The sequence below is a fragment of the Mercenaria mercenaria genome, chromosome 5, assembly GCF_021730395.1.
Source record: "Mercenaria mercenaria strain notata chromosome 5, MADL_Memer_1, whole genome shotgun sequence".
Lineage (NCBI taxonomy): Eukaryota > Metazoa > Mollusca > Bivalvia > Venerida > Veneridae > Mercenaria > Mercenaria mercenaria.
In genome coordinates this window covers 79,450,889-79,522,977 of record NC_069365.1, presented here as the reverse complement: position 1 = coordinate 79,522,977, position 72,089 = coordinate 79,450,889, and the positions used below count along the sequence as shown (strand labels likewise).

The 72,089-nt window shown below is 35.9% G+C and overlaps 3 protein-coding genes across 4 annotated transcripts in view; 2 read left to right on the top strand and 1 right to left on the bottom strand.

Annotated features, from left to right (window-relative positions):
- The window catches only part of LOC123557731 (allene oxide synthase-lipoxygenase protein-like), a 71,075-nt gene extending 57,876 nt beyond the window's left edge, over nucleotides 1–13,199 (bottom strand). Inside the window, exons 1-2 of the mRNA XM_053544710.1 lie at nucleotides 12,340–13,199; nucleotides 5,989–6,495 (exon numbers count right to left, since the gene is read on the bottom strand). Of these exons, the coding sequence (XP_053400685.1) occupies nucleotides 5,989–6,495; nucleotides 12,340–13,065 (1,233 nt within the window). The 5' untranslated portion in view covers nucleotides 13,066–13,199. The remainder of the gene's footprint in view (nucleotides 1–5,988; nucleotides 6,496–12,339) is intronic.
- Nucleotides 13,200–32,200: 19,001 nt separating this feature from the next.
- On the top strand, nucleotides 32,201–52,229 carry LOC123557729 (UPF0547 protein C16orf87 homolog). 2 transcript variants are annotated; one of them, XR_008371084.1, is made up of 6 exons: nucleotides 32,201–32,368; nucleotides 39,877–39,952; nucleotides 40,464–40,585; nucleotides 40,847–41,015; nucleotides 41,408–41,549; nucleotides 49,647–49,781. XR_008371084.1 is itself a non-coding variant. In XM_045349372.2 (5 exons), the coding sequence occupies exons 1-5, from the start codon at nucleotides 32,288–32,290 to the stop codon at nucleotides 49,778–49,780; spliced, it is 582 nt and encodes a 193-aa protein (XP_045205307.1). In that variant the 5' UTR covers nucleotides 32,203–32,287; the 3' UTR covers nucleotides 49,781–52,229. The 2 variants fall into 2 exon arrangements, 1 of the variants encoding a protein (XP_045205307.1); XM_045349372.2 differs by lacking the exon at nucleotides 41,408–41,549 and having other exon boundaries at nucleotides 32,203–32,368; nucleotides 49,647–52,229.
- A 7,119-nt stretch (nucleotides 52,230–59,348) lies between these two features.
- On the top strand, nucleotides 59,349–70,433 carry LOC123557728 (uncharacterized). The gene is made up of 4 exons (XM_045349371.2): nucleotides 59,349–59,500; nucleotides 66,803–66,903; nucleotides 68,502–68,591; nucleotides 69,368–70,433. Exons 2-4 carry the CDS (start codon nucleotides 66,882–66,884, stop codon nucleotides 70,117–70,119), a joined length of 864 nt encoding a protein of 287 aa, XP_045205306.2. The 5' UTR covers nucleotides 59,349–59,500; nucleotides 66,803–66,881; the 3' UTR covers nucleotides 70,120–70,433.
- The last annotated feature ends 1,656 nt before the right edge of the window (nucleotides 70,434–72,089 follow it).

The following is a 72,089-nucleotide window of genomic DNA, read 5'->3' as shown; positions in this document are numbered from 1 at the left end:
ACTGTTCCGATATATATCGGAACACTTTTTCTCTATTGAGGTCCTATCAAGGGAGTATAATTTTTTCCTTTCAAAGAAAAGATGATTTTAGCTCCAATTTACAGTTCACAGAGAAAGAATTGTCACAAACACCTATATTTATAAAGTAAAAGAATAAATAAACTAGAATATTTCAAAAACTTGATAGTTATTGCCAAATTCAAAAATACATGAAATATATGAAATTCTGAGATTTCTCAAATGTTTCTTTTTCTTTGATTTGTTTTACAAACAAAACAACAAGTTTTACAATATGTCTGGCCAATGAAATGCAAAGATTAAAAACCAATGCAGAAATTTGTTGGGTACTTTTATCTGGGGAACACATTTTCTAAAACAGAAGTTTTAGTGTTTCAGTCAGCGAGGCGCAGAAAGGGAATCAAAATAGTAAAAATAATAATAAACAAATTTAAATGAAAATAATATATAAATTTTAATGATAAAAGGGAAAAAAAGTGTTCCGATATATATACAGAAAGGGAATCAAAATAGTAAAAATAATAATAAACAAATTTAAATGAAAATAATATATAAATTTTAATGATAAACTATGCGATAAAACAGTTATAATATGTAGTGCTCGTGTGTTACCAGGATATATCAGAGCTAGGGGTACATCTCGTTATTTTTCTCTTCACATATCTGTCTCGGCCTACCGGCCTCGACGATATGTGCAGAGAAAAATACCCTCGATGTACCCCTAGCTCTGATATATCCTGGTAACACACTCTCACACATACTATAACTATTACATAACGGAGAATAGTTTCAGTCAACTGGAAAGCTTATTGTACCTTTTAAGGTACATGTACATTAACGAATTTATTCCAACCTCTTGACACCAGATTTATCTATTTTTAACAGCCTGTCTCAAGATATATGACGCGACCTGACAAAGTTATTTAAATGTGTTACATTTTCAGGTTAATGTTGTATAATTAATCATGTTAGAAATAACAACTATCAATACAATTGTTGTGACTCTCTATATATATTACTCATATTTGATCAATTAATGGGTCCCTATTAAATTTGTATGTAAAATTTTCACCCACTAATCAGTTATAATCAAAGAGTCCCACTTATCGGTTCCTAACACATTAGGCTAGTTTTATAGGGGTAACCCCTCCCCCACCCTAGACCATTGGAGAAGTGGTAAAAAATAGTTGGGTGCAAAAGACCCACTTTTCCACCTCGTGGCCCGACAATCGACTTCGGACTCCGAATTAATATATATACGAGGAAGTGACTGATTTTCAAGGACAGTTTTCGATTTGAATCACTTAGTTTAAATTTAGGTGATTACTCATATTTTTGTCTAGTTATGAAATTTTACATCTTATCATTTACATTTAGTTTATACTAATTTGTTTTAGCTCGATTGTGATGAAAGCTTGAAGCTTATTGTAACCACTCTCGAGTCCGCTTCCTGGAAAAACCAGTACTGGTGTCATATGAGAAGTCATGGTCGTATCATTTACATTTATTTTGGGGTTATGAGTGTTTAAAACACGTAAATGATTTTCACTGGTGGTATTATTATAACTTAAATTTCCTATCCTGATAGAGTTATTTTAGCACACAAGTGTTCATTTAATAAACACACTTCGCTTAGGAAATTATATGAATATAAGATTTATCGTATTATATTTGTTGAAACTTTACACTAACAATTACATATTCACCAAAATTCATTACACATGCAAGTTTACGAAAGTATTTTTATCCTCCCTTTGCCTATCATCTGCATAAGAACTGAAGTTGTACCCTATAGCGGAAACAAACTAGTTTAGCAGAAAGAATATGGTGTTAATTGCTTGAATCAGGTCTCATGATTCAAATATTAGCGCCTACAGAACTTACAGAACCATAGTTAAATACAAACCCACAATGTCTAAGTTCAATATATTACCGCTGGTGGTTCAATCTACGAAAAGGACCGATTAGTTACGACCAGCGCATGAACTCTGGGAAAAATACAATGGATGGTCGGTGAAGGGCGATTGAAAACAATCGATACATAGTCGATGTATGATGATAGCATGTGATGAAATGTGAAAAAGTGAAAATACGAGTACAAATAAGGAGTCTTGCTCCCCCACAACCCGAACAACTTTCTTTGCTACTGCCCCCCCCCCCCCCCCCCCACCAAAAAAAAAAAAACTAATATAAGCAAGTTACCATTTCATATGTTTACATTCTCCAGTTTAGACGAATAAAGCTAATTTCTGTGCTATTATTGCATTTTAAAATTATGTAAACAAAACAGAATCAATAATTCAGAACTGGCCAAATTGCCAATATTGTTTTTTTAATAAATCTTCAAGGTCTTGAAATACAAATGTATTGATTGCACATACATGGCAAGCCACAAGTGTCCTGTGACCTCCATTTCAAAATATTTACTCTGTACATTACAATATGATGAGTATGCAATAAACCAAAAGACACCGAATAGGTCAGTATGTTTACTCACACACTCGAAAATAAACAAATATCCGCCACGGAAGCGATGATCTCATGACACCGGGTGCTTCAAATCCGGGTAATAGTTTTACCCTGTTTGTGAATCAGCGCTGAAAAGAGCCAGGGCCCAACTTCATTCAAACTGAATGACACTCAATACAACGAAAATGATGTACAGGGGAACTGGTACCAGACTAGAAAGTAAATACCCATTATACATGTTTTACCCTTCCACGTGATCCTAGGGGTATGAATGTAGAGGGGCATTTTCTTTCTGACAGAAACAATGCAAGGTCACGTACTGAGACTGGCATAAACTCCCTGACCAATAAAAGAACATTGTCACCACCCCTTATTTTTTCCATTTTTAATAAATGAGGCCAAAATCCTGTTCGCTCTAGCTGCCGCTGAATAATCGCAAGCATTGTTTGTATTGTGATAACATGAAATGCACTGTAAATGCAACTACAGATCCTAATAAAGACAAAAAAAAATCATTTTAAGACTGGCCATTAAATCCGTTATCAAACAGGATACATTTGAATGTAGAATGCGACATGGCAAGAATGAATGATAGAAAATTGGCAAATAGAGGGAAAAAAAACTGCATTCTGATAAGATCAAATATTTTTATCCATTTCTGTATGTATAACAAGAGAGCTACAAGCAAAAAAGGCTATGCCGGGAACTAAGTTCTTCCCAGCAAGCCGATATCGGACCGGCTTGGTTATATTTATTGGCCCGACGTTGACGTTTTATTGTATACTGCTATTTATCGTCTGGTATCGGTTGAATGTCACTATTATGTCAGACCAATATCATAAACAAAAATAGGTTTACCGATATTGGTACGTTATAACAATGTTTTCCAAGTCACAAAAAGTATACAGATTTGCCACTTGGATGTCTTCATTGTCACTACTACAGCGGAATCATTTTTTTTTTTCAGATTAATTATTTTACATACTAGTGCGTTTAATTCTGTTCCACAGACTAAAAATGTCAAGGCAGTTTGCAGCTATAAGAAGCTGTTAATATTGCTCTAAACCCGAAGGTAAAGGTAAGGTAAAAAAGGTAAAGGTAAATTTTATTTACCTTCGCTTTGTGAAACAATGAACATAAGCCCTGTAGAGCTTTTGAGCGACACTATTTTAAGACCAGTTAAAACCAATTTTACCTTACCCCCAGCAATTTGCTGGTTCCCATTTACAGCTGGGTCGACTGAGGCAATCGTGATAAAGTGCATTGCCCAAGGACACACTGCAATGGGATAGCCAGGAGCCGAACCCGTGGCCTTCACCTTTATAGGAAAGCGTTTTAGTATTCTCGACCAATGCGTCCGAACATACCGACGGTCCTATATAAAAATGTCAAAGCCAGTGTTGACAGTAACACCAATTCTCTTTTCATGTATCAATTTTCATTCTCGTAATGACAAGCACATATTCTTCCTTCGGTAACAAATCTGGCTCATAAGGTCATAAATACACTACGTAAAATACATTTGGCATAGATACTCATAAACTTGACCTATATGTTTCTGATAATGTTCTCTATAACTGGAATAATGGTGGTATATCTATACATTCAACTACTGCTTGCCTTTATTTTTATCTACAGGAATATGCATATCGCAGATATGGTCTCATATGGAACACCGCAGTTGTCATAATCCCGGGAGATTTCTTTATGTGTTGTACATATAGTGCCTTATTCTGTCACAAAGCTATGTTATTATATTCGAAATATATGTCATTTTGTCTACGGATAAGGTAAACTGCTCTATGGAACATATATTTTCGACATAATTACAAAACGGAGTATAAGTCAAATATGTTGTCAAGTTCACACCGCACTTTCACAAAACAGCATAAACATTTCAAATAACAATAATAATAATAATAATAATAATAACATTGAATTATCTGAACTTAGACAGAATATAATACTATATGGCCAACATAGAAGAAAATGTCCAAACATAAGACAGCTACGGTGTTCCATAGAGCTACGGAACTGATAATGTATCAGTATTACCTTTGGTTCAAACTATTAGCCTTCCACCCATTGCAGTTTGTAACTACAGTTTTAAGTGATTTTATCAGTGAGAATTTATCCGCCGTTCATGTTAATTATGTACTTTAGTTTTTCCCAGAAACGCCTAGTATAACAATAGCCGGAAAAACGTATGTTAAATACGGAAGTTACTCTCTTTATCAATAAACAATTGATGATAAAAACTAATGACTCCTTCAAATTGTTAAGATGCTACAAATATGTATGGTTAAACCAACCAGAAAGAAGCCTTTAAACACCAGGGTGCACAACACATACAATTGTTTGGTCAAGTCGGCTGTAAACATCTCCGTCAAAATCTAATGTACGCACACCGTCAATATAGAAGATCTTTCTTTTTCATTTTGCATATAATGTTGACACAATTTCATAGATATTCTACAAACTATTTTATCTGTAACCCCATGCAATTTTATGGGCTATTATTTTCCTGCCGCATATAATAGTTGTACTTTACATTTTAAGAATTTTGCGCATGCTTATTGTTACACTAGGCGTTTCTAATTTAAGAACAACAGGTGTTTATACACAGGTGCGCATGTTCGTATGTATGTTTACATTTTGTAAACATATTCTTATGGGAAGAACACGAAGAATGAAAATAAACTTTATGTAAATTTTATCTATATTACTAGTTGATATAAGGAAAAGCGTAGCCCTGCTATTACAGAGACAAAACCAAACAGCCGTTAATGGAATGCCGAGTCGCCTGGCTATTAAAGCTACAATTTTGTAAAAGACTAACATATTTCAAACATATTCCCTATATAAGATTGGTGCATATAGCAGCTCGCCATGAACTGGGATCAAAATTTTCAGCATGATCATTTCAACAAAGTTTGCCATAGAATGTATATGTGGCACTGAAAAATGACGGAGTGAGTGAATTTGAGAGTTAGATATTGCACTTATTGGTATAATATGTAAAACACCGTGTATATCCAGTAACACCAACATGCGCAAATAACAGATTTCGGGCAAAATATAATAAGAATATGCAAATAAATGGCACAAAGTACCACTGAAGGAACACACGGTGAGTAAACTGGCCACAATCTGTAATACTAAAAATGTACCAAAAGCGTTCCAACTGTTTACTCCATTCTGCACAATATATTTGGTTATTCCCTTGCAAAAATATTATGCCAACAAGTTTGTACCACTTATCAATTTCACAGTACCAACATTTAATGGATTTTTTAGAGAAAAATGTTTTTGCCTAAAATGTGTGAACGAGTCTTTAAAAACACAGATCTACACATAAGTCTGTGCAACATACTCAAAGGAAGTGAACGGTCGCAGGTTACGGGGATACCGATAACAAACCAGTTGCCATTAAAAAAGCTACATCGTATACGAATTTTAAACTGAATTTTAATGTACTTAAGACTAATTTCAGAACTTTACCTGGGCCGGACCATTAGGAACTTTCTGCGCGACTTCATATTTCTTTTTTTTCTTCTGCAATTCTTTCCATCTCTGCTCGGCCATTGGGTCCTGCTGTGGGAGCATCGTGTCGTGCAGACGAAAAACGTGGTGCACATCCGCTTTGACCCATCTGTATATAGGGAAACTGTACTCTATGTCTGATCCCTTTTTCTTGATTATTATATAATCACAGTACCATCGGCTCCCTAATCCAAAATTATCCCGCCATAATTCAATTTTCTCAATAGTTGCTAGGTCTGTCTGCTTCTGGATCACAAACTCATCAATTTGTCCACATTCAAAATCATTTTTTAAAACATGATGCAGACGAATTTTGTCCGTCTTGTTTCCTAAATTGTCATGGAATATAATCCGTATGTTGGCGTCCGTTCCGGCTCTCTTCCGGTCCCCGGTGCGAACCAGTACGACATAGTCTGATTTTGCTTGTGCTGTTGCTGCCATTCTTTGCACAGGCAGTTGACTAAACTAAACTAAACTAAAATACACGCAGGAAGAAAAAAGTCAACGAGCTTGTTCAGATAGCAAAGTCCTCAGATTAGATATGCTCCTGCACGCCAGTGTTGACATAAAAAAACGCAAAATTGTCCAGATGTAAAAAAAAAAAAGAGGAACGAATCCGTTTACAACTTTTTTTGCACGCAGGCAAATTTAGTCCTTATGCGTAGCACGATTTCGCGTTCAGCTAAATTTCATATATTCAGTTTCAGTTGATTTCTTTTAAAGCCGGTTCTGTTTCAATCTTTGCGTGAAATAAATCTAATTTGCAACTTTTTGACCCAGTTCGCTTCAACTGTAAATTATGTCTCCAGGTATTGTTTTTATCTCGCATCCATGCAAGCAAGACAACTTTCACATCAACAAGTACGTCCGTGCCGTTAACTTAATTTCCACAATTAACGCTACATATTTTCACATATGTATACTATTTAATATAGTAATGTAAGTAATTAAGTAATTTATCAATTACACGCTTCAGAACGTCCATGAATTATTAATAATTCTCCAATATTATTCAATTACTGCAGGTTTGATCTTCAGACACAAATACCATTAGTTACCACATCTTTGCGTTTTAATAATTTCTTTGAAATTTCATAAACCATTAACACGTATATAACCGTAAAATATTTGTATTCTGTAATATAGCTCATATATTTGTAAAGCACATATCCCAGTTCATACAATCACATTGCAAACCATCTCCTAACAACTATAGATATGACAATAATTTTATTAAGTGTCTGTGTATCCGATTTCTTAAGTGTTTTTTAAGCACGGCTATAAACTATTTACATTCCGCCGTCCATTGATAAAACCAATCAAGATTAAGAGGTTAAACTCTTCCAGAAAAAAACACGCACATATTCTACAACTTTTCTACTCATACGCACCTACTGACATAAAAATTCCACCACAAGATGGTTTGTTAATTAATCATATACCAAAAAATTCCAGGTGATAAAAAAAAGTTGTTTGTATTAAGGAAGTTATAACGAGAAGATGCTAAAAAATCATACCTGGAACAAATCGAAGATTATATACGATCCCGGAAGTATTTAATGAGTGAATCTCCTCGTAAAAACATAAAATACCTGTGTATAACAATTGTTTAACTTATTGGAGCACATTTACTCTTGTTTCAATTCCGCAGTAGTTAAAGCGAGTTTTTCATTCATGTAAGACTTAAGGGGACGCATATTGCTACATTCACAGTTCATACAGAAATACGGAAGGGGTGCATATTCAAGAAATCGATGGTGGGAAAATAAAATACATATTCCTAAACTGATATAATACTGATGGACACCTGTAATAATCAGTATTTTGTGGATAAGGATGTGGTACTATGAATGTAATAGGAAAATAGAGGTCTTTGTGAAAGTACATTCAACACAAAATATTAAGCTTTTGTATAAGGAAAAAACAGGTTTTTTACAATAACAGTGTTCCAAATAATGTTGAAGGGATGAGATTTTCTTTCTAACACACCAGGTTTGCTTAAACGTGTAAAAATTTAACGCCACGTCATTTCAGCTCGGGATGGACGCCATATTTCTCATTGATAAAAATGTAAACAAAAAAAAAAAATCAGAGTGGGATTAGCATTGCAAGGGCATAGCATGACATTCTACACAATGAATACCTTAGAACAGATATCTAAGATGCTAAACAGGTCAGGCGGGTTAAATGCATAATGGCGATCACTTGAAATTCATCTTGAAAAGGTGGTTAATTTTAGTTTATTTACATGGTTTTTAATTTTCCCACGACTTCTCGGCGATTCACTGCAAATATATTAGTGCGCCGGACGAAAGGTAACTCTAATAAACAACGGGAGACAACTTAGGTGTCAGCACGTGTACGATTTTTAAAAAAACATGTCGATGATTATAATTTCATATCAAATAATGAATCCTATTCAGATATTCGTTATTAATATTAGAAAATTATTAATTTCTGTGGGCATTTGTCAAAAAATATTACTTACATTGGACTACTTTGCGCATCAAACTGGTTTCCGCTTCAGTTGTGAGGCACTTCCGTTATACTTTTTGACAACAATAACAAAACACAAAATGAATCAATAAAGTAACTTATAAACCGACTGCTACTTAAATCAGTGTAAGTAAAGTTGTTGTTACAACATTATACATGTTCGTTACGTTATGAGATAAAGTTTATCTTGAACTGCATAATCCATTAATTACGTTTCGATGATATTGCATTTACAACTTATTTGACCCCATTTTTTTACGTGAATGACAGCATTCTCGTGCAACTCGTGCAAACAGAGTTATGAAAAGTATGGTGGAGAATTCAAGGACAAATTATAAATGACATTTAAGTGAGGATAACTGTATATTCGTCCAGTTTTGATCATTGACATGCCTGCTGTGTATTAGTAACTTTTGTGAACAAGATTAGAATGCTACTTTTGCACATATACACATTGATTGGACCTCTCAACCAAATTTCATACCTTATTTTAGGGATTTTTAAGACAATACATTTTCAAAAGTTTGTTGAATGTGTTTTGATATTTAAGTGCATTGTAGTTCATGAATACCAAGTTAAAAATTAATAATGGCAACATTTCTAGGTCCTTATTGTAAGCCACTAGACTTCTGTAATGATAAATGTTTAATGTATTAAGGGGAATATATTCTTTTAGTTTTGGAATGTGGTATTCCTTGACCACCGTATCTTTTCTTATGCACTACTTTGTAAACAAACTAAATAATGTGTTTTAGCTTACATATGCGAAATGAAAAGCAAGACAGTGACCATATTTCACATTCTTTCTTTAAATTAGAATCTGTAGGACACTGATAAATGTTTGGACAAGGTGAAGCACTATTATTTTCGCACCAAAAAGTCTTAATTGTTGACTTTGAATGTACACAAAAAGTCTTATGTAATTCAACAATAACTTTCCTGTTTCAGTTTTCTCATTTTTATTTTTGTGAGCAATCCTTTGTGTACTTATAACAGTTGAAACAGTATCCATTTCATGTACTCAAACCTTGTACTTTTTTGCAGGTAAATTTTATCATACCCCACCCACTTTTTTCTAATTTCAAAGTATGCGTCCCCTTAATATTCAATTAAAAACAGTCCAGCTTGTCCAAATAGGTCACCTCAGCATAAAGACCATACTGTATTGGGTAACGATTTTCTCTTTTAGAGTTATTGGAAACCACCTGATAACAAGATCATTTGAATTCATCTTTGTAGACAGGCCGGTACAAAAACACAAAGAATATTTGTCATAATTTATATCCCCGTGGCAAGATGAAAACGATACACTTCAAGACAGTTACTGCTTATCCTTTGAGCAGCAAAATACAGCACCCGATAATATTAGGGAACAGGCTGAAACGTGATTTCTTTTACAACGCCTACACATGTATACTTCTGAAAATAAACATAATCATGTATCCTGCTGAAAACATAACCATGTGGGCTACCCGCAAGCAGTTTTGCGAAAACCTGAAGTAATTAATAACAAGAGCTGTTTGTAAAATCCGTATGCCCCCATGACGGGTTGTCCTATTTTCAGTCCTGTGAACATTATGACCTTGACCTTTGATCGATTTACCAAACCCTTAGAAAACAGGGATCATCAATTTCGTAGGCTATCAAGTTGAAGATACTAGATTAAGCGGTTCTAAAGTTATTGAGCGGAAACGGTTTTCAAGTTTCAGGCTCCTGTGACCTTGACCTTTGACTGACCCTAAAACAATTTGGATAATCTACTTCTTTAAACCCACGTCTGAAGGCTATCAAGTCTGAAGGTTCTTTGTCAAGTGATTCTCAAGTTAACGTGCAGAAATAGTTTTCAAGGTTCAAGTCCCTGTGACCTTGACCTTTGGCCTACTGACCTAAAAACAATAGGGATCATCTGCTTTATAAACCCAATAATGCTATGAAGTTTAAAGGTTCTGTGGCAAGTGGTGCTTAAGTTGTTGGACGGAAACCGTTTTCAAGGTTCAGGCCCCTTTGACCATAATCTTTGAATAACTGACCTCCACAACTATAGGGATCATATATTTTATAAGCCCAATCATGTTACCAAGTTTCAGGTACTGGGTCAAGCGTTCACTCTATCAACAGCCGGACCGATCGACTGACCTACATACCGATCGACAGGTGCAAAGCGACATGACCCGGGGTTGGGGGGGGGGGTGAAAATACATAGTAGTCTACATTCGGACTTCAGTAGTTGACAAATATGGGTTTTAAGAGTATGCTAGTCTGCAGTTCGTTAATTCATTTGCACAATGAGATTATTCTTTTTCTTTAAAAAGGCTTGCTTCCATGTTATTTTTTTTTCTATGGTTTTGAAGTAGTTTTAATGTGCTTTATATTTTGTAAAACCGATCTGAGTTATAAATGCGTCTTCTTCTGCGGCACAGAGGTAACAAATATGATATTTATATTAAAGCGTCGCTAGAGGTGTGGGTGGGATTGGGAGCGGAGCGGACTGCATGTTTCGACATCTCGAAGATTCTTAATGGTTGCTCAAAACTTTATCAAATCGATAAGGTCATACTGGCTAAAATTTAAACCATGCCCATCGGAAAAAACGTCTCTGTATCACAAGAAAATGGAAGTCCAACTGTAACAACAAACGGTTTCAACATATTAAGTATCATTTCAACGAGATTCAGTGGTGTATTTTTTGTAGAACAATGTTCAAATGATGATTTGGAAAACAGAAGAAATCCTCTCCTGAAAACTGCTAATACCTACCCTGCCCTCAATGATGATCGTGCACATTTACATTATGTGCTGAACTTTCAGAGATGTTTTCGGTGACTAAAGAGAATCGTTAATTTGTAGCTGAATGACTGTATAACTTTTTAAAAAAAAATCGTTCAATTAACAACACTTTTCTTTAACATGTGATTGATCTTCAGAGAAACAGTAACGTTTCGAGTTAAACTGCTGAACATCTAGCTGCATGATTTCAGTTTAGTTACGGAATTCATACTGGATTTTACCGGGTTACTGTTTACGGTGTTTAAAATGATTTTCCAGTTTTACCAACGTGCAAAATTACCTTAATTTGAAGATAAACCTTAAAAAAAGCATTCATTCATGCTGTTATCCGGACGAAAACCACAGCAAAAATGATAGACAGATAACCTTGAGCAACCAAAACAATTACGTTCTTAAAGATCCTTCGTCTGATCAAATCAGTTGTAAGATAACAGGACATATAAATGAGAAAGATGAAAGGGGAAATTTTTATATATAGTTTCGCCTTGTGGTTAGAAATTCAAAGATTTAGCTAGTACGAACTTCAGTCAATCCCATACAAAATGAATAAAATAACCGTTTGGTCTTCATTTTCATTCTTTCCATCTGTGAAAACATATTTTGCCATTATCAAATGACAATGCCTCCTTACATACTTAAGTCCATTGAGCTATCAAGGATGTAGGGAGACAATAAACGGAATTACGAGCGTCGTGAGGACTTTTGAATCTCGTCACCTCAAAGTTGAATCTCAGCTCAAACAGTAATTAAAAACCCACTGCTAGCAGTAACTCAATAATAAGGTGTAAGACAGAGGGCTTCAGTATTAAAATAAAATTTTGGTGCAGCATACTCTTGTTTTGCATTATTTAGTCTCTCAAGTTTTTTAGAGTGAAGATCACAATGTCTCCACATGTAAGATTTTATTAACAATATTAACCTAAATACCCAAAAATTCGTTCTGACAAAAAAAGTAACCTTGCTATGCTTTAAACACATATCTATTTCTGTACAATAACTCTGGGTTTGGCTAGCCACTTTCCTTACCTGAGCGGGACCACCAGGGACCTTGGATTGACATTCGTAATTCTCTCTTTTCTGCTCCAGTTCATTGCGTCTGTCTTCTGGGTCAGGGTGAAATTGTGGAAGGTAGTTGTCCATGTGGTGAATAATATAATGTTTGTGCGGTTTAATCCACCGGAAGACGGGAAACATAAACTGCTTCCGGTTACCTACAGCCTCGAGTTCAATGTAATCAAGAAACCAGTCAGAAAACCCTATTCCTTTATCGTCTCTCCAAATTTCTATTTTATATATATCTTCCAAGTGTGAAACGTTCCTAAGCTTGAATTTATCAAGCTGTCCCCTTTCGAAATCATCACGAAAAAAGTAGTCCAAGTTGACTGGTGCTGTTTTCTGTCCTGATTCACTGTGTAACACTATGTAAACATTAGCATCAGTTCCAGCGTGTAGTTGATCGCCAGTTTTTACATTAACTAAGTAATCCACTTTTCCAAGACCTAACACGCTGCTACCGACACGTGCAGAAGTGGAATACCGGAAATTCCTGTGGAATGGCAATTGTGTGGCATTGTTCTTCAGTATGATACTAGAGGTAAACGTTGTCCTAATAAACTGTTTGTCTAAATTTTCTTTTAAGCAATGTTTAACATTGTCATCGTTAATTTTAAAGTCCACTAACCTGTTCCTTCTCAAAGATGTAAACCCAAGTCCTAGTTTATGACACCGGCCAGTGTAAGTCTTCAAAGCCATCTCTGGAATAAATGCTCACATTCTGAAATTAAGCACTTTCAACATTTTACTATATATAGTTCGTTTTTGTCAATACACCAAAGAATATCAACACGTATGGTAGTATTGTGTCATACTGAATGAAAAATTTAAACCCGTATTTACTTTTGAAAATTTATGTATACGTTTTGACACGCAATAGAGAAATCTATTCTTAAACGATTTAATTACCTTTTCGTACAATGTCCTTCATTCCTATTAAGAGCTACGCAATGTGTTTGATTTCGAGGAAATTATATGCAAATTAAAAGCTTAAGGATGCAACTTCACATCCAGTGAAATATTGCACACAAAACTGTATACCTATGAATCCGGGTTTATTAGATAAGATATACATATATATGGTTGCATGTCTGATGTGTCAAGAGAGCCAGTACCTCCTAAAGCGACCGAGAAAACTTACAGGATAACAGAAAACACAGGCGTAGATATAAATACTAGATAATTATGGTCAATTAAAGGCTATTGCCATGTTCGCGAAGAGTCCTTAAGGTGGCAGACAGGTATTGACAATTGGCAATTAATTTAGTCCCGTTTAACTTTACGTATTTTATTTATTTTCCGTATACGATTTCGGCACTTTCCGACAGGTACGGAAAATTAACGTGCTTGTGACCGCAGACGAATGCCAAAGTAGGATCCGTATTACACGTGATCGCGCTGAAATTGCCGTCCAATACCTTAACGAGAAATTCTATTAAAAGTCAGTAAAATGAGTCATACATTTGCATGCATGGGCTCTAAATATATTTATTGGCAATGAATGAGAAATATGTATTTTTTTCCATAAAAGTAACGGAAACTAAGGTTATAACCCTGAGTTTTGGAATCCAGTCTCAAACTCCATTATCTGATTGGCTGTTTTGAGTATATATTTGAAATTGACCAATGGTAAACCTGCAATCTGATACTGGTCTTATAACTTTGGATCGATATACACTTCGTTTTCCAGTTACTTGCCTAAATTCCCGTAATTGTACTCTAAAAGTTGCATATATTTTCTCGAAAAACACATCTACCATTATCATACAAAAGCAAGGTCTTTATTCAGATCACTTCGCGCATAGCATATCAAGTAACTTCTGGTTTTGAATGCGTAATCTTTTAATGAGATAAACATGTAAAACCAAAACCTTTGAATTTTCTTATAAATTTCAACAAATTTATCATATCAAAATTTCATTTTATTGTTCTGATTTGGGCAACTACGGTAGTTGTATTTTTTGACACCTACAGGGCGTGAATTAATCCGGGGTAGGTACACTGACATTTTATTCACACAGTTATTGATCTTTGATCTATTGATTATCCGTAAATATGCTTTCATTAATGAATGCACGCAGTGGCTTTTATTGTATTCGGTCCTATTTTCTAAACTATTCCTTTTAACTATTTCAAAAAGGTAGAACGGTTTTATTGCAGATAAAAATAATACTCTTAAACTGAATAGGATCTATGTTTTATTAGTCAGATCGGCAATCGTCTTCTACTTCACAAATATTAGTACGAAACTTGTTAACACCTTAATTTTCGCTTCAGTAACTTAACTAGTAAGTCGCCTTATACATATTTACACAGTAATACTGCTTGAAACTCAGATTTTGCGCTCTTCTATCTCCGAACCCTTGGCGGTCCACTTTACGACAGCTCCGTGGGGACTGGTACTTGATAGCGTTCTCAACAGAAAATCAAAGCCGTGGTTTATGTAGTATGATATAGAGTTCAAGCGAACATGCCTGAAGCAAAATTTAGCATTTAACAGTTTAATAGTCAAGTATACTTATGTATATAAAAAAAATGATGCTCACCTTTGTATATTTCTCTATCATAGATTTGTAACAACTGAACCGTACCCACGTACGGGTATTATACATGTAGCTGCTCAATTATTTACAGACGTTCGCGTGCCAGTGATTTTTCAAACTGTAGTCTGTGATAAATTCCGCACCAAAGTACATGGGTACAAAGTAGATTTTAATCAAGCATAAACGACGCTTTACTTTTAACAAGTTTTAATATATTATTTTGAAAAGAATAAATAAATATCTAAATTTATCGTGAAACTTTAATTCTTTCTTTTATGAAAATTCTGTCCATAGGCCATTTATGCCTTGAATAGACTCAATCAAACCGAGTCTGCTATTATGTTGCTTGGTTGCGGTCTATGCCTCCAAAGGATCTTTTCACAGATTGGAGCTGCGATTATCGACGACCATCTATGTCAGCTATACGACCAAGGGCAGCCTTAATCCGGTTGTGTATTTTTCTACGAGGTCTACCTAGCAGTCCCAGCTGCTTCCGACTAGGCTGCGGACTGAAAACATCTTACGATTAACTTAGACTATCAACATGTCAAGAACCAATCACACAACTATGTATTACTGATCGATGGACTTATCGTGAGATAGGTCTTTACTGGTTACAACTGATCTGGACTATAGTTACGACTGGTCATGACTGGTCGTAGGACTGATCGAAGGCTGGTCTGTACTAGTTACGAATGCGAATTCGCAACTAGTACAGATCAGCACTACGTTCATATATATATAGTCGTGTTCACTGTTAGGCAAGTAGAAATGGTCAAGTGGTAACACTGCCTGGCTACAAAACCAAACCAAGGTCCGACGGTGAGTTCAACCCCCCGCTCCTCAGGCTAAAAAGTAACAAAACTAACAGTGGGATAAGAGTCCCATGTGTTGCATTACCTTCCCACTAACATTACTAAGAGTGTTTTAGAGGAGTCGTCTATATGGGTAAAGTCACCCATATGGGTTACCGGTTGTGACCAGGCCCGGATCCAGAAATAATTGTGTGTGCACCGGTCTTGGACGAAGACGTCACCGCTAAGGCACATAGCGGCAAGTGTGGGTAAATACGGGAGGGGAGCCTCTGCACATGTAAGAGGGTCAGGGTCTCATCCCTGGAAATATTTGAAATACAGGTATGAAATGGTGGCCTCTGGTGCATTTACTGGTGGGGTAGTCCCCTTATTTTAGGGGTGTCAGGGGGCACTCCCCCTGGAAATTTTTGAAATAGAAACATGACATGGTGGCCTTTGGTGCATGTTTAGGTCTAAATTTTGAGGTAATGGAGGAGTTACTCCCCTCTTGATGTTGGGGAAGGGGGTCAGGGGGCTCTTCCCCTGGAAATTTTTTAAATATACATGTAGATGTGAAATGGTGGCCTCAGGTGCGTTTCTGGGTCTAAAATTTGAGAAAATATTATTTCTTTGCCAAAATAGTAGGGTGCATCTTTGATGAGTATAGGTCACTTCTCAGCCAACTGGGGGAGGGGGCACGGGCCCCCTCGAACCGGCCCTGGAACCGGGCCTGGTGACTATAAATAAGCTTATAAACAAAGAAGTCAACGAATGGGCAACAAAATTTGTTTGAGGGATGTCATACTGACTGAACATGAACTAATATGTTAACTACTCTATAGGACGGATTACACCAAACCGGAAGTGACTACTCAGTGTTACATGTAGTCCAAAATGTAGTTCCATGCTATGGATGAAATCTGGTATAATGAGTGACATGAGAAGGTGACAGTTAAATTTTTGGCTTATGTTTATTGCTTATAGTATTGAGAATAGATCTAGACCATTTTCATTGTAAATTTCTTGGAATAAGTTTTATTCTTTGCGAAAAATGTCTACCTACGCGTAACTGCTAAACGGCTGTTTTCATGGGGGCATTTTTAGAGGGTGATGTTTCTCAGAACAGATTATTTTTCTTATATTCAACATAACATGTCAATATTTTTCTATTTTTGATAAGAAGACATGTTATACTAAATGACCATATATGGTTTTCATATCATTGAAATGCTCTAAAGTGCTGAAAATGAGGTCTGAATGTTTTGTTATTAATATGAAATAAATAAGGAATTGAATTGGTAGAATGTAACCTATAGATGGCCAAGGCTCAGACTAATCGAATGACTTCTGTGTCTTAATTCCCAACTGTACAAAAACGACCTTCCAGAGCAGATGTCTCCCTCGACAGATTCGCTGGTGGTAGCCTCTTATATAGAAGGATACGATACCTACGGTCTTACTGTCTTTTGAGAGCGGACGGAGTGGTCGCTGTCTAACTACGAATCCAGGGGGTCGTCACTCAATATTTAACTTAAGGGGTTGTAACAGATGATAAAATAAGACCAAGACCATCCTTTCTGGTCACACAAGAACTTTGAAAATCATGTTGTTGTTGATGATAATTATACTACTACCAATAATTATTACAGATTATTAGTCCCCTACTGGTTGAAAACCAATTTCGGATAACAATGTAAACTATATCACAACTATGAATGTTCAAAAGACAACATGTAGTTTACTAGTATATCGTCGTTTTTCTCTCGTTGATCAACGAAGTGAACGTCTCCATCTGTGTAATAACATGGTTTACATGATAAGCCCTATGCAATTACATTTTTTTGTTCTTCTGTAATGAAATGAGAGACAGACGTCTGATTTAACTCCCCCCACCCCTCATCCTCCAACTAAAAATCACTAACACTGGGATAAGACTATCTTGTATTGGTACTTTACACCTGGCACGCTAAAGAACCAGGGAAGCTTCTGGAATTGGAGCGTCTTCTGTATCTTGCACTATCCTCCCACTAACATTACTAACAGTCATCTGGAGGAGTTATGGGTTACCGGTGGCGACTATAAATAAGCTTACAAACAAACAATACTGTCTGCTTAATTTGGTTTAAGTATCCCTCACAGCTACATATATCTCGACTATAAATGAGCTTCATGACGGGTTCCAGAGAAAAAACATCCATGAAAATAATAGAAATAAACCGTCTATACAGAAACTGTGAAAATATAATACGTTGTCTCAATTTGAAATGGTGGAAGAATACTTTTCATAAATGTTCTTGGCAAGCATGAGAAAAAGTAATTAAAGTTGTTTTTTAAGTAAAGTGCTTGTGATAATTTAAGTCTCTAAAATTTACAACTTCTTCCAGTGAATGGCGTCGTAAGGAGTAAAGTCAAAATTCAACATTCCTGTCGAACTAACTTAGGGCTTAAGGTAACAGGCTAGAGGTATTAGCAAGTGGTTTAGATAGAAAGTGCTGGACCTGCTAAAATACAACTTTTTTGCTTATGAATTTATTAGAATATACCTCTTGATCAATAAATCCAATCCAAAATTCGTTTGAATGAGTATGTGCAAAGGAAGAAATGAAGTTCCACCTGTCCACACATTTCCATACTGACACAGCACTAAAAGACTGCTGTCATGAAAGTTTGATAGTTCTCTGATTAGATCGTGCGGTGGCATAGTTCCAACGCAGTCAACAGTAGGGGAAATTTCTTGTTATGGTCAAACGGGAAAATTATTACTAAATAAATGACTTCTACCCGCTCTGGAAGCAAACTAGCTTCATTCAAAACACCCGCTGCATAAAAATAAATACGGTATCAATAAATGATGATTATGCCATGCTAAAGTTGGACAATGTATCTAGATTTCTGCCGTTTAAAACATAATATTGTTATTCTAATAAAAGAAATGTTTACCTTAAATATTTATGAATTTCAAGTTTTCCCAATCGGGAAACTCTAATGTCATCACATCAGGACAAAAAAATGGATAACTATACTTTATGTCAGTGCAGTGCAGTTGTCCAGGTGACGATATATCGTATATCTGGAATGGTGGGAGAGTCGTTCAAGTTCAGAATCCGTTTATTTCTATGGTGAATGGTATTACATTATATTGCCAAAAATCACAAGTAAAACACTTTAACATTGCTAATTTATCCCCCCGCCAAAGGCGAGGGGGATATAAGAAATGCTCTCCGTCCGTGCGTGTGTCCGTCCGTCCGTCCGTGTGTCCGTGTGTCCGCAACGATCTTTGTCCGGAGCATAACTCCAAAAGTACTGGAGGGATTTTCTTCAAGCTTCATACACTGATAGAACGCATTGGGAGGAAGTGCAGTGTGCAAGAACAATAACTCTACCTTGCCTATTTTTTAAGTTATTCCCCTTTATCATATTTTCTTTAAAAAAATGTCCGGAGCATAACTCCAAAAGTACTGGAGGGATTTTCTTCAAACTTCATACACTGATAGAACACATTAGGAGGAAGTGCAGTGTGCAAGAATAATAACTCTACCTTGCCTATTTTTTGAGTTATTCCCCTTTATCATATTTTCTTAAAAAAATTTGTCCGGAGCATATCTTCTTCATGCATGGAGGGATTTTGATATATCTTGGCACAAATGTTCACCACCACGAGGCGAAGTGTCATGCGCAAGAACCAGGTCCCTAGGTCTAAGGTCAAGGTCACACTTAGAGGTCAAACGATACAAGAATGAAAACCTTGTCCGGAGCATTTCTTCTTCATGCATAGAGGGATTTTGATATAACTTGGCACAAATGTTCATCACCACGAGACGGAGTGTCATGCGCAAGATCCAGGTCCCTAGGTCTAAGGTCAAGGTCACACTTAGAGGCCAAAGGTCAGATACAAGAATGACTTTGTCCGAAGCATTTCTTCTTCATGCATGGAGGGATTTTGATGTTACTTGGCACAATTATACACCATCATGAGACGAAGTGTCATGCGCAGTTCCCTTCTTTAGAATTACTTCCCTTTGTTGTTACTTTAAATAGTTTTTATTGTAACTTTTTCATTACTAGTCGTAAGGAAAAATCGAGACGACTTTTCTGTAGTACAACATGCATGCTACATCCAATTTTGAGGTGTATTTTGACCAGTCTCTACCTGGAAAAGATTTTTGTGCGGACTTACAATTTTTTTTTTTTAAGATTAACTTCCCTTAGTTGTTACTATAAATAACTTAAATTGTAACATTTTTATAATTAACCGTAGGGAAAAAACAAGACCACTTTTCTGTGGTAAAACATAGATGTTACTTTCCAATTTTAGGTGTATTTTAAGGTATCTCTACCTGGTAAGGAGTTTTTTTGTGGACTTAGAAAAAAAAGACTTACAATGATTACTGAACAACCACAAAATTAAAATTCCATTTGCAAATACAGCTGCTAGAGTAAAGAAATTTGCTGTGATGGGCGTATATTGTGACATTCTGGCACTCTTGTTCCCTGTTAGCTTTCCGTTCCTTCTTTTTACAGTAGCCATATAGAAAAACATCATAGCTATACTGTTCATGAAAATTAATAAAATTTAGCAGTAAACCACCTCACCACTGACTTATTCTTTCTTCCACATCTTTAAAACCCCTGATGTGGACCACAACTAAACGGTTCTTCAAAGCTTTCCCCAAAATTAATACGTTCAGACTCTAACTTGCCAGGAACTTTAGCCTTCTATTATAATATGCCCGGCGGGGGGATTAGCCATGTCTAACATGGCTCTTGTTACAAAGGCAATACAATTGATATTTCCCAGAAATGTCAAAAGTTAATTCTGACAATAATATCTCATAACCTCTGAATCCTTCATATAAGTATTACTAACAGAACGGTAGATTTCAAGACAGCGTCAGATACTGTACCTCTACCATTCTCAATAGAATTGACAATCAAACACATCTGTATAAAAACTAAATAGTCATTATAGTGAATCAACATAAAAAAATGATGCTCACCTTTATTGTATATTTCTCTGTCATAGATTTGTAACCACTGAACCGTGCCCACGGGTATTATACAGATAGATAGATAGATAATTCTTTTATTACAGTGACATTTGTACAACATAATAAATACAACAGCAAAATATAACTATTTTACAGTACAACCGGCCCAATGGACCTATAAGTCACTATTTTATAACTTAAATTAATTTCGGATCATTTTTAGACTAAATGTTAGTAAACAATATTCATATTCATCTAAATGTTAACGATTTTCTACGGTCGAATGCACATGACAGGAACTTAGCCGTTTTCCCTGGAAAGTCAACTAATAATGTTTTTATTAAATCAACATCTGAAAAAGAGTTTCGCTCAGAGTCTGAGATAATCCTTTGAAATATTCGTTGCCTTAAATCATTATATAAGTCACACTTTAAGAGGAAATGCCTTTAATCTTCAATATCATTTTTGTACAGTATTTGCATAATCTATTATTAAGGTCTTCGCCAATAAAACGGCCAGTTTCCACTCTAAGGGCTAGGACTCCACAACGAAACTGTGCCATGACTGAGTGTTCTCTTCTGGATAAATTAAGTTTAACATAAGTTTCTGTTTCGTAATTACGTTTGAACAATTTATAGGTTCTCAGTTTCGGCGAATAATTCAGTTTTTCAGGCCACTCTTCAGCATAAAATCTAAATAGAGTTCGTTTTGCCTCAGAAATATCAACTTGGGATTTATTCTCAAAACTTTCAGTCAAATTGATATGTTCGAAAACTTGCCGAATTTCTGAACACCAGTTACTATTCATATTAACATTTTCATAGTCATAGTTAAAAACTCTTTTTGTAATTCTTGTATCATCAGATGCAAGCAGTCTATTCCATAGTTTCAGCATATTTAGCCAACGTCTCTGTGTAGCTGGTAACCAGCCTATATCTCCGTTTATTGCTAGAGTTGGTGTGAACCGATGCACACCGAGGAAAAACCGAATAGCTCTGTTTTGGACCGAATCAATGGATGATTGGGGTTTGAATCCCCACACTGAGGAGCCAAAGTCTAGTATTGGAATTACACATGCATTGTATAATTTTTCGTTAGTCTCAAAACCTAATTCCTTAACGTTGTTGACTTTTGAGCAAATGCCTCCAAGTGCGCGGCCTGCGCCTGTTGAAAGCATTTTTGCTGTACACGAGTAGTCCAGTTTTTCATGAAAAATTACCCCTAAATATTTATAGGTATCCACTGTTTCAATGATATTGTCACCAATGGTAAATATGAATTCAGTGCGAGGCCGCCTTTGTTGTCTAAAGTGGACGACTTTCGATTTTGTTGTATTAATTAATAGCCTCCAGCGCTTACACCATTCATGCATTGTGTTCAACATCAATTGTAAGTCTTGATCGTTCTCAGCTAGGAACACAATGTCGTCAGCATATAACAGTAATGAATATTTAAAAGCTCCAAGTTCGACCCCCACGTTCAACCTATTTATTTCAGTGGCCAGATCGTTGACGAACACAGAAAAAATTGTGGGCGACAAATTATCACCTGACGAACCCCTGAAAAACACTGGAACCAGTTAGTCAAAGACCCATTTATCTTAATGCATGACACTGTGTCAGTATACATGTTTTTGATTGAATGATAAAACTTTCCATCAACTTTATTGAGAAGTAATTTATATAATAAGAGGTCTCTGTCTACAAAGTCGAACGCCTTTTTTACATCCAAGAAGGCTGCCTTAATATTCCCCTTGTTTCTAATTATACTATTTAGAGTGAAAATATGGTCTTCGCAGGAGCGCGATTTTCGGAATCCGTTTTGTTCATTTGCAATTATCTCACTGCTCTCTAAAGAAGTACTGAGTCTTTTAATCAGGAGACTGCTATACAGTTTCGAGATGCACGAAAGTAAACTCACTCCTCTGTAGTTCATCGGCACTCGCTTATCGGATGAGGGGTCTTTCAGGATCGGGAATATAACCGCTTTTCTCCATATAGAAGGAACTATGCCGGAGTCATATATTAACTGAAATAGCTCCTTCAGCACTATGATGACGTTATTAAACTTGAGTACAATGTACGGAATCGAGTCAATACCAACAGAAGATTTGTTTTTGGCAGACATAATCACATATGATAATTCTTCAATTGCAATGTCGTGGTTTAAACGCATATTACTTACATACAGGGGATCAAGCATTTCATTCTCTATCACAGATTTATGTTGCTTACACTGATTATAAAAGATTTCGTCAAAATCTTCACTTTGATCGCCATTGTACAATTTTGTAAAGTCACATTTCCACTTTTCAAAAACCAAATTTTCGTCATAGCATATTTCACCTGAATCGTCTACTATTTCGATTGGAATGCTCGAACACTTTCTGGGACCTAGAGATTTTACTTTCTGCCAGAAGTCATTTGGATTTTCCTAGAAAGAGTTTCTATTTCGTCCGCCAAAGACTTTCGGTATTCACGTTCACATTGTCTCAAACGTTTATCAAATCGATCTCGCGTTAACTTAAACTGGCGCCTTTTTTCGGAATCTGTGCTACGGGATTTTGCTTTTAGAAATTCCTTTTCTCTCGACCGCATAGTTTGCCACAGCTGGGAAAGCTCTTCATTCCAGTAGGGTTTCGCGTGCTTATATCGTCTGCGCGTTGCTCGGTTCAGATCCCGTATTGTCACCTGTTTCTCCATGGACATTATACGTAATCTTAATGTCAGAGAGCAAAAAGGCATGATCTGGTATTCTGGAGCGGTTACCCAACAAAGAATGCAAACTGTAATTGTCTACAATATCCTGACACGGAATAACTCTGAAATTGGTGCAAGAAGGAAAAACGTCATGTGGTACGCACATGTAATCTACAACGGAACGGCCTCTACTCGAAATAAACGTAAAGTCATCTTTGTTAGGGTCAAATCTACCATTCAAAACACAGAATTTGACATCAGACAGAAATTCAGAAAACTCATGGCCATGTTGATTTGTTGCAAAGTCTATTATAGCTCTCTGTGGAATGACATCAGAATCACTAGAAACATCCGAAATAGAGCCTATCCGACTATTAAAATCCTCACACAACATTATTGCATCCGCATCGCAATGAATATAAATTTGTGAAAGTATGTGGGCAAAGAAAGTCTGAGCATCGCGTCCCCAGTTTGATCGTTCTGGCGGTAAGTAGCAACTGAACAATATAAAATGATAGTCTGTTGATTTCGACTTAAACGACAAGGCAAGTATCCCATCAATTTGCTTATCTGTTACCGTCATTTCAAAATAATTGCAAATGCCGTCTTTTACTAAGAACCCTACTCCCACTGACGATTTTGGCGCCCGGATATGAGTTAATGCTCGATTAAACCCTACCCATTTCCATCCAGGAATATGTAAACTATCATTACCCGATTGATGTGTTTCATTAATGCTCAAAATATCAGCACCACAATTATTAATCAAATTAATTCGTAATTCACTGTTTTGTTCCGTCCATCCGCAAATATTAATGTGACCAACTGTAATAGGCACATCAGATCGGTCGTATTCCTATCGACCACCATCCGTATCCACGTTTGCTCTATTGGGTACGCGTGGTTGAATCCTTCCGTTCGAATTCACCCTATACGAGTTGCCTTGGGGCAATTCGCGTAGTACTGCACATGTAGCTGCTCAATTATTTACAGACGTTCGCGTGCCAGTGATGTTTCAAACTGTAGTCTGTGATAAATTCCGCAACAAAGTACATGGGTACAAAGTAGTCCTAGATTTTAATCAAGCATAAACGACGTTTTACTTTTAACAAGTTTTAATATTTTATTCTGAAAAGAATAAATAAAAATCTAAATTTATCGTGAAACTTTAATTCTTTCTTTTATGAAAATTCTGTCCATAGGCCATTTATGCCTTGAATAGAGTCAATCAAACCGAGTCTGCTATTATGTTGCTTGGTTGCGGTCTATGCCTCCAAAGGATCTTTTCACAGATTGGAGCTGCGATTATCGACGACCATCTATGTCAGCTATGCGACCAAGGTGTATTTTTCTACGAGGTCTGCCAAGCAGTCCCAGACGCTTCTGACTAGTCTGCGGACTGAAAACATCTTACGATCAACCTAGACTATCAACATGTCAAGAACCAATCACACAACTATGTATTACTGATCGATGGACTGGTCATGACTGGTCGTAGGGCTGGTCTGTACTAGTTACGAATGCGAATTCGTAACTAGTACAGATCAGCACTACGTTCATATATATAGTCGTGTTGACTGTTAGGTAAGTAGAAATGGTCAAGTGGTAACACTGCCCGGCTACAAAACCAAGGTCCGACGGTGAATTCAACCCCCCGCTCCTCAGGCTAAAAAGTAACAAAACTAACAGTGGGATAAGAGTCCCATGTGTTGCATTACCTTCCCACTAACATTACTAAGAGTGTTTTAGAGGAGTCGTCTATATGGGTAAAGTCACCAATATGGGTTACCGGTTGTGACCAGGCCCGGATCCAGAAATATTTGTGTGTGCACCAGTCTTGGATGAAGACGTCACCGCTAAGGCACATAGCGGCAAGTGTGGGTAGATGCGGGAGGGGAGCCTCTGCACATGTAAGGGTGTCAGGGTCTCATCCCTGGAAATATTTGAAATACAGGTATGAAATGGTGGCCTCTGGTGCATTTACTGGTGGGGTAGTCCCCTTATTTTAGGGGTGTCAGGGGGCACTCACCCTGGAAATTTTTTAAATACAAACATGACATGGTGGCCTTTGGTGCATGTTTAGGTCTAAATTTTGAGGTAATGGAGGAGTTACTCCCCTCTTGATGTTGGGGGAGGGGGTCAGGGGGCTCTCCCCCTGGAAATTTTTTAAATATACATGTAGATGTGAAATGGTGGCCTCAGGTGCGTTTCTGGGTCTAACATTTGAGAAAATATTATTCCTTTGCCAAAATAGTAGGGTGCAGCTTTGATGAGTATAGGTCACTTCTCAGCCAACTGGGGGAGGGGGCACGGGCCCCCTCGAACCGGCCCTGGAACCGGGCCTGGTGTCAATAAATAAGCTTATAAACAAAGAAGTCAACGAATGGGCAACAAAATTTGTTTGAGGGATGTCATACTGACTGAACATGAACTAATATGTTAACTACGCTATAGATGGCCAAGGTTGCGACTAATCGAATGACTTCTGTGTCTTAATTCCCATCTGTACAAAAACGACCTTCCAGAGCAGATGTCTCCCTCGACAGATTCGCTGGTGGTAGCCTCTTATATAGAAGGATACGGTATCTACGGTCTTACTGTCTTTTGAGAGCGGACGGAGTGGTCGCTGTCTAACTACGAATCCAGGGGTCGTCACTCAATATTTAACTTAAGGGGTTGTAACAGATGATAAAATAAGACCAAGACCATCCTTTCTGGTCACACAAGAACTTTGAAACTCATGTTGTTGTTGATGATAATTATACTACTACCAATAATTATTACAGATTATTAGTCCCCTACTGGTTGAAAACCAATTTCGGATAACAATGTAAACTATATCACAACTATGAATGTTCAAAAGACAACATGTAGTTTACTAGTATATCGTCGTTTTTCTCTCGTTGATCAACGAAGTGAATGTCTCCATCTGTGTAATAACATGGTTTACATGATAAGCCCTATGCAATTACATTTTTTGTTCTTCTGTAATGAAATGAGAGACAGACGTCTGATTTAACTCCCCCCACCCCTCATCCTCCAACTAAAAATCACTAACACTGGGATAAGACTATCTTGTATGGGTACTTTACACCTGGCACGCTAAAGAACCAGGGAAGCTTCTGGAATTGGAGCGTCTTCTGTATCTTGCACTATCCTCCCACTAACATTACTAACAGTCATCTGGAGGAGTTATGGGTTACCGGCGGCGACTATAAGTAAGCTTACAAACAAACAATACTGTCTGCTTAATTTGTTTTAAGTATCCCTCACAGCTACATATATCTTGACTATAAATGAGCTTCATGACGGGTTCCAGAGAAAAACATGCATGAAAATAATAGAAATAAACCGTCTATACAGAAACTGTGAAAATATAATACGTTGTGTCAATTTGAAATGGTGGAAGAATACTTTTCATAAATGTTCTTGGCAAGCATGAGAATTGAAAAAGTAATTAAAGTTGTTTTTTAAGTAAAGTGCTTGTGATAATTTAAGTCTCTAAAATTTACAACTTCTTCCAGTGAATGCCGTCTTAAGGAGTAAAGTCAAAATTCAACATTCCTGTCGAACTAACCTTGGGCTTAAGGTAACAGGCTAGTGGTATTAGCAAGTGGTTTAGTGCTGGACCTGCTAAAATACAACTTTTTTGTTTATGAATTTATTAGAATATACCTCTTGATCAATAAATCCAATCCAAAATTCGTTTGATTGAGTTTGTGCAAAGGAAGAAATGAAGTTTCACCTGTCCACACATTCCCATATTAACACATCACTAAAAGACTGCTGTCGTGAAAGTTTGATAGTTCTCTGAGTAGATCGTGTGGTAGCATAGTTCCAACGCAGTCAACAGTAGGGGAAATTTCTTGTTATGGTCGAACGGAAAAGTTGTTACTAAATAAATGACTTCTACCCGCTCGGGAAGCAAAATCACCATTTTCTTGACTAGCTTCATTCAAAACACCCGCTGCATAAATTAAATACGGTATCAATAAATGATGATTATGCCATGCTAAAGTAGGACAATGTATCTAGATTTCTGCCGTTTAAAACATAATATTGTTATTCTAATAAAAGAAATATTTACCTTAAATATTTCTATGGAAGCTCTGGAGGGACAATTGATTTCCCTACTTCCCACTTCTGACTTCTAACTTTTGCACTTCTCATTTCCAAACTTCTTGACTTCCTACTTCTAACTTCCACACTTCTGACTTCAAACTTCCGCACTTCTGACTTCCAACTTCCTGACTTTCGACTTCTGATTTCCAACTTCCACACTCCTTACTTCCGACTTCTTGACTTCTTACTTCCTTTTTCTAACTTTCGCACTTTTGACTTCTAACTTCCGCATTTCTGACTTCCAATTTCCTGACTTCTTACTTCCGACTTCCAACTTCCGCACTTCTTACTTCCGACTTCCAAGGAGGGAAAGTTGGAAGTCAGAAGTGCGGAAGTTGGAAGTCAGGAAGTTAGAAGTCAGAAGTGTGAAAGTTAGAAGTCAGAAGTGCGGAAGTTAGAAGAGGGAAGTAAGAAGTCAAGAAGTCGGACGTAAGAAGTGTGGAAGTTGGAAATCAGAAGTCGAAAGTCAGGAAAGTAGAAGTCAGAAGTCCGGAAGGTAAAAGTCAGAAGTGCGGAAGTTAGAAGAGGGAAGTAAGAAGTCAAAAAGTCGGAAGTAAGAAGTGTGGAAGTTAGAAATCAGAAGTCGAAAGTCAGGAAGTTGGAAGTCAGAAGTGTGGAAGTTAGAAGTCAGAAGTGCGGAAGTTAGAAGTAGGCAGTAAGAAGTCAAGAAGTCGGAAGTAAGAAGTGTGGAAGTTGGAAATCAGAAGTCGAAAGTCAGGAAGTTGGAAGTCAGGAGTGTGGAAGTTAGAAGTCAGAAGTGCGGAAGTTATTGTAACTTTTTCATTACTAGTCGTAGGGAAAATCGAGACCACTTTTCTGTAGTATAACATGCATGCTACATCCAATTTTGAGGTGTATTTTGACCAATCTCTACCTGGTAAAGATTTTTGTGTGGACTTACATTTTTTTTTTTTTTTAAGATTAACTTCCCTTAGTTGTTACTATAAATAACTTATATTTTATAATTGACGTAGGGAAAAAACAAGACCACTTTTCTGTGGTACAACATAGATGTTACTTTCCAATTTTAGGTGTATTTTAAGGTATCTCTACCTGGTAAGGAGTTTTTTGTGGACTTAGAAAAACAAAAGACTTACAATGATTACTAAACAACCACAAAATTAAAATTCCATTTGCAAATACAGCTGCTAGAGTAAAGAAATTTGCTGTGACGGGCGTATATTGTGACATTCTGGCACTCTTGTTCCCTGTTAGCTTTCCATTCCTTCTTTTTAGAGTAGCCATATAGAAAAACATCATAGCTATACTGTTCATGAAAATTAATAAAATTTAGCAGTAAACCACCTCACCACTGACTTATTCTTTCTTCCACATCTTTTAAACCCCTGATGCGGACCACAACTAAACGGTTCTTCAAAGCTTTCCCCAAAATTAATACGTTCAGACACTAACTTGCCAGGAACTTTAGCCTTCAATTATAATATGCCCGGCGGGGGGATTAGCCATGTCTAACATGGCTCTTGTTACAAAGGCAATACAATTGATATTTCCCAGAAATGTCAAAAGTTAATTCTGACAATAATATCTCGTAACCTTTTTTTTTTCAGATTAATATTCTTACATATGCAGTTTTTGTTATAAATGTTTTGCATAAAATTCATATGCCCAAAATCATTTTATGATACATTTTACAACATTAAAAGCTAAATAAAACCTGCATAACAGATAATTGGGCATACCATTTATTGTTCGAAGGGAGTTCACTGAAAATTTACTGACTGAACAGCGAACAGTGCAGACCATGATCAGACTGCACGAATGTGCAGGCTGATCTTGGTCTGCACTGGTCGCAAAGACACAATCGCTTGCCGCCAGCTAGCTAAAGGTTGAAATGCAAAAATTGTCAAGCAGTAATAGAGTGACAAAAATGAAATAAAAGAGTAGATAGATCTTGCATATCTCTATATTGCATTCCTTCGGAATAACGTCCTTTTTTCCACAAAGAAAAAATACTTTTCTGTTATGCAGGTTTTATTTAGCCTTTAATGTTGTAAAATGTATCATAAAATGATTTTGGGCATATGAATTTTATGCAAAACATTTATAACAAAACTGCATATGTAAGAATATAAATCTGAAAAAGGTTATGAGATATTATTGTCAGAATTAACTTTTGACATTTCTGGGAAATACCAATTGTATTGCCTTTGTAATTAGCAATGCTAAAGTGTTTTACTTGTGATTTGGGTAATATAATGTAATACCATTCTCTATAAAAAATATTTATACGAACTTCCCGATTGGGAAGTTAAGTTTCCAGTTCTGGAGATATTAAATCAAATTTTAATTAAGACATCTATTTTTTTTTAATGGAAGGGTTTTAGATTTGTCTTTTAGGTGTGCAATGATGTATTTCATTTAGTGATTCCATGTTTAATAGGAAGCAGTCCTTTTGAATGAAACCAGGAAAAAAATTGCGATTTTGCTTTCCGAACGGTTACAACAAGTTATTATAATTTATAACTTATATTTAGTAACAACTTTCTCACTTGGGAAAAAGGGTAAACCTACATTTTGATTTTTTGAACGGGAGATTACACCTCATACACTGACATGTTCAAATGAGTATGTTTGAGCAAGATAAGTTTGCAAAAAAATGCACCTTTGCAACGACTTAAGTGGAAATCTATAGTTATTAAAAACATTAAAATGGGATCCTTAGTCCCAAAGGATCATCCAGTTCAGTGCATGTATAATGCACTTCATTTTTTTGCAGAACATGCTTGGTTATGTACACACAGTCATCACCATTTTTATATCGAGTCCATATTTTTCTTTTTTCTTTCAGTGTGATTTTTCTGCGGATTTCTCCAAAACAGTCAACAGGTTATTACTAATAGCAACTGAGAACTTTATCTAAAAGGAGAAAAAAACGAAAGTGTATGTTTTGGTGCTTCACATGGTTGTTTGGTACACTAATTTTAACAGCTAGCAATGATTTTGTTGAAAATAGGTGATTTACATGACGGCTTGTGAAAGATTTTTTTATCTTGAAATTTAGAAAATTATTTGAAAAAGGCGTGCATGTTTTGTTGTGTGTAACTTTGGTCACGACGTGTATGAAATAATTTTTTTGAAAAATGTCTCTTGTGGATCGGGGACAAACTGTGTATGAAAAGAGTTGGAACCACTGTCTTACCCTACCACCATTCGTTTCTGTAATATCTTATTCATTTTATCTCCATAGCGGTTATTGAAACATTTAATAATGACAATATATTACTTTTAAACTATTTGTTCACGTTTGGTTAGTTATTGTATACATCTTAAATAACTTCATATTGTTTTGTATATTCTTGTAGAATTGTAATGAATTCGCTCATTGTATATTTATAGTACACATTTTGTAAATATGTTCTTCTCTCCCTCGTGATTCCATAAAGTATAAAAGTTTTGATCCGAAACCTAATTTTTTAATTCGATGTAAATAAGAAGTGAAGCCAAAACCAAAGTCCTGATTGGCGCCATATATACTCTATACTGTAAAGTTATATTGCAGTAATTTGGTCCAAAATGTGCTTCCGTGGTGTATCGAAAGAAGTCCCTAATAAATAGATTCTAATTTTTCCATTTTTCGCATATTTGCACGTAAATCGGGGGCCATATGGGCATTATTTCACTCGTGGAATGAATTTTACATAAAACAGGACACTTTTCATGCTAATATTCGCATGTTTTCGAGTTGTTTACTTGAAAACGAAAGAAGGGTGTTTATTCTGCGGACCACTTTCTGAAATGCGGCAATATGAGGGTACCTGACTTCAGTTGACTTGCATTTCACTGCATACTATTCAACACCTCTTTTTCTTTTCGTTTTCTTGAAAGCAAATGTATGGATATCTTGTTGAAAATAGGTCTACAAAGGAGTGAAAATCTAGAAACTGTAGGTCAGAGACCACCAATTCCAAAAAGTACAGGGAACTTACTGGGAATGAGGTAAGTGTATACCTGGGAATAAGGTAACGTCTGTGCGTTCTGATTGGTCAGTCATGTAAACAAACCCAGGAAGTGATTATTTTTTCAAAATTGATAGTTTTTCACTGCATTTAGAGTATTTTATTATACATTTTGACAAAATTTGCTACATTTTATGTGTATTTAAAAAAAGTTTTATCAAACGAATATCTCCCGCCATGTCAATGATGTAAACAGGGGGTCATCTCATTCACACGAAAGTTACTTAAATAAAGTATCACTATTCATATGTTTTTCGTCCGATATTTTGGTAGAACTAAGATAGTTCTTGAAAAACTTGTAATTAGATATACATGTTTCGATGTATGGAAGGCCGTACACGCCATAATGTTACAATGTAAGTCTATGGGAAAACAACTGGTGGTCTCTAACCTGTAACAAAATTGTTCTGAAGTAGCTGAATTTTATCTGAAACAAAGAACTGTTTCTTTTATTGGTATATAGCCTGTAAAACATAAATCTTGAGAAACATACAGAAATGAAAGTTAGTTTCAAAAGAACATTTCTTATGAACCACACAAAATATTACAGAAAATGAAATGAAAAGTAAAATGTTCTTCTTTTAACAAACTTTCTACATAAAAAAGATATGGTATTTCGGTTACAGCTCTGGCTGAATTTCATGTTTTCGCCAAATAAAAATCTTTGGGTACTATGCAGATTACTCCCCTTTTTTTCAAGGAAGCGCTTGCTTTACTGAAACAAGCGTCTGAATTATTGAGAAGACATTTTTGGTCTTTGTTTTTCATTAATTTTCTTGATTTTTAAGAAAAAATAAAATGAGACGAAATTCAACAAAAAGTGAACGATCCCGCTCAGATTTCAAAGTGGTAAAGAAATGCACAGAGTGTGGCAAGGAGGTAAGCTCAATCTTCTGACTCCACATTTCCCATCATCAAGGCCACAGGTACATGGCACATACAAAAGTTCCACCTGTAGTATATCTCTTTATATATACTATAGGTGGAATTCTTGTATGTGCCATGTACCTGTGGTACTATGTGTCACACATATGACCAGTGGTTGTTAGTCAAAGGTCTAGATCACTATTGAACAAAGGGGCCCGGCACATGAGTGGATTATGTTTAATGACTTATTTTTGAGTCCTGGAGCCATAATTATGAAAAATTCATACTAATATAACTACTCCCTAGACAAGGGTTTTTACCCCGCAGAAGCTATGTTTTCAACTACTTTCTTTACATGGCCAGGAAAAAAAATATTATCAGCTTTTTTCCCATTCAAACATTGCATTCAGTTATTCAAATGAATCAACTTTTAAAATTACCTGGGTCAATTTCCAACAGTTTGTAAAATCAAAGTCACCTTCTATGTTTAGTGACTTCCATTCCAAATCTATTGAAGAGCTGTGGATAGAATTTAAAGATCTTATCCATGAAGGAATAAATCTTTTCATTCCCTCCAAGAGGTTGGGTTCTAAACCACAGGGTTCGCACAGGCCTTGAAAAGTCCTTGAATTCGATGGTAGTCCTTGAAAACTCCTTGAAAATGACAAAAACCATAAAAAACCTGGAAAAGTACTTGAATTTTGAAAAAAACTCCTTGAATTTGACCTTTTACTCCTTGAAAATATTCTTTCCGTAACTTTGTTTTGCAAAAAGAATTTAAGGCTTAAAATAAATCGGAGAAAATGAAAATAAATTCGTGAAATTGTAGGATCGGGTCACTCGTATGCTATTATAGTGGTCTACGGCCACACTTTATCGATATTTACAGAGTGCTATTTCCACTATATCACCGTTTGCATGTTTCCGTTTCCGTTTAAAAAAGTACGGGGGAATAATAACTCGCAATTTTTAGCTATTTGCGAGTGTTTCCAGAGAATTAAAATGAGTAAGAAATATAAACATGTTTACTCAAGTAAGCGGGAGACAAAAGACGAATATAAACAGTGGCTGAAGCCCTATAGAGCAGACAGAACGAAGTGTATTTGTACGTCGTGTGACAAAATTTTGAGGTATCATTAGCAGGAGTGCGCTAAAAAATCACAAGAAAAGCGATAAACCTCAGCAAAATAGTGAATCACATCAATCTAATAATCGAATTACGTCAATTTCAAAGGTGTGACAAATAATGGTTGTTTCATTTTTGCTTTACATAATAAAAGTTGTTCAGATTAGGTCGTGGTTTTGAAAAAAAATAGTCCTTGAAAAATTGTAAAAAGTCCTTGAAAAGTCCTTGAAAAGTACTTGAATTTTGTCTCTGATATTCTGTATGAACCATGAAACCATCTCTTCCCTGGATCACCCAAGGCATCAAGAGACAAATCAGAAAAAGAAATAAATTGTACAAAAAACAGAAAAACAGTTCAAATTCAAAGGTCAAACATCAGTACAAAAATTTCAGAAACCAGGTCAAAATGGAGATAAAGTAGGCCCACACAAACTACCTAGAATATGTCCTAGAAGCACACTTAGGTGATCCAAATAACCCAAAACCAGGTCAAAACTTCTCCCGTAAAAAGCTCTTCTCAACTATCAAAAATGCTAAACAGGACACTCAAGGCATTGCCCCACTATCGGAAAATGATAACCTTATCACAGATAGCAGGGGCCAGGCAAATGTTCTCAACCGCCAATTCCAGTCCGTCTTCACTCCAATGAATCCCTTAAAACTAGGTCAGCTATGCTTAATGAAAACTAAATACCTGTTTAGCAATGCCCCAAATCCCCAATACCCCAAAATGTCAGAAATTTCCATCAGTGTAAATGGTGTCCAAAAGCTTTTGTCCACATTACAGAGTGACAAAGCTTGCGGTCCCGATAACTTAAAACCGGTAGTCCTGAAAAACCTAAGTGTACAAATAGCCCCCCTGGTTACCAAACTTTTCCAAAAATCTCTAGAAACAGGCACTATCCCTTCCGACTGGTCCAAGGCGAATGTCACTCCTCTCTTTAAGAAGGGTGACAAAAGCAACCCTGCTAACTATAGACCCATTTCCCTGACATGTGTTCTTTGCAAAGTTATGGAGCACATTGTCGCATCAAACATCACTAAACATTTCCAGGTCAACAACATACTTTATCACCTTCAACATGGCTTCAGGTCAAAACGGTCATGCGAAACTCAACTGTTAGGACTTGTCGAGGACCTATCCAGGAATTTAATTCAAGGTCACCAAACAGACTTAATACTCCTCGACTTCTCAAAGGCGTTTGATAAGGTTAATCACCTAAAGTTACTATATAAGTTGCACCAACATGGCATCCAGGACTGTACACTACAGTGGGTCAAATCATTTCTCATCGGTCGCCGTCAGTCCGTCTTAGTCAATGGTGATAAGTTGGATGAGGTCCCGGTCACATCTGGTGTCCCACAGGGCTCTGTCCTCGGCCCTCTTCTCTTTCTGCTATACATGAACGACCTGCCTGAAAATATTGTTTCACAGGTCCGGTTATTTGCTGATGATACTGCTGTTTATATCACAGTCAACAATGTTACACAACAACATACTCTGCAAGAGGACTTAACCAGGTTACAAAAATGGGAACACACATGGGACATGAAATTCAATCCATCCAAATGTACAGTGATTAATATTTCCAAGTCTAAACACCCTTACAAATCCACTTACACACTACATGGGCAGACACTAGAAACCGTGAGTGATGCAAAATACCTTGGTGTTAGCATCACTTCGGATCTAAACTGGAACAAACACATAAACCAGGTCACTTCAACAGCTGGTCAAACACTTAACTTCATTAAGCGCAATATTCCCTCCAAACAGCAAAATATTAGGGAATTTGCCTACAAAACCCTTGTTAGACCACAACTAGAGTACTGCAGCTCAGTGTGGAGTCCACATACACAGCTCAATATACATAAAATCGAGATGGGCCAACGCAGGGCCGCTCGATGGGTCACCAGTGACTATTCAAATTACAGCAGTGTCACACACATGTTAAAGCAATTGGGGTGGCGTTCCCTTGCAAACAGAAGAAATGATGCCAGGCTACTGATGTTTTACAAGATTGTCCATGGACTGGTTGCAGTGCCAATGCCATCTTATATTTTACCTCCTACCCGGCTCACTAGACACATGCATTCCCAATCTTACCGGCAAATTCAAACACCCTGTAATTATTACAAGTTCTCTTTCTACCCGGCTACCATCATTCTCTGGAATTCTTTGCCGGCTGACATTGCTCAAGCACCTACCCTGGACCAGTTTAGGCAAGGGGTAACCAAACTGGGCCAGGACTTCTGAGTGACCAGGCTGTTTTTAATCCTTTTACTGTACATTTCGCCTTTTTATTAGCACTATCAGCTTTTTCTCAAATTCTCACAAATACTTTATGTATTACTTTAATTCTCCTGTACATTCCTGCTTTTAAACTCTTATGCACTGACGCGCACCTGCATAAAATACTCGCAAGGGTGTCATGCAGTATTTATAGATAGATACCTCAACATATTTTCATATATTTATCTGTTTTTCGACAATTCAACATCGTACCGAACAATACACAAAGCAAATGCGAAGTCTTAACAACATCGCATAACAACATATCAAGCTATACGCAGTCAGTAAAGACAACATTCTAGACCATCCGCGGACAAAGCAACCATTGCAGTACAAATGGTGAATAAAAACAGTAATCTAACCGGCAAAGTTTAATTCCTGTAAAGCCAAGGTTGTCTCCAACTCTTTATTATTTTTATTCGATCAATGTAGCTGTCAAATTACAAATCATGCGACTCTGGAAAAAACCGTAATACAATTAAATCGCCGATTGGTCAGGTAAAAATAGTGGGCCAATCAGAGCGCGTATGTGCAAACATATGACGTATGAAGCAAAATGGTAGCGGTTAGATATTTTAGAAAAAAGTTTGAAACAAGGATTATGGCCGATGTTGGTGCTATGTAAATACAACTTTGGCGGTTAGTTTGTAGTTTTTAGTTAAAACTCATATTGTAATGGTTGTTTTGTTCACGAATAGTACAGAACGTTGATTTTACTGACTGCTCATATCTTTATTCGTTGTTATGCGATGTTGTTGGACTTCGGATTCGCTGTTAGTATTGTTCAGTACGATGTCGAATTGTCGAAAAACAGATAAATATATGAAGATATGTTGAAATAATTTTAAAAGTTGATTCATTTGAATAACTGAATGCAATGTTTGATTGGGAAAATAGCTGATAATATTTTTTTCTTGGCCATGTAAAGAAAGTAGTTGAAAACATAGCTTCTGCGGGGTAAAAACCCTTGTCTAGGGAGTAGTTATATTAGTATGATTATTTTCATAATTATGACTCTAGGACTCAAAAATAAGTCATTAAACTTAATCCACTCATGTGCCGTATCCCTTTGCTATTGGAGGTCAAGTAAAATTGCTAAGTTTTTATATTTCACCAAAGTGGGACTTTTGTATTGCCACTGCAATACTCACTTGTCACTTGTTTGATCAATTTTGCACAAGAAATGTCAGAGTTAATATAATTTGTTGTTGAAAAATGGTGTTAAACCCAAAACAAACAAACAAAAATAACAAACTCATGACAGGTTTGTTTTGTGTTGAGAAAGGGATTGCTTTCCTTTAATAGTGTATCTATCTCTCTATCTTCCATATAGTCAAACCCCTGCTGTGGACCTAGACTTTGCACGTCAACTAGCAAGAATGTTAAAACGAGTAAAAAAGTAGTAGTAAAAAGCAAGAAGGAGAATGGTTAAAAACAGGTTAAAAATAGGGCAGGTGTATTTAAGGTGAGATGTGCTCAATCTGGCTTACAGCCAGACTGAACACTGGCCCAGACGAGTTGACAACATCTGAGGGCAAGGCATTCCAATGATATACTGTTCTAGGGAAGAATGATAGTTGGATGAGGGTGAAACTTGAACAAAATATGCCTTGGAATGAGTGGTTCTGGTTCTGGAAGATCTAGTGTTGGGTGTTAGGTAGTCCGGTAGTGGGATGGCGACCTGGTTATCCAAGATGTTATAAAACATAACCAGGCGCTGGTCAATGCAACGGAGTGCAAGGCGTCGCCAATTTAGGGAAGTCAGCTTGTTGTCTACACTGGATGTACGGCTGTAATCACGCTTGGCCGAGCATGCAGCCCTGGGCTGCACAGACTCAAGCTGATCAATAAGAGTTTCAGAGTGAGGGGACCACACAGTGGAACTGTACTCCAGCTGGGGCCGTACAAGTGTTTTGTATGCTTGTAATTTTAACCCTTCTGAGTGCACTTTGATGTTACGTCTTAGGAAACCCAATGTTTGATTTGCTTTTTTGGTGATGTTGTCAGTGTGGTCATTCCATGTAAGGTTGTGTGGTATAGTTATGTAAAGGTATTTTGCAGATGGTACTGTTTGTAAGATGGTTTTGTGTAAAAGGTACTGTGTATGTAATGTGATTTAATGTTGAGCAAAATTTAAACTTTAAAGAGGATCTTGTTTTGATAATTAGCTCACCTGAGCACAAAGTGCTCAGGGTGAGGTATTGTGATCGCTCACCGTCCGGCATCCGTCCGTCCGTCCGTTGTACGTCCGTCCGTCGTCCGTCCACACTTTCCTTTAAACAACATCTCCTCCTAAACCAACAGGCCAATTTTGATGAAACTTCACAGGGATGTTCCTTGGATGGCCCCCTTTCAAAATTGTTCAAAGAATTGAATTCCATGCAGAACACTGGTTGCCATGGCAACCGAAAGGAAAAACTTTAAAAATCTTCTTCTCAAAAACCAGAAGCCCTAGAGCTTAGATATTTGGTGTGAAGCATTGCCTAGTGGACCTCTACCAAATTTGTTCAAATCATAACCCCGGGGTCAAAATTGACCCCGCCCCAGGGGTCACTTGATTTTACATAAGAAAATCTTAAAAAATCTTCTTCTCAAAAATCAGAAGCCTTAGAGCGTAGATATTTGACATGTAGCATTGCCTAGTGGACCTCTACTAAAATTGTTCAAATCATGACCCCGGGGTCAAAATTGACCCCGCCCCAGGGGTCACTTGATTTTACATAGGAAAATCTTCAAAAAATTTCTAAAAAATAAACCAGAAGGCCTAGAGCTTAGATATTTCACATGTAGCATTGCCTAGTGGACCTCTACAAAATTTATTCAAATCATGGCCCCCCGGGGTCAAAATTGACCCCGCCCCAGGGGTCACTTGATTTTACATAGAAAAATATTTAAAAAATCTTCTTCTCAAAAACCAGAAGCCTAGAGCTTAGATATTTGACATGTAGCATTGCCTAGTGGACCTCTACTAAAGTTGTTCAAATTATGACCCGGGGGTCAAAATTGACCCCGCCCTAGGGGTCACTTGACTTTACATAGGAAAATCTTCAAAAGTTTTCTAAAAATAAACCAGAAGGCCTAGAGCTTAGATATTTCACATGTAGCATTACCTAGTGGACCTCTACAAAATTTGTTTCATATCATGACCCCCTGGGTCAAAATTGACCACGCCCCAGGGTCACTTGATTTTACATAGGAAAATCTTCAAAAATTTTCTAAAAATAAACTAGAAGGCCTAGAGACTAGATATTTGACATGTAGCATTGCCTAGTGGACCTCTACAAAATTTGTTCAAACCTTGTCCCCCGGGGTCAAAATTGACTCCGCCCTAGGGGTCACTTGATTTTACATAGGAAAATCTTAAAAAAAAATTCTAAAAATAAACCAGAAGGTCTAGATCTTAGATATTTGACATGTAGCATTGCCTATTAGACTTTTACAAAGTTTATTCAAACATGACCCCTGGGGTCAAATTGACCCTGCCCCATGGGGTTACTTGATTGTACATAGAATAATCTTCAAAATTTTCTAAAAATAAACCAGAAGAGCTTAGATATTTGACATGTAGCATTGCCTAGTGGACCTCTACAAAAAGTTTTCAAATCTTGTTTTTAAAGTTACTTAAAGAAAATTTCAACTATATTTTCTTCTATTATGATCTTTTGACCTTGAAGACTTGTCCTTAAGTGCAATGATAACAGGTGAGCGATATAGGGCCATCATGGCCCTCTTGTTACTATTCCTTTTAATCTTTAACCAGTATATTTACATGTATATATATTCTTTAATGTCTTTGTAAAGCACTTTTGAACGCTCACATTTTATATGAAAAGAGTGCTATATAAATGTGATATGATAATGATAATTCAAAAATTTAAAATTACCTCCTCTGTTCTGTCACGTCTTTTTTATGCCTCCACATTTATGTGGCAGGAGAGAGGCATATAGCGTTGCTGCTGTCTGTATGTGCATTTACAGACATTTCCTGTAGATAATTCTTGGAATATTGAAATAATGAAAATTAAAAAATGCACTTCTTGAGTCTGAACGGAAGAAGTACATGTATTTGTTGTTTATTTATAAGTTAATGTTACATTTCAGATTCCTGTTGCATGCAAGCTGTGCCCACTGTGCAAGTGTTACGTTACTCCTGCAAAATCAATCAAAGCTGCTAAAGGTAAACTCAGACAAGTAATGACAGAACTGTGAGGGGCCTACATGGCCGAGTGGTTAACCCGTTATGTAACAGTCACTGACTGAATCACTTTCTCCTCACCAATATGGGTTCAAACCTCTCTCGGGGCATTGAATTATTAATGTGAGGAAGCCGTCCAGCTGGCTTACAGAAGGTTGATGGTTCTACCCAGGTGTCTGCCCATCGCGTGATGAAATAATACATGAGGGGGCACCTGGAGTTTTCTGCTACATCAAAGTGCATATTTTTGTAATAGGAAATACATAATATTATGATTGAACCAGGTGATAGGTTTTCACCAAACGTTGTATCATTAGGCGTCAAGATTTCAGATATTTTAAATGGTCTACAGCTGTATCAGCCAGTATATTGGTCTTGTTTCTTTTTTAATTACGTTACTTTTAGAATAGGGTTCTTATTTCTGTTGAAAATGGATCATTTAGAAAAATTACCCTGCAATTCATGATTCCATGTTTCTATTTCATCAATACAGAAGAGGATAAAGATGCTGATGCGAAAATACGGAGAACAGAAAGGATACGGAGAGAAAGACCCGACTTCTTCAATGCCATGGAAGTCAACAATCAATTCAAGAAGAAAAGAAAAAGGAAAGAGGTAAAGCCTTTCTGAAAACATTTACAGTTACTAAGTGACTGAAAAATTGTTGAAAAAGACGTTAAACACGAACACACAAACACACACACACTGAAATCTGGCGCATACTCTCCATAACCCTCCCCGCACACCAGCTCTTTGTCAAAAAATGATCTTTGGATGCTTTTTTTAACTTTTTCAAATTGATGAATATCTGTAGGTCTTGGTCATTGTAGAAAATCGTGTAATTCTTTGTTTTAATTATGTATGATAATATTTCAGAGTACCCCAAGTATAACAAGTACTAGTATCACTAGCACAGCTCCGAAACCAGTCACAGCTCCCGTGAAGGCACCAAGTGAAGATGCCGATGCACCAAAGAGAAAAAGGGGAAGACCAAAGAGTGTGACTAGTACAATGTCATGTACAAGTATAGACCCATCAGACAAAGGTCGGTTCAAGGTCATTCATGTTCTAGTGTAGACGTGTTAGACAATGGTCAGTACAAAGTCATGTACTAACACAGACCCATTAGACAAATGTCAGATTTGTAATGGTATTTTGTGGAGAAATAAGTCGTCACTCATCAGAATTTTATTTTCTGAGGACCAAATTTCACAAAAAATATTATAAGCTTTAATTTCTTTCCAGCCAAATCAACAATAAAATCACCATGTTAAAAATGACCACGGCAGGCGATTCTCTTTTTAGCCTAACCATGCCTCTCCATACATTGTTGGTAAAAAACAACCAAGTGGAAGTCATTATGCTTTTAGTTTTCACAAAATAATCATTTCAATGTGTCCTTTTGTCCTGTAATGTTGATATTTTGTGCCTTACTAGTTTGCCATCCACTTGCCTTGTGAAATGCTTGATGCCAATACTTCAATCCTCATCATGCTGGACACAATTGATTCTGCCTTAGCAACCTGTGTAGATCATAATCAGCCTGCACATCTGTCGCCAGTCAGTCAGTATCTTTTTGGTAAGCACCCCTTTTAACAGCAAATGGGACTGTCTAAATTGAAAGATGGACAAGTTCATTATAGAAATTGAGCATGGTAAGGGTTAAACTACCAGAAGTGGTAAACTCCCTTTGTGGTACATTTATCAATGCTAACACAAATATCACATGATGAAGATGTCAGATGGCTGTTGTAAAGAAATTAAAATACAGTTGAAACTCTGTATCTCAAACTCGCTTACCTCGAAATTCCGCTTAATTCGAAGAAATGGCCAAGTCCTGTCAAATTTCCTTCTTTATATATGTAATTCAACTCCGTTTATGTCAAATTTTGACTTACCGAGACTCCGAATGTGTCGAAAGGGATTTTCAGTCCCATCAATAAAATACATGTGCATTGTAAACTCGGTAAGTTGAAGTGAGAAAAACATGCGATAAAATTTCACACATTTCATTGTGATTGTGGTTGCCTAACCAGTAAGCCGTAATTCTGAAGTTTTAAAGATGTGGCGATTATCAATGTGAGATGCTGTCATACTTGTTTGCATAATAATTATATGCAAAGAAATAGAGAGAGACGAAATAAATAAATGTGTCGACTGACGGTTTACGAAAATTGGTTTGTTAGTTAAGCCCTTCTCATACCGAATGTTATTTTTTCATCATTTGTGTATCATATTCATTTATTAGCTCGACTATTCAAAGAATAGTCTAGCTATTCTACGCACCCTGGCATCGGCGTCGGTGTCGGCATCACACCTTTGTTAAGTTTTTGCATGCAAGTACATACAGCTATCATTTAAAGGCATATAGCTTTGAAACTTATTTTTTCCTTTTACTAGGTCAATTACCAACCTCACTGGGTCAAGTCCTATAACTCTGACATGTATTTTGAGCAAATTATGCCCCCTTTTGGACTTAGAAAATTCTGGTTCAAGTTTTACATGCAAGTTACTGTCTCCAAAACTAATGCAGATATTGAATTGAAACTTCACATGTGCCTTCGGTGTTATAAAACTAGTTGATAGCAGCAAGTCCCATAACTCTGACCTTCATTTTGGCCAAATTATCCCCCCTTTTGGACTTAGCAAATCCTGGTTAAAGTTTTGCGTGCAAGTACATACAGCTATTACTAAAAGGCATATAGATTTGAAACTTATTTTTTCTTTTTCTAGATCAATTACCAACCTCACTGGGTCAAGTCCCATAACTCTGACATGTATTTTGGGCAAATTATGCCCCCTCTTGGACTTAGAAAATCCTGGTTAAAGTTTTGCGTGCAAGTACATACAGCTATTACTAAAAGGCATAATTATAGATTTGAAACTTATTTTTAGCTCGACTATTCATAGAATAGTAGAGCTATTGGACTCGCCCATGCCTCGGCGTCCGCGTCCGCGTCCCAATTTGGTTAAGGTTTTGTATGTAAGCTGGTATCTCAGCAACCACTTGTGGGAATGGATGGAAACTTCACACACTTATTCACTGTGATAAACTGACTTATATTGCACAGGTTCCATAACTCTGTTTTGCTTTTTAGCTCACCTGTCACAAAGCGACAAGGTGAGCTTTTGTGATCACGTGGCGTCCGCCGTCCGTGCGTGCGTCCGTCAGTCCGTGCGTAAACTTTTGCTTGTGACCACTCTAGAGGTCACATTTTTCATGGGATCTTTATAAAAGTTGGTCAGAATGTTCATAATGATGATATCTAGGTCAAGTTTGAAACTGGGTCACATGCGGTCAAAAACTAGGTCAGTAGGTCTAAAAATAGAAAAACCTTGTGACCTCTCGAGAGGCCATATTTTTCATGAGATCTTCATGAAAATTTGTCAGAATGTTCACCTTGATGATATCTAGGTCAAGTTCGAAACTGGGTCACATGGGGTCAAAAACTAGGTCAGTAGGTCTAAAATAGAAAAACCTTGTGACCTCTCTAGAGGCCATATTTCTCATTGGATCTTCATGAAAGTTGGTCAGAATGTTCACCTTGATGATATCTAAGTCAAGTTTGAAACTGGCTCATGTGGGGACAAAAACTAGGTCAGTAGGTTAAAAAATAGAAAAACCTTGTGACCTCTCTAGAGGCCATATTTCTCAATGGATCTTCATGAAAATTAGTCAGAAGGTTCATCTTGATGATATCTAGATCAAATTCGAAACTGGGTCACATGCGGTCAAAAACTAGGTCAGTAGGTCTGGAAATAGAAAAACCTTGTGACCCCTCTAAAGGCCTTTTTTTTCATGAGATCTTCATGAAAATTGGTCAGAATGTTCACCTTGATGATATCTAGGGCAAGTTTGAAACTGGGTCACGTGGGGTCAAAAACTAGGTCAGTAGGTCTAAAAATAGAAAAACCTTGTGACCTCTCTAGAGGCCATATTTCTAAATGGATCTTTATGAAAATTAGTCAGAATGTTCAACTTGATGATATTTAGGTCAAGTTTGAAACTGGGTCACGTCCGGTCAAAAACTAGGTCAGTAGGTCTAAAAATAGAAAAACCTTGTGACCTCTCTAGAGGCCATATTTTCAAGAGATCTTCATGTAAATTGATCAGAATGTTCATCTTGATGATATCTAGATCAAGTTCGAAACTGGGTCACGTGCGGTCAAAAACTAGGTCAGTAGGTCTAAAAATAGAAAAACCTTGTGACCTCTCTAGAGGCCATAATTCTCAATGGATCTTCATGAAAATTGGTGAGAGTGTTCAGCTCGATGATATCTAGGTCAAGTTCGAAAGTGGGTCATGTGCGGTCAAAAACTAGGTCAGTAGGTCGAAAAATAGAAAAACCTTGTGACCTCTCTAGAGGCCATATTTTTCATGAAATCTTCATGAAAATTGGTGAGAATGTTCACCTTGATGATATCTAGGTCAAGTTCAAAAGTGGGTCAAGTGCCTTCAAAAACTAGGTCATTAGGTCAAATAATAGAAAAACCTTGTGACCTCTAGAGGTCATATTTTTCAATGGATCTTCATGAAAATTGGTCAGAACATTCACCATGATGATATCTAGATCAAGTTCGAAACTGGGTCACGTGCCGTCAAAACCTAGGTCAGTAGGTCAAATAATAGAAAAACCTTGTGACCTCTCTAAAGGCCATATTTTTCATGGGATCTGTATGAAAGTTGGTCTGAATGTTCATCTTGATGATATCTAGGTCAAGTTTGAAACTGGGTCACGTCCGGTCCCAAATTGTCACAAAGTGACAAGGTGAGCTTTTGTGATCGCGCGGTGTCCGTCGTCCATGCGTCCGTCCATGCGTCCGTCCATCCGTCCGTCTGTAAACTTTTGCTTGTGACCACTCTAGAGGTCACATTTTTCATGGGATCTTTATGTAATTGGTCAGAATGTTCATCTTAATGATATCTAGGTCAAGTTCGAAACTGGGTCACGTGCCATCAAAAACTAGGTCAGTAGGTCTTAAAATAGAAAAACCTTGTGACCTCTAGAGAGGCCATATATTTCACAAGATCTTCATGAAAATTGCTCAGAATGTTCACCTTGATGATATCTAGGTCAAGTTTGAAACTGGGTCACGTGCCGTAAAAAACTAGGTCAGTAGGTCTAAAAATAGAAAAACCTTGTGACCTCTCTAGAGGCCATATATTTCATGAGATCTTCATGAAAATTGGTCAGAACAATTCACCTTGATGATATCTAGGTCAAGTTCGAAACTGGATCACGTGCCATCAAAAACTAGGTCAGTAGGTCTAAAAATAGAAAAACCTTGTGACCTCTCTAGAGGCAATATTTTTCATGGGATCTTCATGAAGATTGATCAGAACATTCACCATGATGATATCTAGATCAAGTTCTAAACTGGGTCACGTGCCATCAAAACCTAGGTCAGTAGGTCAAATAATAGAAAAACCTTGTGACCTCTCTAAAGGCCATATTTTTCATGGGATCTGTATGAAAGTTGGTCTGAATGTTCATCTTGATGATATCTAGGTCAAGTTTGAAACTGGGTCACGTCCGGTCAAAAACTAGGTCAGTAGGTCTAAAAATAGAAAAACCTTGTGACCTCTCTAGAGGCCATATATTTCACAAGATCTTCATGAAAATTGGTCAGAACATTCACCTTGATGATATCTAGGTCAAGTTCGAAACTGGATCACGTGCCATCAAAAACTAGGTCAGTAGGTCTAAAAATAGAAAATCCTTGTGACCTCTCTAGAGGCCATATTTTTCATGGGATCTTCATGAAAATTGATCAGAACATTCACCATGATGATATCTAGATCAAGTTCGAAACTGGGTCACGTGCCGTCAAAACCTAGGTCAGTAGGTCAAATAATAGAAAAACCTTGTGACCTCTCTAAAGGCCATATTTTTCATGGGATCTGTATGAAAGTTGGTCTGAATGTTCATCTTGATGATATCTAGGTCAAGTTTGAAACTGGGTCACGTCCGGTCAAAAACTAGGTCAGTAGGTCTAAAAATAGAAAAAGTTTGTGACCTCTCTAGAGGCCATATTTCATGAGATCTTCATGAAATTGGTCAGAATGTTCACCTTGATGATATCTAGGTCAAGTTCGAAAGTGGGTCACGTGCCTTCAAAAACTAGGTCAGTAGGTCAAATAATAGAAAATCCTTGTGACCTCTCTAGAGGCCATATTTTTCATGGGATCTGTATGAAAGTTGGTCTGAATGTTCGTCTTGATGATATCTAGGTCAAGTTCGAAAGTGGGTCACGTGCCGTCAAAAACTAGGTCAGTAGGTCAGATAATGGAAAAACTTTGTGACCTCTCTAAAGGCCATATTTTTCATGGGATCTGTATGAAATTTGGTCTGAATGTTCATCTTGATGATATCTAGGTCAAGTTCGAAACAGGGTCATGTTCGGTCAAAAACTAGGTCAGTAGGTCTAAAAATAAAAAAAACCCTCTAGACCCCTCTAGAGGCCATACTTGTGAATGGATCTCCATAAAAATTGGTCAGAATGTTCACCTTGATGATATCTAGATCAAGTTTGAAACTGGGTCACGTGCCTTAAAAAACTAGGTCAGTAGGTCAAATAATAAAAAAACCTTGTGACCTCTCTAGAGACCATTCTTTTCATGGGATCTGTATGAAAGTTGGTCTGAATGTTCATCTTGATGATATCTAGGTCAAGTTTGAAACTGGGTCAACTGCGGTCAAAAACTAGGTCAGTAGGTCTAAAATTATTAAAATCTTTTGACCTCTCTAGAGGCCATATTTTTCAATGGATTTTCATGAAAATTGATCTGAATGTTCACCTTGATGATATCTAGGTCAGTTTCGAAACTGGGTCATGTGCGGTCAAAAACTAGGCCAGTAGGTATAAAGATAGAAAAACATTGTGACCTCTCTAGAGGCCATGTTTTTCATGAGATCTTCATGAAAATAGTGAGAATGTTCACCTTGATGATATCTAGATAAAGGTCAAAACAGGGTCACGTACCTTCGAAAACTAGGTCAATAGGTCAAATAATAGAAAAACCTTGTGACCTCTCTAGAGACCATATTTTTCAATGGATCTTCATGAAAATTGGTCAGAATTTTTATCTTGATAATATCTAGGTCAAGTTCAAAACTGGGTCACATGAGCTGAAAAACTAGGTCACTATGTCAAATAATAGAAAAAACGACGTCATACTCAAAACTGGGTCATGTGGGAAGAGGTGAGCGATTCAGGACCATCATGGTCCTCTTGTTTATCTTGATGATATCTAGGTCACATGTGCTCAAAAACTAGGTCACTATGTCAAATAATAGAAATAACGACATCATACTCAGTTCAACACTGGGTCATGTGGGGATAGGTGAGCGATTCAGGACCATCATGGTCCTCTTGTTTACAAAATTATGCCCCTTTTTTGACTTAGAAATGTTTGGTTAAGGTTTTGTATGTAAGCTGGTATCTCGTAACCACTTGTGGGAATGGATTGAAATTTCACACACTTATTTACTGTGATAAACTGACTTACATTGCACAGGTTCCATAACTCTGTTTTGCTTTTTTACAAAATTATGCCCCTTTTTCGACTTAGAATTTTTTGGTTAAGGTTTTGTATGTAAGCTGGTATCTCAGTACTCACTAATGGGAATGGATTGAAACTTCACACACTTGTTCACTGTCATGATCTGACATGCACAAAGCAGGTCCCATAACTTTATTTTGCTTTTTTACAAAATTATGCCCCTTTTTCAACATAGAAATTTTTGGTTAAGTTTTTGTATGTAAGCTGGTATCTCAGTATCCACTAATGGGAAAGGATTGAAACTTCACATACTAGTTCACTGTCATGATATGACATGCAGTGCAAAGGATCAATAACTCAACTACGCATTTTACAAAATTATGCCCCTTTTTGAACTTAGGAGTTTTGGGTTAAATTCTTATATGTAAGCTGGTATCTGAGTACCCACTAATGGGAATGGATTGAAACTTCATACACTTGTCCACTGTCATGAGCTGATAAGCACTATGCAGGTTCCATAACCCTATTTTACTTTTTTACTAAATTATGCCCCGTTTTCGACTTCCGTATTGATTCAAGCGACAAGGCTGTTGAATAGTCGAGCGTTGCTGTCCTCCGACAGCTCTTGTTTCTTTTTCTAGATCAATTACCAACCTCACTGGGTCAAGTTCCATAACTCTGACATGTATTTTGGTCAAATTATGTCCCCTTTTGAACTTAAAACTCTTTTGATATTTAACCTTTTTGGGTGATATTTTCCTGCTTCTGGGACAATATTTCGAATAGTCGAGCTTGGCTGTCTTACGGACAGCTCTTGTTACATGTGCTGTAATAATATTAATCAAATGAATTGTGCTGAATATTTATGTATGACTGATGCGCATATGCCGGAAATGTTATCTGATGTATATGTATGTATATATTGTGAATTTCTGATTATGTTTATAATGATTTTGTGTTAAGTTTTAAAAGAGTTATTGCAAGAAATATTATATTTATATTGTGCCTAGTAGCTGGAGATTAAAAAAGTGTTGGAATCAACATTTTTTTTCACCATCACGTACATAAACGTCCCTTCTGATAACTTGAATTTCAGTTATCTCGAACTGAAATGCATGGTCCCTTGAAATTCGAGATACTGAGTTTCGACTGTATTTTTATATGCCCATGAAACAGTTCATATAAGCATCGTCCAGTAAAGTTATCCTTTCTCTTAATGGAGCAGTTCTTATCCTGTGTTCACTAAAGATGGGCAAAATAGTTTTGGGCATAATGTCTAGATAACCAAATGGACTGGTTCAGAAATGGCCCTTGATTTACTTAAATTGCAACAGTTGACAGTGTCAACTTAATAATATAAGCAGTTCTTATCCATTGTTCACCAGATTTGAAATGTTTATGGGCATATTATTTTTGCCAAATTCAGTAACCAAATGTATAGCCTTTGTTGCTCTGGAGTTGCCACCCTTGAACTAATTGAAATTGAACAAAAAAAACCCCAACTGACAACTAGTCTGTCCAATAAGTAAAGTATTTTAAAAGCCAAAAGTAATTTGCTGTGATGGGTGTAATTTATGACAAATTGCCAGCCTTGTTTTCATTTCAGATTTATTCTGTCATATCATCACTTCATTTTGAAAATGCCCACCTGCTTAGCTCAGTAGGTAGAGGGTTGGTCTATTGACCGCAGGGTCGTGAGTTCGATTCTCGGGCAGTGCGTATGTTCTCCGTGACTATTTGATAAACGACATTGTGTCTGAAATCATTAGTCCTCCACCTCTGATTCATGTGGAGAAGTTGGCAGTTACTTGCGGAGAACAGGTTTGTACTGGTACAGAATCCAGGAACACTGGTTAGGTTAATTGCCTGCTGTTACATGACTGAAATACTGTTGAAAAACGGTGTTAAACCCAAAACAAACATTTTGAAAACACCCAAAACAAAGTCAGTAAATGAAATCTGGAATTAAACAACGAAAAACTTGGTTCATTGTGGTAGAGGTTTCTTTACTGTAAGGGGACGCCACTCCATGCAAGGTTTCCCTCACTGACCTGAAACAATACTGGAATGAAGACTTTGATGTTTCTTTCACTTGTAAGTCTGAAGAAGAAGAGAAATTATAGATTGTAATAAAATGTCTAACTCAACCATTCTTTGACGTCCTATTTTCAGGTTCGGAAACAAAGTCGCCGCCTCCTGAAGAAGACTGGTATGCTCATCTTCCTGCAGAGAAATTCATGCAGTACAAGATAATACTGGCAGAAATCAACAGAAAGTTCTCCACACAAAACTTTAATCCAGTCTGATAGGAAATAGACTGTGTTCATTTTCAGAAAAAAACCAGTCTGATGGGAAATTGAATGTGTTCATTTTCACAGAGAACTTTAAACCAGTCTGAAGGGAAATGAACTGTGTTCATATATTGTGCAATATTAGGAGAGGAAAGTGTATATATCAAACATATTTTAACACAGATGTTTGAGCAGCGAAAACATGGGAGAACACATTCTGGACATAAAACAAAAAAAATGAGATATTTGCATTTGTACTTTCAAAGTGTTCATGAAAACTTACCCATTTTGGAAGCAATGTTTACAGCACTATTTTATTGATTAGCAATTAACAAGTGCATATTCATGGATAAAACATCTTGATGGCAGTTTGTAAAGATATTCTTAATAACTTTCCCAACATGTAAAACTTTACAACACCTGAAATCCAGGACAATAATGGATACAGTGAGGCTGTATACCTGCCTGTTACAAATGATGATAATATAAAAAGGGAGAAGATGCTATACGAGCAGTTTGCTCACAATGTTTCGACATGTCCTTACACATCTCATTCTACAGAATTTTAATACAAGCTCACAAGTGTTTTGAGTATACCCTTGTTGAGTTGGTTACTTACATAAGTCTTCAAAAACACAACATGTTGACTAGGCATGATGGGGACTTTGAAATGTTTTTGTGAGAAAATGTTCACATGGTATCTGCCATGATATTAAGAATTATTGTTGATGCTTTCGTAGGTCTGGGCTTATCAACCCGAGTTTGGAAGCAACCATGCCATTGGTCAATTTCAAAATCTCTCTCCAATATAGTCAATCCTAGGAACCAGAATATCAGTCTATAAACACAAAAACTGACATAGTTTCCATGTGTTGCTTTTGTTTACCATGAAGGGACTAGCATAATTACACACATATCTTTATTCATTCATTGTGTTTATGTTATGACCTGCAGTACATGGGCACTATAAATCTGTTCTGCTGTTTTAGAAAGTTATGGCCCCGTTTCTGTTTTGCGCTATTGTTTGTGTGATCTTTTATCTCGTTGTGCATCATTATAGGTAAAAAGTTTGACTGATTCAAATTTGTTGCCCCTTTTGTACTTGTTTGTCATTGTTTTAATTATTTTAACTTTTTAAGCAGTAAGGCTTTTGAGCATTGCTGCCCAGCAGCTCTTGTTGTACACTGTCATGTGAAAAAAGATTGCTAAAAAATGATGGCAATTTTAATCCTTTCCAGTTCAGTGGTCAATATTAGGCCCTTTGCTGTAAAACTCCTTGTGTTTGCCAGCTCATTTTTAGGAAGAGTGCAGTTCTACAGACTGTTGGGTTCTGGTTTGATCCCCAGTAAAATATCTTCATTACATAAGATATTCAGTTGAAACTTGCTGTACTTACTTATAGTAACAGTTTACATTAGTGTGACATTCACAATATGTGTAACTCTACCTGCAATATTTCCAGAATTATGCCCCTTTTAATCCAAGTTTTGTAAAGTCTGATGTCTTCTTCATTACTTTAGATGTTCAATTGAAACTTGCTTTACTTTCTAAGAGTGACAGTGTACATTAGCTTGAAAAGATGCATAACTCTACCTGCAGTATTTCCAGAGTTATTGCCCTTTTTACTTGAAAATTTTCAAAGAGTACAATACCATATTTTTAACCATAATGGTTGTAGATACTTCATTAAAATTGCACATTCATCTTTCAGGTAATAACAGAAGGTTATGCCATAACTCTAAAATGAAATCATTGAATTTTAACACAATTATTCCCTTTCTTGGAATGAAAATTTGCATACAAGTTGTTCTCGCCAAAGTCAATACAAATATGGATAACATGTCCTTTACTCAGAATTGTAATTTGGCAAAAGTTATACCCCTTGTTTTACCTGGAAAATGCAGGTTTAAGTTTTGCATACTATCTCCAAATCTAATGTGGATACTTTGTAGAAACTTCTCACAGATGGTGGGTGCAATTGAGCAAAATTGCAGCATCAAGTCAATTTTCATATATTGTCAACTGAAGAAGCTTATTAAAGTGAAACATTTTTTGACAAGACTGTATTGGTTTATGAATTTACAATGCAATAGCATCAAGTCCTGTAACTCTTACCTGAATTGGGCCAATGTACCTATATTCTTAGAAAGAAAATCAATTTTACTGACAAATATTCAAATAGTTGAGTGTGCTGTAATGAAAAAGCTCTAGTTGGTGATTCTGTTTAGTTGTGGTTTGTATTTTTGTTTTGTTTTCAGTATTCAATTTTGTTTATGTGAAGGTGATGCATGATTTAATATTAAATAAATTTGACATCTTTGGTGTGGTAAAATGCATAGTACTGTAAATTGTTATACATGTAATTTTGAAAATGCAAATTTGTATGATAAGATTGTTCTTTGGTAATTTTATTGTATGAAATTCATTTATGTTCTTAAAAAAATTAAAAAAGAAATGATATAAAGATATCCATTTTATTTGATACAATTTGAATGTAAGCAAAAGCAAACACATTATTGCCCTTGTAAGCAGGTGTGCTTAATCTTGACTTGTTATACCCCCACAAACGAAGTTTGAGGGGGTATAGGAGTGGGCTTGTCTGCCGGTTGGTCCATTGGTTTTCGTGGTTTCTGGACAGTAACTCGTGAAATGCTTGACAGATTTAAATAAATTTTGGTACACATGTGTAACATCATAAAATACAGATCAGATTCGACTTTGAGGTCAGTAGGTCAAGGGTCAAGGTCACAATGACCTGGAACAGTTAAACGGTTTCCAGATGATAACTTGAGAAGGCTTGGGCCTAGGATCACGCAAAGTTGTGAGGGGAGGTTGGCCATAACCAGCAGATGACACTTATTGATTTTGAGGTCAGTAGGTCAAGGTTACAGTGACCCGGAACAGTTAAACAATTTCTGGACGATAACTTGAGAATGCTTGAGCCTAGGATCATGAAAGTTGATAGGAAGGTTGATCATGACCAGCAGATGACACCTATTGATTTTCAGGTCAGTAGGTCCAAAGTCAAGGTTACCCGGAACAGTAAAACCGTTTTCTGACGATAACTTGAGAACGCTTGGGCCTAGAATCACGAAACTTAATAGGGAGGTTGATCAAAACCAGCAGATGACCCCGATTGATTTTGAGGTTCGACTTTTGGCTTACTTCTGTGACAGGGCCGTATTGTGAGGGTATTATTCGTCACTCCTGTGACAGCTCAAGTTTTATGATTAAAAAACAATCTGTTAATTCCTATTGCTATTTTTAGCTATTTGTTCACCTGAAATACAATTACCGGTAACAGGTCTTTCTTTAATAAAAGCGTTAGGCATATTTTCCGTATATGAATACCTTTTTATGAGTTCCAAATGGTGCATTTTGCTTTGAACTGAGCCACTTGCAAAATCCGCTAACAAATAATTGATGATATTGAATATTCTTCCTAGGCTACAATATACTATCAAATATTTAAATATTTTCTAATTCGTTAGTTTCCACAAACATTCAGCATAAGTCCTAAAAAGTTTTGAACTTTGCACAGTGAAAGTTATTTAATATGTACATATTTCAGTAACTTAGCTGCTGACTGACTTTTGTGATTTAAGGTTGTGGACCTGTAATGACAATGGACAATTTTTATGTGATTATATATTCTCACTTTGTGATTAAGGCATCCTTCAGTTCTTTTCTGTTATGGCTAAAGAAGAAGTGGTCTAGTGGACAAGATGCCGGCCACTCAACCCGGGGGTCATGAGTTCCACTGGGGTAACGACAACACAATCTCGTATGACACCAATACTGGGTTATCCAGCAAGTGGACTCGAGTGGTTCAAATAAACTTGAAGATTCCATCACGTACAAGCTTAAATAAATTAGATGCCAAAATATATGATTGTCATTATGGGTCCACTACATTTACTACCTTAAATATTATAATAATTAAATTAGTTTGTTATGAAGGCTATAGGGATCACACTAAAATATAGTTCCTATGGCAGCAAATATGACAAATGCCCCTTCCTTTATGGGGGTTTTCTGGTTTGCAACAGTCTTGTTTTTTTTTGGAGTCGTCAAATCCAAAAGCAGACTGATATTTATAGCTTAGAAACTGGCTATCTGGAAAAAGGTAAAGGTAAAGGTCAAATTTATTTACCGTCGCTTTGTGAAACAATGAACATAAGCTCTGTAGAGCTTTTGAGCGACCCTATTTTAAGAACAGTTAAAACCAATTATACCTTACCCCAACAATTTGCTGGTACCAACTTACTGCTGGGTCGACTGAGGCAGTCGTGAAAATTGCCTTGCCCAAGGACACACCGCAATGGGAGTTGCCAGGAATCGAACCCGTGACCTTCACTTCCGTAGGAAAGCGTCTTAGCCCGCTCGACCAATGCATCCGTTTAGACATCTTTTTCGGATAAGAGTTTCGTTTATGTGTTTTACATCTGGTACGCTATAGAACCGGGTAGTCCAAATAATTTTACTCGAGAGTTGAATATCGTTATATATTTTTGACTTGTCGATATCCGCTCTAGGTAGACAACATAAAATATCAAAATAAAATCGGTCTACCCGAGGTCTCATTATTTAGACTATAGAACCGGGCATCCACCGCATCCTTCACATTCATCCAAAACATGATATTTATTACTGGACATTCATATCCACCAGAGGTTCGTCTATGTCCCGACTTCTCTACCAACCGCGGTAGACCTATGGTATGCGAAGAGTCGCCTTCACTAAGTCACATACTTGTTCATGAGAATAAAAAGAAAACAACAACATAAAACTTGAACTTTATTTCCTTTTTTACATGTGCAAATTCTGAGAATTAATGAGTTAATTAATGTAGTCTAGCTTTTCGACAAAAACATGTTAAAAAAATCAGAAAACATACGTTATTTATTGGTATTTTTGGAAGTGCTTTTCCGGCATGTTGAACAAGTCTCCTCTTTGGCGATCTTATCAGTACATCTACGGCACATATTCTGATAAGCCACCAGACAACGCAACTGATAAATCTTATTCCTAAACTTACATTGATTTATATAGGAAAATGATACATTTACCATAGAAAATGTCACAAATTACACATTTCTATTTATTCTATTATACCATCCCTGATATTTCCTTAAAAAAACAGTTCAATACCTTTACGATGGTATATTTATCTTCAAAATAAGTCAATATTTGGTTGCTTCTAAATTCGTTTGAAAAAAGTCTCTCAAATTCAATATACTCTCTATATATATTTGGCAGAATACACGATAACCCTGTTTTTACTAATTATTTTTGATGGAAATATAAAAGTTAAATTTCCATCCCTGATATATTTGGAAAGTTCTCGTCATGCGCATTCTAGACATATATTTTATTATTAAATAAGTTATTTCTTTCTTGCTTCTAAATTTGTTTAAAAACAGAGTTTCAACGCTTTCTGTATATTGACAAAAAACGTGCTAAGTTTTACGATAAGATAGAGCCGTGCATGATTGTATAATTATTTAACAGAGTTTAGCATGACTTTTAGGTGCGTTCCGTCTGATAAATGTTCTTTTAAAAGTTTTTTTTTCTTTTTAAAGTTTTCATGGCATTTTCCTTTGAAAATACTCAGATATGTTTTTAAAAAATTTGAAAATAAAAGTAAAAGCAGCTCTGTTGTAGCATAATAGTAATAACCAAAATAACAATACAATAATATATTTATTATGACTTATTTTGACAAAATGACTGGGTGTTTCAGTAAATTAGTTTAATTTGAATTTAAAATTTTAAGTGTCATTTTGGTCAAGTCGCATCCTGTTTCTTGTATACATGTATATCATCGTGGCACGGGACAGCGTATTGTATTGACAAGATATTAGCATTATTGTTCCTTCTCAAGGGAAGGAACACTTATGGTGAACATGTCACACTTGACTGAGCATGTAATGGATACAAGGGTATCGTCAAAGGAATCCGAATTCCCATAGGGCGCTGCCATCTTGGACTCATGCATATTCATTACAAATAGCCTCTAGCCCTATATGTGTTCGTAAAATAACAGAACAAGACACAATAATAAAGTTTAAATAATGTAAGTCTTCAATTGAATATATCATAGTAAAGAATCGAGATTAATGAAATGAATATGCATCATCTAAAAATAGACTCCCGCCAAAAAAAATTTACGTAATGAAATTGTCCCAGGTCACGTGATTTTTTTAGCTTCTAACATTTCAATATACAAATTTCAGATTTGCAAGTGCTTTCTTTTGCGTACTTTTTACCCTTCCTGATTTGTTTTTCGAATCGTAAATGCTGCGTGATGAAAATATCCGGCATTTCGTTTGTGTTTCCTGGAAGTTCAATGAATTCATTTTAATAGTATACATTCTAGATACGTTACATTCTTTGCCATATGTACATGTATGTTGCGGCGTACATGTATGTTGATTATAAAGGGAATGAGGTTGCTGGCGTGTGCGGGTACGCGTTCGTGTATGGTTTTGTTCATTGTTAGCTCATCTGATTTTTTGAAAAAAAATGATGAGTTATTGTCATCACTTGAGCGGTTGTCGGCGTCGGCGTCGGCGTCGGCGTCTGCGTCGGCGTTGCCTGGTTAAGTTTTATGTTTAGGTCAGCTTTTCTCCTAAACTATCAAAGCTATTGCTTTGAAACTTGGAATACTTGTTCACCATCATAAGCTGACCCTGTATAGCAAGAAACATAACTCCATCTTGCTTTTTGCAAGATTTATGGCCCCTTTTGTACTTAGAAAATATCAGATTTCTTGGTTAAGTTTTATGTTTAGGTCAACTTTTCTCCCAAACTGTCAAAGCTATTGCTTTGAAACTTGGAATACTTGTTCACCATCATAAGCTGACCCTGTACAGCAAGAAACATAACTCCATCTTGCTTTTTGCAAGATTTATTGCCCCTTTTGGACTTAGAAAATCAGTTTTCTTGGTTAAGTTTTATGTTTAGGTCAGCTTTTATCCTAAACTATCAAAGGTATTGCTTTAAAACTTGCAACACTTGTTCACCATCATAAGTTGACCCTGTACAGCAAGAAACATAACTCCATCCTGCTTTTTGCAAGATTTATGGCCCCTTTTGGACTTAGAAAATATCAGATTTCTTGGTTAAGTTTTATGTTTAGGTCAACTTTTTTTCATAAACTATCAAAGCTATTGCTTTGAAACTTGCAACACTTGTTCACCATCATAAGCTGACCCTGTACAGCAAGCAGCGTAACTCCATCCTGATTTTTGCAATAATTATTGCCCCTTTTGGACTTAGAAAATCATTTTCTTGGTTGAGTATTATGTTTAAGTCAACTTTTCTCATAAACTATCAAAGCTATTGCTTTAAAACTTGCAACAGTTTTTCACCATCATAAGTGGACACTGTACATCAAGAAACATAACTCTATCCTGCTTTTTGCAAGAATGATGGCCCTTTTTAGACTTAGAAAATCATGGGTAGGACAATATTTCTATTACACAAAAAAAATCAGATGAGCGTCAGCACCCGCAAGGCGGTGCTCTTGTTTTTTGTTCAATTTGCTACATTGTACAAGATATTCTTGCGATTTGGATGTGCACTTTCTAAATGAAATAACTCTATAAAATTTGAATACGAAGATTTAATTAGACATTCATAATTGCGTATAGTTAGTTATATGCAACGCGTACGCATCCTTTCTAAAAAGGGTATAAGGATTCTTTTCAACGAAAGTCCCCATCTGGAATGGACAGAACATTTTATTTCAAGTCGACCCCACAGCAGATGTCATATTTTACTCCCCAGTGTCCAGTCTAGCCTGATATTGCTGGAAACTAATCATTTATGTAAATCACCCAGCACTAAAGACTAGTCGGGATATCAGTCGTAGTCGGGAATCGAACCCTGATCGCTAGTGTTGACACAACTTGTAGTCCAAACTGCTAACCACTGCGTTACTGGTCCTAATGTTAAAGGTCAATGGTCTTGTATTTCCTTCGAAAAAAAAAACACCGTTTACCCCCCTCCCCCCCGTGGTCAGGTAAACGAATTTTCTTTAAATTCTGTTCCTCAGTGGCTATTTGCTTGGAGCACATTTCATTTAATGTATTTATAAAATATCTTAATCTGAATTTATTTATTATTTCAGTTTTATATGCGCGATGCATTCAGGGATATTAAAAACTCGTGGATTCAGTACTACGAAAACAGTACCTAAAAGCCAGTAGTGCTTAACAATGAATCAATTCAGTTTAGCACAGAATCGATTTTTTTCTGTAAATACAATATCATGATTCTTTAATCTAAACACAAAACGATACATTAGAAGCATCCAAAGAAACTGTTCTTAAGCATTTAAACAACACGTACAGACGCAATCTCGTGCATTCAGCATTGTCAAGAAGAGGTTATGTGATCGTCAAAACAACACAAACGACATTGTCGTGCATTCAATATTGTCAAGAAGAGCTTCTGTGATCATCAAAACAACACAAACGCAATGTCGGGCATTCAGTATTGTCAAGAAAAGGTTCTGTGGTCATCAAAACAACACAAACGCAATGTCGTGCATTCAGTATTGTCAAGAAAAGGTTCTGTGATCATCAAAACAACACAAACGCAATGTCGTGCATTCAGTATTGCCAAGAAGCGGTTCTGTGATCATCAAAACATCAAAAACGTAATGTCGTACATTCAGTATTGTCAAGAAGCGGTTCTGCGATCCTCAAAACAACACAAACGCAATGTCGTGCATTCAGTATTGTCTAGAAGCGGTTCTGTGATCATCAAAAACAGCACAAACGCAATGTCGTGCATTCAGTATTGCAAAGAAGCGATTTGTAAAATATTTGTAACACATACACTATCATGTATTTATGATTTAAAAGTAATGATTAACAGACCAAACGCTATATCGTTCATTTATTGCTACAAAGAAGTAGATTCTTCCATTTTTAAACCACACATACACAGTTTCGTGCATTCAGTAGTGCAAAGAATCGATTTTTTTATCGTTAAAAGAACACAAACGTGATAATATCGTGCATTCGGAAATTATTTGATTTATAAAACCAAAGAAAAGATCAGTATGATAAGAGTTTTATTCAGAACAACTGGTTCCAAAACAAAATACAGACTAGAAAACAGTGGATAGAAAACACAGAAATCACTCGGAAGTCCCCATCGCCAAAATAAAAACTTTGTTGCCAACATACACTTTGTAACGAACATACTTGTATTTGCCTCATTTTTAAGATTATATCCACAGAAGGTGAACGGTTCAACCTGGGGGTCGTGGGTTCGAGCCCCATTGGGGTCACGGGCATGACTTCTTATATGACACCAGTTCTGGTTTTTCCAGGAAGCGGACTCGAGCTTTAAGCTTTCTTCACAATCGAGCTAAAACAAATTAGTATAAACTAAACTGTTTGGTTTTATATCCTCCGTTTCTATGCATTTTTTAGTATTTTGTTTTCACATGCTGAGCAATAAAACTTAGCCACATGCAAGAAAGCTACGTCAATGTATCCTAAATAATTTGTTTTATTCTGTTTTTGCGTACGACTAAAACAACATCCTGTTTAGCAGAAAAAGCAGGATTTCAGTGGAAAATGAACATGTATCCTGCTTGTTGGTGACCTTGACAGATACGTGCTCGCGGTTTGGCAGTATTTAAACGTTGTTGTTTCAACTGCAATCATTTCCTTGTTGCGGCACGGGAAGTTACACTGAAAGTGAATTTCGACGAAGGTAAGACTTACGTTTTGTTATTTCTTTGCTACCATGGTAAAAGGCTCATAATGAATTTATGTTGATGCTGCAATTTTGTTATGAACATAAAATACATGACTTTCTTCTTGAATCTTACTTAGGATGGTTGTTTTCTCATATACTTGTTAAAAGATTGAATATTTGGTTTATTTGGTTTAATCAGTGGGAATTCTGATTGAAAGTATTTTTGATTCATAATAATCTCCCTTTAAAGCAGTGATCATAGATTATGTGCAATATTGAAAGTGGTACTTTTTCTCACCATCTAATTATACATACTCTATTTGTTGAGCTGCTTTTATCTGATTTTAAAAATAAAATAAAAAAGCTTTGCGGGACTAAAAAAGTGCTTCTTACTATGTGCCGTTACTATAGTCTTACTTAAGGATGTACGAAAAATGTTTCTTCAAATATTTCTTTATAATAATTTTTTACCCAACATTAATGCTAACTAATTAAAATATGGCTTATAATGTACCATTTAATGAAACAGATTCTACTTGTTACAAATTTTTTTTTCACCCTTATTTTTGACTGGCATTTGCCTTAAATTGATGTAAGATGTACAGTGGGGTAGGGGTCGGTATTTTTAAATATCTATTAAAGTAGATCGGGTTTGGTTCTGATATTTTTCTGATTGATATTTATAATGATAAGTTACAACTGAAATAAAAAGTTTTCAACATAGCGCTTTATACTTTCTAGGAAATAAAAATTAAAACAAAAAGAACTAAAAATATCAAAATTCATTAGTTTTTTTACGTTTTCTTTTCTAACTAAATCTCTTAGTTGCACGGTGATCCCAACATTTTTTCTTTCCATTTCGAAGCATTTTTGTGTGTCATCTTCTTCTCGTTCGCTCAAGTGTCATATTGGCTGTAATTGCGTGGTGATGTGGTCTGTTAAAGTGCTCCAGTTACGGCCCATACACCTCCGACTTCAGCACTAAGGTTTTTTTTTCGGGTTACCTCTCCCTTAGCCTTTCTCTAAAAAGGGTGATCCGCAAGGCAGCGGAGCTAGTTGACCCATAGCTGGGGCAAGGTTATTGAGTGCTAGGGCATATCCACACACCGGTGGGCCTACACACTGCAACTCTGGGACCCTTGCTGCTCCGAGATCCCCCTCAATTTAGCCTGGGATAGTAGTTCCCAGTTGATGTGCATTGCCACGGAGAGGCATTGAGGGAGTCTTGGTAGTGCAGAGGTTTTGTACTGACAAGGCAAGATTTACGCACTCGACTTGCCCTTTTACCTACAAGTAGGCTAGCCAGCGGCAGCAGTAGATCTACAACTGTTCATCTCCACCGCACTAGACACATTTCACTACCCTGTGATGAAACATCACCAATCCACAAGTGTTATTAAAGCTGCAAAAAATGTTTTTGTAGATTTAAATTCCTTTTTTCCATTGAAAATAAAGTGGATGGGGTAATTATGTCAACATGTAGAAACGAAAGAGATTTGTTAGTGACATTTATACTTATATAATACTGATATCAACATGTATTCATATTAACCTGTAAGACCTGAAATCCCTATAACATTAAGTGGGATATTATATGTTTTATAAAGAACCACCATTTTTGTAATTTTACAAAAATTCAGAAACAGTTGAAGAAAATCCGCCCTATAAAATTAAAACGAGTTCGGTGACATGTGCTTTTTCTTCTCTTGTTTGTCTTAAAAACTAATGTTCTTCAAGCTTACAGATTATGAAAAAAAATCTTAAACGGTAGAAAAAAAAACGATCCTACATCCTTAAATACATGTAGAAAGATATACTGATCTTTAATCAAACTTACCTCCAATATATATTCTATTAATTAATTACCCGGTTTTGAAATTTAAGATTTTACAGTATTCCCCCGAAGTACTAATTTTATATAACAATAGGTTAGATTTTTGGCGGAAATAACGCAAATAAAAACATGCTGTAATTTTAGCGACAAATGATGCAAATCAGCGTATGATAATGGTGGGTCATCTATTTTGATTAATATACACAAAACAAAGGAATATAAAATATGCCACCTGAAAATCATTACGATGCCTTTATGTTTCGTATTTAAGAGGAGAATAAACAAAGTTTCATAAAAATAACAGTTTAACAGTTTTAACAGTTTATTTAATACTCAATTCATGACATGCATGACAATATGAGCTATAACGTAATATACATTAGAAATACATGAGGCAAACACATATATACATTAGACATACAAGAGGCAAACAAATCATCTTACATATAATATGTAAGGGAGAGACGTTATACATAATACTAACATTTTACATACATTTCATCACATACAAAGCTTTAAAGCAACAAATAATGAACACAATATTTGCAATTTACAATCAAATGATTTCAATTTCAACTACGGGTTGACAAATTTCTTGATAATTTCTTTAATAAATACACAGAAGTGTCGGTATTTATCACATTGTTTCGAATCGATATTCATTATAGATTTAAACATAATTGCATTTGGACGTTTATGATATTGACGTTCTAAATGTCTTTTTCTCAATACTGATAATTCTTTGCATTCTAATATATAGTGGTATTCATCACCAATACTACCTATGCAATTACAAAGAGTACATTTACGTAGCTGAAGCTCAGTTCTATTCCAGCTTCCTGTTTCAACAGGCAGTCGATTATTTCGAGTTCTAAATTTGATTACGTATCTAAGTAAATTATGAGGTGTATTAACTAAATATGGTTCAAACTGGAATGTTTCCTTAAACATTCGATAATTTTTACATTTGCACGAATTGTTTACTATGGAATACCATTCATTCAAAAATAAATCAGATAATCTCTGTTTTACACATTTAATCAACCATTTATGGTTTGGAAAATTTTGATTAGTCCACACATTCTGTAAACCACACTCAACAAAAATGTTTTGGATATGTTTTATCCATTGGAAAGTATGTCTTTTTACATTGACAGAATTATTAAATTTTCTAAGTAGTAAATAATACAACGTGTTTGATAATTTTAGAACATTTGGTACAGCTAATTTGGACCAAAAGCTTATCATTCTGGTGTCAATATCAATATGTAACGGTTTAACACCAGTTTCGCCATATACCATGCAATTGGGTGTACTTGACTTAAGACCCAATATATGTTTAAGATACTTTAATTGAACTTTTTCTAGTACACTATTGTTACCGTAACCCCAACACTCACCGCCATATAATAAAATTGGCTTTACTAGTTTATCAAACAAATCAATTTGCATATCTATCGGTAACTGAAGGTGTTTTGACTTTTTGATCAGACAATACATAGCCTTGGTAGCTTGGTTTGCAGTATGAGCCTTTGCTTTTACAAAACAACCACTTCTACTGAATAAAACGCCTAAATATTTGTATTCTTCAACAGTTTCTAAAGTATCATTTTTATAAGTAAAGTTATATTGTACAGGTCTTCCTTTAGAAAATACAAGTACTTTAGTTTTAGATGTATTTACAGTTAATTTCCAACTGTCACAATAACTGGAATATAAATTAATAGCATTTTGTAAATCTTCAGGAGACTCAGATACAATAACAGTGTCGTCTGCATACAGTATGACAAAAAGCTTCACTAATCCAAACAGTTCGTCATCATTAAGAGTTACACCATTTGCATTGCTGCTTTCAAAATATTGGTGTAGATCATTTAGATACAGGGAAAACAAAATAGGTGACAAATTTTCACCCTGTCTTACACCAATTGAACATGGAAAAAACTCGGACTTTTCACCATTTACATTTACACACGTTTTAGCACTATTGTACATATTTTTGACAACAATGAGAAACTTTCCATTGATATTATAATGACTCAATTTTGTCCACAAATGTGACCTAGATATGGTATCAAAGGCACTTTTCAAATCGATAAAAGCACAAAAAAGCTTCTTTTTAGAGTTGTGTAACAAATCAATAAGCATTTTAAGTACAAACATATTATCTACAGTTGAATAACTCTTTCTAAAACCAGCTTGATATTGATTGATCAGATCATATTCTTCTGAGAATTTTTGTAAACGTATATTAAGTATGGACGTAAACAATTTACCGAAACAGCTGAGTAATGTAATAGGTCTGTAATTGCAAGGTTCAGTAACATCACCTTTGTTTTTAAATATCGGATTGATAACACCAACAGTCCAACAATCGGGTATAATACCCGTGTTAAAAACAATATTAAAAAGCTTATGATACACATTTTTCATAACAGGAAAAGAGTGTCTAATGTGCTCATTTAGAACATCATCAATTCCACATGCCTTGTTATTCTTTAATAATTTAACAGCATATTCAATTTCTTGAATAGATATTTCCCTGTTAAGTATATCATTATTGAACGGAGTAAATGGCACATCATTGTCAGATGGCAAATCATCACCGTTACAACTACTATTTAGATTTTTGAAAAAATCATACATATCTTTTAACTGTGCATTAACAACATGTTTTAACCACCATTAAGGATTTTCCAGTACTCTCTTGGATTTGATCTCTTTAGTTTTTTAATTTTTTCTACATTTAACCGTTTAAATTTTTTAAAGTTTTCTTTCATAGCTTTTTTATACACTTTACTACTGGCTTTCATGTTACATTTCTAATAGGGATATAATATCATATAACTTTGTGTAAAGGGTTTGTTTGTTTCTTAAATAAATATCTAACAGAAAAACACGGTACTGAAAAATGTTATAAATTGTTGCTTAAATGTGACTTGCCACCTTTAAACTTTATCTAAATTTTCCCGTTCATAATGTTACTGAATGTCCTAATGCAATTTGTATTTAACATTTTTTTCTGAATTTCAAAGTTATCAGATTAGGAAACGAAACTTCCCAAGCGCGAAACTCGGACTAGTATACCTTTACTTTGAACTGGGAAAGTCAGTTGAATGAAGTACTTTCATACTACACAAATCTGATCTAGCAGCGATAAATCTAAAATAAAACTGAAAGGAACAAAAATGAAAAATGCACTGGAACTACCTAAAACCGAAACAGTTTTGTCATAACTCCAGACATAACTCCACATTTTACACAAACTTGACATAATACAATCTGATTAGATTAGAGAACACCAATTGTTTCCCCTTTTGACTTCCATTATAACTTATGGCGTGTACGGCCTTCCATGAATCGAAACAAATATATCTAATCACATTTTTTTCAAGAACTGTGACTTAGTTCCAACAAAATATCGGACGATAAACACATGAATAGTGTTACTTTATTACCTGCGGCTTGGAACATGTAGCACATAGGTTTTTACCGATGTGCGATTGGCTAATCGCTATGGAACGCCGTTTTAGCAATATAGTTGACATAGATAATGTGGCCAGTTGAGCTAAAAATTATGTTAATCTTGAAAGGAAAATATAGTTATTTTTGCTAAAACAATAATTTTCAGAATTAAGAAATACATATTTCATATATCTACTTGTAAAACATGTAGAATGGAGTAATATTTCCTACAATAAAGCGTAATGGTAAAATAAAACAAAGCAAGCACTTTATTCACCCGTAAGTTACTTTTTAGGCTGAGTGGTCACACATACATCCATAACAATTTCTGGTCTGTATAACTTCTGCCCGCAGAAAATCTTTTGACTTGTTTAAGTAATTTTCATGAGAATTAGATTACCTTCTGTTTATATAGTTGACAAGGCGGAAGAAATTCGTTTGATAAAGCACATAAAAATGTTGCAAATTTTGTCAAAATGTTTAGTAGAATACTGTAAATGCAGTAAAAAATTTCAATTAAAAAACAAATCACTTCTTTAGTTTATTTATATGACTGACCAATCAAAATCGGGACAAACATTACCTTATTACCAGGTGTACGACTATAGGTCCAAAATGATGTTAAACAGGAACTAGCTTACAGAAAAAATGACAATGACACTCTATCTCGGAAAAATAAGATTATTTTTACTCTTAGCCATTAGATCTATGTGACAAGCCCGAAAGTACTGCTGGACTACCTATTTAGTACTTTTATGTATACCTTTATTGAATTGCAACACTAAAACACTTAAAAAGACTCATTATCATATAGAAGATTGGAATTAATAGCTATATACAACATTAATTAAATTTATTGGACACAATGTGACCATGACGTAATGTAACCATTCAGACATGAATCCCTGGGGCGTTGTAGAAAAACACGCATAAACATTCAAACGTCACATGTGAAGCAAAATACATGATTGAGGAGCATTTTCAGTCGATTTCTACCAACAACGAATCTGTTAAGATGCATAAAATGTGTTTTTTTGAATTTGGGACTCAATGTGACCACACTATTTCAAGATAAAAATCACCGCTTCGAAAATCTCAGCCATTAAGGTGGACACAATACGATCATAAACAAGCCACGTGATCACCCGCCCTGAGTGATATTTGTCAGAAATAACTGTAGAAAAATCTGCAAATAGCAATTATCAGTACTGTGTTAAAAACCTAGAGTTTATTTCCGACACGGAAATTTTTGTTGAGATATTGAAACGAAACTTTCCCTATAGGCAACTTATGGTAAGAAAAAAGTTGGGACTGCATATGGGACCAGTGGGTGCAAGATCAAGGTCACTGTTAATATTTAACTAAAATGTAGTTTTCGCTTTGGATTAATGTATTAAAATTAAACATGGCCTATAACTAACTTATAGAAATACTAAGGTTGGGATTGCATATTATATTTTATATTTCTTTAAATTAAAGAATCTTTAATAATTTCATAGGTTAGAACAATATAAAAAATATTTTCAGTTGAAAGTTTTATATAAGTCTAATTTCTATGAGACAAAATAAAAGGACAGAAATTAATTTATTTATTTCTACATGAAGTGAGACAGTGATCAACTGTTAAAATTTTTATTATCGTTTGTCAAAACCAACCAATAACAATATCACCCCTTATTAAAACCACATTTTTAAGAGAAACCTGATCTTTTTACAGCATATTGTTTTTGATATTGAACTGCGGAATGTACTCTTTCGGATCTTTTTATCTTGAAACAATAATTCATTTTCAGTTTGTTTTATTCTTGGTTGCATTCGTTGCTTCCAAAGGAACTTTTTACAGATTTTATTGATTATATTATATAAAACTCAGAATTATTAACACACTTTTGCCCTGAAAAGTCATGCACTCACTTTGTACATCATAGGTTCCTGGATTATTTCTTTCCTTTAGCGAGGGAAGTTTGCATGATTTGTGAACGAAATGAAATTTTATTAATATTTATTTCACTTCACAGGTCTTGCCATACATAGCGACACTCTGCAGAAGTGTGACGCAACATCTGGGTGATACCGAGCGAGCCAGTATAGACCAAAATGATGAAATGTCCTCTTCTGGGTAATAAACTCTTAAAATAAATAAAATTGAAAGAAAATATACACGGACGGTTAGAAAACCTGAAATTTTTTTTCGGTAATACTCAACATAATTGGAAACATTAGTGCGACTTAACTAAAACTTCCGGCTGGAGAATTCATTAGCAGGAAAAAATTCCGACTAAAGAAATTCTTAAAACAGGAAAAAAAAAATGTCCGCCTATGAAAAGATATTTTGGTTAATAGAAGAATCTAAAAATTATTATACAAAGTACAATTCTTCATGTACATCGAAATTTCAGTGTCTTAATATTTATGGCTTTAATTGTAATTTTAAATTTCATTTTTATTACTGTTTAAGAAAAGTACATATTTATGACAAAATGATATGCAAGGAAATCAAGCACTGATCAGAACATTTAAGAATTAACAGTCATAAAATGTGTCTGCATCTGACCAGAATTGTATGAATCAAATGAATGGAAAATAATATTGCATTTAACTTCTGATTTACATGTCTTGTGTATTTAATATATATAAAAGCACTTACTGTAGCTGATACCACGCTATTTAAATAAATCTGCTGTGCTCCACATGGTCTAGAATTTCAAAGTATACATTTGTCCGCCAAAACTGGTGCTTTTTTATTCACAAATAATAAAATTCACTTAGTCTGCCTATTTTTTCATTAGCAATATTCCATGTCTGTTTAATTTTAGCAGGAAAATCTTTCTTAGACGGATTTTTAGGCGGTTTCCTGCTTATTTTAGGCAGAATCTGGTTTAGCTTTTCGTACGGGTTACGAAATTGTAAACGCGACTATACGTTGTACATGACGTTACAATTCTATGGTGGTCCAACAATATGCTATTGTGCTCTCTTGTGGCTATTTGCCTATGTTACAGGACAACGTTCTAAGCAATTTTGTTTCTCTTTATAGTAAGGCATAATATAAAGGAATAATCAGCCAAACTGTGAGTAATATAGCTTTGCCGATCTACTTGTACATTGTGTATCACTTTCCAATTTTCCGGTTAAAGACCTGCTCCAGTCCTACCTTTTAACCTTAAATTGTCACTGAAAAAGCATGAAAATCCTGACTATGAACAGTGACGCCTGTCAAAATCTATTTTATATAAAATTCTATATAAAATACCTGTGGTTTTGCGTGCTAAAGTGTGGCGCGTGGCCGTTAACTGTTACCTATTGTAATCATGGGTTGCATACACACAATAGAATTTGAATAGCGCGCGGAGCAGGGTTTTAAAACGAGCTAAAATGGTAGTCGCACTGTTATCCTTTTCCAGTGTTTTGCTACAAATAAACAGAAACATCCAATCAAATACTAGAAGTTTGAGACTAATTTCTAAACTCAGATTTATAAAATCTCGGGGTCTAGTGTCTTATGACAAGTCGTGTTTGAACCCAAAACCTCATGACGGAGAGGGGAAAAGCCGTAACCACTTCCTATTTATGCTCACTTCTCGGGAAAACAGCTACTGTAGTGTTGCATTTCATGAACACCACTGAGCTAAAAGCTAAAAATACTAAAATAATTGCTGAAAGAACGAAAGATAGTGAAATGTGTTTTGATAACGTTGTGTTTTTCACTTTTTTCAGTTAGTACCATTTTGTGCATCGGGTACCTTACTGATGTGAATGAAGCTTGGTTGTTTACAAGACCATCATCTATTTGCCAGAATAACCAGAGTAAGTAAAAAACAAATATCCGTTTTAAAGCAACCGTGACAGGAACGTACCGATTTCAGACATCAAAAATATGCCTTTAAGATATGAATGGGTTATGTCGTGGCCACGCCAATTATAATGGCACCACATTTTGCTGAAAGATTTTGTTTTCAAAATCCGGAACTGTTGAAAACGATATGGTGTTTTGATATTTTAGAAATTAGCTAACCATGGAGTTTTTTTGTGACGTCATTTACACAGTAGCAGTTAACCATTGAATACATTAACCCTTATCATGCTGGATACGGCTGATTTTGCCTTTGCGACCAGTGCAGATCATGATCAGCCTGCACATCCGTGCATTCTAATCAAAATCTGCACTGTTCGCCATTCAGTCAGTATTTTAAGAGTTAATGGTACTGTCCAAATTGAAAGATGGATAAGGTCATTATATAAATTTAGCAGGGTAAGGGTTAAATAAAAAATAAACGGAGACTCTTTGAAAAGCAAAGTTTTGCAGATCAAGGACATATATTTTGAAATTTAAAAGTGGTACAGAACATCCCGACTTCATGCTTCAAAAATATATTTCAGACATAAAAGGATCATGTCGTGGTCACAGTAGTCACACCAGTTATAATGGTGTCACGTTCCGTCATCTGTGATACAAAATGCAGATTTTTTTCATGACTGAGACTTTACAAATAAGTAACGCAAATAATCATGTATAAACAAGCTCATTAGTGACATGACTGTATAAACAAGCTCAAATTGTTTCATCATCTTTTAATTTCTAGATGCTGATCCCTTGATACAGGGAGACAACCACAATGCTGTGCGAAACTTCCTGCGCGTCATCAGTGACAAAGGAGGTTTTGATCTTATCGGTGATACACTGTTACAGACAGGGGGTTGTAGAAGAACTATAAGCGAAGACAAGCACAGAAAAGGGCGTTTTTATAATGACAGAATGTGGACCCTAGATTGCTGGGAACCTGCCGAGTGCACCATAGCGGAGGACGGCATGTTTTTTAAACTTATCCCCGTCTCCACGCGGACATCTTTGTCCGTCAAAGCCCGAACGGTACTTTTACCGCTAGACGAACACGAAACCAGCTCGTACACATTTTTGCCAATGGTTACTAGGGACAATATTTTGTTTGTGACCGCCATGTTGACGGGTTGCAGCTTCTTTGTTGCCAAACCAAATAACATGAATTGTAACCTGGTTGTAATTCATACAAACTACCGCTGCCAGGATACATCGGCTACAGGCACAGACTATAACCATCTTCAGGCCATGGCTGTGCTCGAAGAAGTTCAAAGCACTAACCCTAGCTGCAGATATCACATAGACCGAAGATGGGCAGTAGACTACTGGCGGTCTGCCATAGAAGCTGCCGGGCACGACTACAGACGGAAGATATACTACTACAGTATTGACAATGGTGCCGACTTCCTGTATGGAAGCTATCTTAGTGGCAGATGGCAATTCTGTATTAAGATTGCAAGACCGAATGCACCGTCTGAAACATGCTTCTTTATTTGAAAGAGTACATTACCTTATTGTAAATATTAAGGCAGGCAATCCCTTCTTCTATTTGTTTGTAACCAAAATCTGACTTAAAGCCATATGGGAAAATTAGACCAATCGATATATTGCAATAATGTAAAGCATTTCTAGATAGTGCAAAGAAAGAGTGCTTTAAACCTGTTATATAGTTTAGCTTTAAACAGTATGAAAAACAATATATTGTCTTTTTTATGCAAATTGAAAAAAAAAAAATAGAAGAAAACGCTGTTTTTTTTTCTTTTGCTTTTGTGTAAGCCTCATGTGCATCTACAATAAAGATACAAATCATTTGTAATGTATATACTAAAATACGGATAAATTGTCGAGAAGACTTCGATCTGACCATTGATAAATAGTCGTTTGCCATTACCAACAGTTTAAAATTCTTATGTACTTTGCAACTACTGTTTATAGTTGAAGGGAAAATATGGTGTACTCATCTTTCATCAATATACTGAAATATCTTTAGATATCATCTTTAGTCATCAAATGTATTTAACTTTACTACTACATAAATAATTTGCGACATCGAATTTCGGTAATTACTGGTAGGTGCTACTGACAGGTGGTTCTGTGTAGTGGCCTTGATTTACAATACCATCATCTTGATATTAAAGCATATCAAATGTTCCTTCTAGGGCACATATATTATACAGTTATTGACTTATGTTGAGGTCAATATGTGTTTTTACGGACCTGTGAAAATGACACTCATATGACTGGCAAATATTTCATACATATAAGAAAAAGTGATATCACAAGAGTCATTATCACTTTTGCGAGTCAATATCGCTTTTTGCGGACCCGCACGTGCACCTCTTTCGACCAATCAAATGAGCGCATTTAAAAAGGGTATATAATACAAATATATAATGATCATCCTGTAAAATTTTGATATAAACTGTACATCATTTTAAAGGTCTCCGGAGATAATAGTACTTTTTGATCTGCGCTCTCTTTATTGGGCTGAAAATGCTTGGTTGTATACATGAAAGTTTAGTTATATTTGTATATTATTACATTATTCATTTTCGATCGTAGTCTTCTTTCTCAACACTACAATATTTTCCCTTTCGAAACACATTCCTAAAATGTGTACAATAAAGAATCATTCTTTTTTTAGTCAGTGCGAAGTTTAAATTCAAATTCTATTTCTGCCTGAAATGCGATAAATACATTTGGGGTGTCATTTAATAATCATAATATAAATGCAATCAAAATTTTCCTATCATAAATATAAATATCAGGGTTAAAGATAGCCACGTTCCAAAATCAGATAGGGTTAAAGACAGCCACGTTCCAAGATCAGACAGGGTTACAAATAACCACGTTTAGACCACGATAATCCGTAAATAGCCAATCGCAAAGCAGACTTGTACCCGTCTATATTTCATATACAACAGTAGCGTTGTATATATATCGGGGGGAAACTTGGGCAAAAAAACGCGTGAATTTCGTGCCAATTTACCATCTAACGATACAGGCTAACGCCGGAGTTAAATGACCTTGCAATATTCTCACCAGTTATCAATGGGATAAAAAATAAGACTGACTTGGAGGTAAATTCAGTTGACAACGTCTAAATATTAATATTGTAAAAATGGCCCCATGTTATTAGATATCAATAAAAATGAATTACAATAAACTACATATTTGTAGTGTAGAACCAACTGGGTAAAAACGTAATTTACACATTCACTGAAACGTTTCCAACAGTTGTAACTTTTTATGTTCACTTGTTATAAAAAAGACATGTCAGCACGATCCTTACATTTGCAATCAACTGGATCCAGTTGTTCGAAACTTTAACAGGCGATTGAGTTAACGGTCGATTGACTTTATCAGTAGATTTCGACAGTTTAGAAAACTTAGAAAATCAAATGCACTTGTTAATGATTATAAACACTAAACCATCTTTACAGTAAAATTAAAACATCATACTAGTG

Excerpts from the sequence above, each read along its gene's own strand:
- LOC123557729 (XM_045349372.2), top strand. The coding sequence starts at position 32,288 with ATGAGACGAAATTCAACAAAAAGTGAACGATCCCGCTCAGATTTCAAA. Across the intron at positions 39,953-40,463 it reads ATCAATCAAAGCTGCTAAAG|AAGAGGATAAAGATGCTGAT; the intron begins GTAAACTCAGAC and ends TCATCAATACAG. Across the intron at positions 40,586-40,846 it reads AGAAAAGAAAAAGGAAAGAG|AGTACCCCAAGTATAACAAG; the intron begins GTAAAGCCTTTC and ends ATAATATTTCAG.
- LOC123557728 (XM_045349371.2), top strand. The coding sequence starts at position 66,882 with ATGATGAAATGTCCTCTTCTGG. Across the intron at positions 66,904-68,501 it reads GATGAAATGTCCTCTTCTGG|TTAGTACCATTTTGTGCATC; the intron begins GTAATAAACTCT and ends CACTTTTTTCAG. Across the intron at positions 68,592-69,367 it reads TATTTGCCAGAATAACCAGA|ATGCTGATCCCTTGATACAG; the intron begins GTAAGTAAAAAA and ends TTTAATTTCTAG.